The sequence below is a fragment of the Leguminivora glycinivorella genome, chromosome 16 (assembly GCF_023078275.1).
Source record: "Leguminivora glycinivorella isolate SPB_JAAS2020 chromosome 16, LegGlyc_1.1, whole genome shotgun sequence".
Classification (NCBI taxonomy): Eukaryota; Metazoa; Arthropoda; class Insecta; order Lepidoptera; family Tortricidae; genus Leguminivora; species Leguminivora glycinivorella.
Window position 1 is genome coordinate 21,454,255 of NC_062986.1, and position 72,089 is coordinate 21,526,343.

The 72,089-nt window shown below is 37.5% G+C and overlaps 4 protein-coding genes across 4 annotated transcripts; all 4 read left to right on the top strand.

The window, feature by feature from the left end:
* The first annotated feature begins 17,102 nt into the window (after nucleotides 1-17,102).
* Nucleotides 17,103-20,355, top strand: LOC125234837 (general odorant-binding protein 1-like). Its single transcript, XM_048141251.1, has 3 exons — nucleotides 17,103-17,268; nucleotides 17,818-17,998; nucleotides 20,030-20,355. Exons 1-3 carry the CDS (start codon nucleotides 17,128-17,130, stop codon nucleotides 20,215-20,217), a joined length of 510 nt encoding a protein of 169 aa, XP_047997208.1. The 5' UTR covers nucleotides 17,103-17,127; the 3' UTR covers nucleotides 20,218-20,355.
* A 2,741-nt stretch (nucleotides 20,356-23,096) lies between these two features.
* On the top strand, nucleotides 23,097-28,293 carry LOC125234842 (general odorant-binding protein 2-like). The gene is made up of 3 exons (XM_048141256.1): nucleotides 23,097-23,243; nucleotides 23,985-24,165; nucleotides 27,796-28,293. Exons 1-3 carry the CDS (start codon nucleotides 23,106-23,108, stop codon nucleotides 27,972-27,974), a joined length of 498 nt encoding a protein of 165 aa, XP_047997213.1. The 5' UTR covers nucleotides 23,097-23,105; the 3' UTR covers nucleotides 27,975-28,293.
* Nucleotides 28,294-29,484: 1,191 nt separating this feature from the next.
* Nucleotides 29,485-34,902, top strand: LOC125234839 (general odorant-binding protein 2-like). Its single transcript, XM_048141252.1, has 4 exons — nucleotides 29,485-29,746; nucleotides 30,905-31,085; nucleotides 34,276-34,385; nucleotides 34,713-34,902. The coding sequence occupies exons 1-4, from the start codon at nucleotides 29,624-29,626 to the stop codon at nucleotides 34,779-34,781; spliced, it is 483 nt and encodes a 160-aa protein (XP_047997209.1). The 5' UTR covers nucleotides 29,485-29,623; the 3' UTR covers nucleotides 34,782-34,902.
* Nucleotides 34,903-37,858: 2,956 nt separating this feature from the next.
* LOC125234841 (general odorant-binding protein 1-like) lies at nucleotides 37,859-39,127 on the top strand. The gene is made up of 3 exons (XM_048141254.1): nucleotides 37,859-37,987; nucleotides 38,391-38,571; nucleotides 38,946-39,127. Exons 1-3 carry the CDS (start codon nucleotides 37,859-37,861, stop codon nucleotides 39,125-39,127), a joined length of 492 nt encoding a protein of 163 aa, XP_047997211.1.
* The last annotated feature ends 32,962 nt before the right edge of the window (nucleotides 39,128-72,089 follow it).

Consider the following 72,089-nt stretch of genomic DNA (forward strand, 5'->3'; position numbering starts at 1 on the left):
TCGCTACTGGTTCGCCTAAAATCTGTAACGCGCGTAAGTTTTTATTGCATGAATCGACAACCCTACGTATTGATGACGCAGACTCCTTTTTTATGACCTCTTCATCAAAAATTGCCTTTACGTGGTTCTGCACTAATAGCCTAGTATTGTCAAAGCGTTCGCACAAAGATTTCCACGCCAGAGTATAATTAGAAGCAGAAAACTCTAACGCATGTATGATTTGAGCAGCGCCTCCCTCCAAGGAGGCCCGTAAATAATGGAATTTTTGAATGTCGCTAATGTTTTTATTCGAATGTATAAGAGAGGTATAAACGTCGCGGAATTCAAGCCAACTTTCGTAATCACCGCTGTATTTAGGTATTTGAATGGTGGGTAATTTAACCCCAGCAACGCCTTTATGTACATGTTTCACCGACGCCACGTCATCATCACTCTCGCCAGCCGAAGAGTAGAAAGTTTCAGAAGCATTATTTGCACGTCTGCCGGACCTTTTATTACCTTTAAATGCGTTACAAATCTCTTGGGCCCTGGCCAGCACAGCAAAATATTGAGATTCAAAATCTGACCTTTGTGCTGTTTGCGTCTGAACTTCCCCTCTGTGAGAGACAGGCACTCGATGCCGGTCTGAACCTCCTCGAACTCCGCAAACATCGATTCAATGTTAGACATACGTAGTTTTAATTCCAAAACCTCAACTTCACTGCAAAGCAAAACATCCTTAAAAGCATCTACATACGTTACAAATTTCGTTAAACGACCTTTATAAACTCCCCGTTTTTTTACCAGCTCGGCTAATCGTGCCATTGTGTTTATAAGAAATAATTACTATTAATTAATTCAAATTTGTATTTATAAAGATTACAAGTTATTACAATTATTAATATTTACTGACACTATTGTCTAATAGTACGTAAATTTGCTTCAAAATTAATGAAATACCTAATTCGCAATAATAATTTAATATTTTTTATGCCAACATAAACAAATGTGTGTTTAAGTATAAGATAATTCAATATATTTGATTTAATTCGCACTAGTCGAACTAATCAAACCAATAAATTTATACGAAATAATAATTAAATATGAAATAAAACCATTTGCATTTCAATATGCACAATATTGAAAGAAAAGGCAAATATAATTGATTGAATATGTTAATTAATTGACACGAAACCAATAATTGAAGTAGGAAATTTCCGAGCATATGAAATTAAATAAATAAATTGAAAAAACGGGTATAAATATATCAGCTAACAAGAATGCAAGTAGGTATTCACTGCCTTTTGTACGAATTCCTTATCGCTGAGCGCCCGGCGGCCGCTCGGTTAAAGATGAGTAATTAAGTAGTTATATTTTTTAAGTTTTAAACTTGAAATATTACGAAAACTGTTTGATCCTTAATGCGGTTTATTCTTGAATTCGATTAAGGGGACTTTAATCTACACGTTTAATAACAAAATAACCATAAAAAGGCAGCAATTTGGGCACAAAGTTAAAATACCTAAAGGGGCAAACAAAATGGATCGGACTCACTCTGACCGCTCGCTTGTTGCTAAGTGGATTTTCCTTGTAATCACTGGCTCACTTTACACCGTCACGTCACCGATTCTGGGGCAATCCATAAAGAGATCTTCTTCTTAATGCTTAATGATGTGGCAGAAGACCCTGGTGGCTCCAAATCTTAAGGCATGACGTCCGGGTCGACAGGATCAGAAATTATGGTTGATACTTTCTTCAATAAAAAATTGCATTCTTGACATGCGTTTAATCGTAGTGAGTAATTAAATTACATAATTTTGGTTAAAATTAAGAAGGACGCAAGTACGTGCGAGCGCGTCAGTGTCGTATGCATTCTGGAGATGCAGCGATGGCCGTTGTCCTCTAAGAGGCGGGGAGGACATCCGAACAATCCCGAACAATATGCTCGTAAATAGTATCGAAAGACCCTAATTAGGAAAGCTACAAACAAATTACTACTACGTTACGTACCTAATAATAGTAATAATTATTTATTTCCTACATAATATATTAGAAGTTAGATTTTTCATTTGTTGCCTTAGTTTCCATCCATTTGGAGAAAATGCTGATAGGAATGGTTTATGGTACCTAAACTAGCCTTTTAATTTTTGTATTAACTCGTTCAAAAGAAATATTTACATTAATAAAAAAAACACATTCGGATTTTTTCAAAGATCTACGCAAACAAGATACTAAATATTACATTTCGTTTCCGCTTATGAAATTAAACGCCTGCTGTGTTTAGTGAGCAATGTTAATAAAAGTAATGTTTGTTGTTCAACTTTATTCAATCGCGCAAGTTACCTCTAGAGTTGCGAACGTCCATAGGCTACTATGACTAATTAACATGAAGTGAGCTGTGCGCTTGTTTGCCACCAGACAATAATGTATAAAAAAGTGACAGCTGAAAAAATATAATATTACAGGAAAAATACATAAATGACATCTCCACCAACTGGCAATCATTGGAACACATGTGTTCCAATGATTGCCAGTTGGTGGAGATGTAAAATGCATTTTTTTTTTCAATTAAATCTGCTTGATAAATAAGATTGTGAATCTGGTTTTATTCAATCGAGTGCCCTTCAAGTATACCACGTGTGAATTCCATACGGGCGAGTTTTTTTTTAATCTGGCCAAGTAGCAATGTACGCCGTCCAACTTAATTTGACATGACATAAACGTCATGTCGTAATGACGATTAGGAAGGTACGCTAATTGATGTGGAGATAATACATTGCATGCTGATATATTATGTATGAAAAAGAAAGAAAAACCATTTAGCAAGGCTCCTTAGGTCAGATATTAATTAAGATACGTTTTTTTATTAAGATACTCACCCGTATGAAATGCACACGCTGTATTTAAATTCAATCCGAGAATCACAGATGCTCACACGGACCCTCATAATCCAGGTTTGTAAGACAGAGGATTCGCCCCTATGCACTTGAATCATTCAAGTGCATAGGGGCGAATCTTGAATGAGACAATTTCGCTAAGACCACGTTAAGACGATGGTCATTTTGATGTAAGGGCGCGATCACACTGTATCGATTATTATTGTTGGTCCTGTAGCCAAAATAGCAATGAAGGAATAAGGATACCTATTTGGTACACTTTTGGGATTCTTTCTCATTAATTATATATTTCTGTCCGACTGACTGTTTGTCACAGCTATTATTTAGTCAAAGAAAACAAAATGCTTTCAATCAACTAATGCAAAAATAAAATAAATATTAAGAATGAAGGCGTCATAGATATTTTTAGTTGACAAAAATCAAAAAGGTAATCACGGTCTATATCCCGGTCAATATAAGACTAATTAAATAAATATTGTAACTTTTGAACCGGACAAATAATATTCTCTCAATTATAAATGGAAAATGCTAAATTGTATTACGGTATATAAAAAATACCAGGTCTAACCTAACTTACCCAAATAAATCCATACTTAATATTATGAGCGACGAACGAACGTAAGAAATGGAGCGACGAATATTTTTTTAAGTTATGCCCCCCCCCCCTCCCCCCCTCTAAATTTCGAATTTAACGCGGGCAACGCCGCGGGTAAAAGCTAGAAAATATGTATATGTATAATAGTTATATTTAACTAATTTCAATTCAATTCAATTCAAATCTTTATTCCGATCATGTTCATTTTATACAGGTGTTAGGTAGTAATATAGTTGGTACATGATACCCTGATAGGGCACAGCAAAATTTCTTACATACTAAAGTACATACATTAGTTACATTACATTACATTACATTATATTATATTTTTATTAATATCTATTTTACTTTTTACATTATTTAATCTTTCTCATTTATATTATCATCATTTAAATATTCGTTGAGTGAATAGTAGCACTTGTCTATCAAAAGAGATTTAATAACGTTATACATTTTTTTATCATTTTCTATATTCTTAATAGCATCTGGTAGTTTATTAAATATCTTGATGGCCATTACATAGGTGCTATTGGAATGTTTTTTAATTCTAGAGGCTGGTAGCAATAATTTGTTTTGGTGTCTCAGTAGGTGCGTTGTGGGTAATTCGCGTCGTTTTTAAATATGTGTATATTTTGCCTCGCAAATTTACACATTTCAACTATGTAGATAGATGGCAATGTAAGTATTTAAATAGGCGAAATAAAGGTTTGCATGTGTCGGGGTGGTTAACATTTGCTAAGATTCGGATTAGCTTCTTCTGTTGTATGAAAAGTATTTGTACATCAGTGCTGTTTTCCTATATCAATCCAAGAAACTCATTCATAGAAGCCTCCCCACAGTTCACCAGTGTGGAAGACTCCTTAATGTAGGAATGATTCCGGTAATCCCGGACTTCTGCCGGACGGCGGAAGTACCGGGTCCGGCAAATGGGCCGGCGATAAGCCTCGGACATCTGTCTTGAGACGTTCTTAACGATGCAGAGTTAGGTAAGTTACCGATCCGTACTTTGATTTTAACATTTTACTAAATACCTACTAGTTATTTAAGTAACGTACATACATACAATCACGCCTGTGTCCCATAAGGGGTAGGCAGAGCACATGAACTACTCAAGTTCCAGTGCCACTCTTGGCAGAAAGGGGTTGAAAGAAAACGAAATTGTGACATTGCAATGACAGGTTGCCAGCCTCTCGCCTACGCCACAATTAAACCCATATCCCACAGTCGACATACGACACCTACGGGAAGAAAGGGGGTGGTGAAATTCTTCCGGCACCACACGGGGACCTATAATAAAAGTTGTTTATTATTATGACCCCAAAAGTCACTATGCACAAATACAAATACAATTAGGTATCACTGACAAAATATACAAACTTTTGATTGTGAGTTATGGGTGTGCTCATATAAGTATGTAATGTAAGTATAAATTAATCTTTCTCTACCTATACCTCACACCAAAGCCTTAAGTTTTCTGTACCTTAGTCAATTTGTGAAAAAATGTCCAAATATTTATTTATTGTCATTTCTAATCGTTTGCAGATCTACTTTTGTCGTGCAAGGTGTCCAAATCGAGCAATCAATGGTCTCAGCTGCCTCCTGTATCGGCCGGGATAGCCCGGGATATCCGGGCTTTGAATCCCGGATTACGATTCTAATGACGTTAGGGACGTCAGCGTTTAAAGACGTTTTGAAGTTCTTGGGATCTCAGATAAAATCAAGTCGCTTGAAGCACTGTATTCCAAAAGGGGTAGGCAAAGCACAACTGACTCTTGGAGACCATATATACATCTCCAAGGAAAAAAGTAGATTAAGCATAATCTAAAATTTTTTTTTCTTTAGTTGAGACATCAAGAGTCTTTTAAAACTCTAAAGTTATTTTAGTTATCTTTTATTTGTATCAGTTCGTTTTTTTTTATCTTCATCATGTATAATTTTTCTTTTTTTCTGACATCTTACTAATCATAGTAGCTTTGTACTTTGTATAATTTATTGAAATGAATTTCCATAAATTGTAACTATCTCGTTTTATTAATGCATGTTAATTATAAGATGTAATGTTTTGAAAAGAAGTGGCCCGCCGAGTTTCTTGCCGGTCCCATAGTGGATACCCCCCTCCAACTGAGGGGGACTGAAATCTTCTCGAGGCTGAGGCGTAGGGTTAGAGCCGGCGTAGTTTTATTTGACGTTCATAAGCGCATTGTAATATGCCTACTTGGAAAATAAATATTTCATTTCATTTCATTTCATTTCATTTCATTTCATTTCATTTCATTTCATTTCATTTCATTTCATTTCATTTCATTTCATTTCATTTCATTTCATTTCATTTCATTTCATTTCATTTCATGTCATTTCATTTCATTTCATTTCATTTCATTTCATTTCATTTCATTTCATTTCATTTCATTTCATTTCATTTCATTTCATTTCATTTCATTTCATTTCATTTCATTTCATTTCATTTCATTTCATTTCATTTCATTTCATTTCATTTCATTTCATTTCATTTCATTTCATTTCATTTCATTTCATTTCATTTCATTTCATTTCATTTCATTTCATTTCATTTTCCTTCACCGGAAAGCGACTGGCAAATAATCAAATTACATTTCGCACAGTTCAGAAAAACAAATTGGTAAAAGCCAGGTTCGAGCCTGCGACCTCAGGATCGAAAGTCGCACGCTCTGACCGCTAGGCCACCAGCGCAATTTGGAGTTCAATAGTGAAATAATTAAAAATTCCGCTGTGACCGTGTACAGTCTGATAGCGATAAATCTGTCGCACCCGACAAGCGACACGCTGATTTGTCGCTTTAATATTGGTACAACACGATAAAACTGTTAGCAATCATGTTGGTACTAGCGAGCAAAGACTCGAAATCACTAAACGTTTGGCATATTTGTTGAATTAATGTTCTAAATTCCCGTATTCTTGAGGAAAGTGATGTCAAATAAAAAATAACTAAGTAGGTAATTTTGAATTATATAAAAGTTAGGATAAATAAATACTTGGAAGTAGGAAATAAGTAAATACAAATCCTTCAAATAAAACCGTTGCTAAGTAAAGATTTTAAAATATGAACTGTGTTAGCTATGTTAGGAAGGGCCACTAAACTTGCACCAACAGAAATAGAGGGTTAGGCCACTATTTTATATAGAATTTGACATATGACAGCCCACTAACCCTGAGTTTGTGGTTGGCGCAAGTGGGCCTAAGTGGTTTTACGAATAAGTAATAGTCACTTTCTATAAATTTCTAATTTTAAATAACTACAATAATACCAAACCAAAATCCACTTAGAATTTTCTCACAATATGGGTGTGATAATTACTAGTTCGTTTTCATTACTTACAATATTTTGTAAACGTTTGTATGATGTGATATGTATGTAACCATTTAGGTTTATTAAGTAGATATTCAATTTCTCGACTTGTTATATTTCTTGCACCTATTAGCTCTTATTGATCTCTGTTTGGCCCAAAGGTTAGCTGGTAGAGAATGCCTTTTGGTATTAAGTTCGCCTTTTGTACATTTTTTTTACTGTGCAATAAAGTTTAAATAAATAAATAAATAAATAAATATTTTATATCACACAGAATAAACCGTAATAATACAGCAATATTGAACTAGTTAAACTTATTTCATACACAACAGCAGTTAAACTATACACCTAAATATCATAGCAATAAATATGTTAATAAATGAGGGTTATAAATAACCGGGTATCGATAAGATTGCAGAGAGTTATGGTTGAGTTAATTGTAGCGACTAGCATGATGTATGGGGCTGGTTCTCGAGTGGGTTCTCATTTTAGAAATTAGTATTGTCATCATCATCATCCTCCTTGCGTTATCCCGGCACTTGCCACGGCTCATGGGAGCCTGGGGTCCGCCTTGACAACTAATCCAGAAATTTGGCGTAGGCACTAGTTTTACGAAAGCGACTGCCATCTGACCTTACAACCCGAAGGCACAGTATAATAAAGAGTACTATCATACAGTATGGCCACTCCCGCTCCCCGCTGAAAGTGCCGCCCACCCCCTCTCGGTCACCTCACAGTTACCGCCTGTCAAAAACGCGAACAGTCGACCTGTCATATCTCACTTATACAAGCATAATACGCGTTCACCTACACGAGCTTAGACTGTGTGCTAGGAACGCGCCTCTTTCATATATTTGATCGCCAGTGTCCGAGATGTGCCGAAGGGCAAACTAGATCTTATTGGAATATTTGGAATTAGTCCGGTTTCCTCACGATGTTTTCCTTCAAAGAAAAGTGGCTGGCAAATATCAAATGACATTTCGCACATAAGTTCCGAAAAACTCATTGGTATTTGCCTTGCCGTACATTACACAATAATGATGTATTTAAACAAATCTAACCTTAGGTATACCTACATTTAATTTTATAAGGGTCTGTCTCTCTTGATTTTACAGCTTTTTTCGTGGTACCTTCCCATCTGATTTACAGTTTCATAATGGGCTATTAAATGTCGATAAATAAAGCCGCCTGGCCGATCGCCAGCGCGACGCGTGCACTTTAATGGCCCGCTTTATTTGCGGACCGTGTGTGGACTACTTTATGCACTTTATTTTTCTGTACAAACATACAACATACAAACACGCCTGTATCCCATAAAGGGATAGGCAGAACACATGAAACTACTAAAGCTTCAGTGCCACTCTTGGCAAATAAGGGGTTGAAAGAAAACGAAACTGTGACATTGCATTGCATTGCATTTTTCTGTAGGTATAATAATATTTAAGTTATAGGTAAGGACATTAGTTATAAATTTACCAAGGTTTTTTTTTAATACTACGTTGGTCATTAGGTCTTAGGCCCGGTAGGCCTGTCCGTTTTCACATTATCCGATCCGATATCGGATGTCGGAAGGATTTCAATGGAAAAATCCAAGATGGCGCCTGTAATGTATGGGATATGTACCTACATCCGATATCGGATCGGATAATGTGAAAACGCACTAAGGCCGATCCACTATCATATGTTTATCATAGAAATATGATCATAGGTCTGTATGCCTCCCTTTTTCTCCAACGTGAAGAAAAAGGACAGCATGTTGCATCTGATAATATTTCTATGATAATAAACATATAAGTAATAGCGGACTATTGACCTAAGAAGCGCTGGCTAGACGTCGTGAGAGCGGACATGCATAAGAACTATTTGGGTGTTTAAAAAAAAAAACAATAGGTACGTCACGCTCGTATAGTAAGTTTTTTTTATCGTCGGGATCGAATCAGCTCGTGTTCTGAGGAGAATGAGCCCAAACACGTCCAGATCTGGTGAAATCCGATATTCGGGGTTTTTTTTTAAAAACACCCATCACACACCTGAGGATGCCGAAGACCGGGCTATGTGGAGGAGATTAACCGGGAAAGTGGACCCTGGCGCTAGGCCGGGAAAACGCTAGGTTGACGAAGAAGACTACGTTGGTCATAACAATCATAGAGATACGCTGATGGTACGCAGTCTCAGTAGCGTCAAGACGCTTGCAATGATCTTACTCACCGGCAGAAATGCAACACTGAGTGAACACCAACATTCCAACATTCTCAAATTTTCAGATACTTAGTTAATAATCCTTTTTTTTTTTTTATTATAAATGGGCTTACTCTTGACCACAGACTAGCCAAAGGCAAAGACGTGGCCTACGATGGAGTCCGATGCCGAGTCCGAGTGGATGGATGGATCCGAGTGGAGAACATACCTGAAACAAAAAAAAAATACATTTTTAATCACTGAATAGGCAATTATAATTATTTGTAACTAAAGTAAAATTTAACTAAATCTGCTAATGAATAACGCAGGCGGACTTAGTGCCGTGACAAATCTCTCTCAGCTGACGCTCTAATGAAGAGTAATCCGCCCTGACAAGGATTAGCGCCGTGCGATAGTGCGTGTTTCCATTTTCATATTATGCGATACGTGATTTTCGAAATTTGCAAAAGAAGAGTCTTATGTATTCATCATCAATTCGTCACATAAAAGGGGATTTATAATTCGGCGAAAAATAGGGTGCATGTTTCAGTTGCCATTAAGAACCCAATAGGTCTCTGGTTTATGTTTGTTTTGCCATGCAGAGCATTATTATTTTACACGTTTTTAAACTTTAGCACCCCGATTTTATTACTACGCATTATCAAACATGTTCCTAGAACTAATACCAATTTGTTTTATACGGTTTATACCATAATTATTTCATTTACCTACCTACCTACTAACGAGTAAATACGTACATTATTATTTATAGTTATTAATATAACAAAACTAACTATTAGGTCTGTCAATAAAACTTGCAGCAAAATTCACCGACAACATTTGAGAGTAATTTTGCAATTTTTGATAATTTCCATTGAAATATTGCTAGACTTTGCTCGGAAAGAAAATAATAGAAGATATAGAATGTACATATTGTCGCACAGAATTTAGAGAGTAAAGTCGTGGAGCAATGGAAACAGTTGTCTCTGGGGATGCAGTAACTTTCCGCACGCGTCTAATTGCGTAATGCGGTAATGCAGACACTAAATTAGGGTTCGCCGTTTATTTCTATCTAATTGACTTCGCAATGAGATAATAATAAACTTTGTAGACATAAACGGCATACACAGCACACAGTATTAGGCACCAAAAAAGGCGTCAAATTTGAAAAATGTAAAACTCAGCGGCCAATTGTCTTCATAACGCGTGCATTCGTAAACCTTGACGTTGGCAGAATTATTGACGAGCCATAACACTTAAAAATTGATTGAAAATGTAGGGGTGACGGTTTAATTCCTATAGAAAATAATAATTTCGTCCCATTTTTAACCCCCGACGCAAAAACGACGAGGTGTTATAAGTTTGACGTGTCTGTCTGTCTGTCTGTGTGTGTGTCTGTCTGTGGCATCGTAGCTCCCGAACGGATTAACCGATTTGGATTTAGTTTTTTTTGTCTGAAAACTGATTAAGTCGGGAGTGTTCTTAGCCATGTTTCATGAAAATCGGTCTACTATGTCGCGGTCGGGGGTTTTTTCAAATTTTTTATTTTTTCTGTGTTGAAGTGTACTAGAGTAGAACTATAATATACTAAATTATATTGTATGTATTAAGGTCTACCTTAGTCTCTTTTGTCTAGGGTAGAACCGTACAGCTAGTGAATTGCGAAATCGCATGGAGAAATTGAATTAATTCATTGCTAAATTCGCAAAAAAATGCCCATGACAAGTACAATTTTCTTTAAGAATATGGATGCCAGCATCCGCATTTAACCTATTTATTTCCAATTCATCTGTGTGGTTTAATCTATTTATCTACTTGCTACGTATTTAATACGTTATACCACTTTAGAAGTCGTTTTAAAATATTATACAAGCGTAAAACACGTAGTACCCAAAGGACGCTGTGCGTCCGCAGACCGACGACCTTTGCATAATAATGTATTTGCGTAGCAATGTGCCAAAGAGAATTTTCATAAATAAATTCCAAAGTTCTCACCGAATGTTCACGGCTCCTACTTTTAGGGTTCCTTAATACAGTACAAGGGAACCCTTATGGGACGTCTCTGTCCGCCTGTCTGTCTGCCTATCACTAATCCAATAATTGGATTTGCAGTGTAATAACAAGTTGTCCTGGCATGGCAGGATCGCCATGTAATAACAAGGTATGGTTCGTTCTCAAAAAAGTGGCACCGTCAGGGTAAAGTGAATGAAAAAAAATGAAAATGGTTTTTTGTACCTTTTTGGATTTAAATATGTTTTTGAGTGCATCAATGATACGGAATTTGCAGGAGGGAACGAAATAGTCGTAAAAACGTAGAACCTATAGCGAGTTGAAATTTTAGACATACAGGAGAAAGTGAATAGACAGGGTAGCAGGGAAAACGTGGCAGGATAAAGAGAGTTTGAATAAAAAAACTAGTTTACCACTAATAATTCAACGTATATCGACTATTATGATTTCGTTAGGATTCAATTTTTTTTCTTTAAGTAGAAACAAAAGCAAAAAAAAAGTATTTTTTTAAACAATATCCATTATTTTTTATTCAAAACAGTTGAAGTACAGTAAGTGATATCTGATTATTATTTTCAGTCACGATGCCTGCAGTGTTTGACTGGTAAAGAATGCCTTAAGGCATTATGTACACCATTTTGTAATTTTTTATGTGCAATAAAGAATAAATAAATAAGTACCTACAATCACAGTCTTGTAAAACAACAAAGCACATATCATGATTCACAATGTGAGTTGTACTTGTGCATGTAATGCCTGCAATGGCTGCCCCAGTGGAAGAGTTGGTTCGTCTCCTTGATGTCTCCTTGGTAACATATGTCGAAATAATGAGGTCAGTATTTAAAATGAGGGCCACTCTAGGGCCGGACGGTGTGCCTTGGCTCTTTAAACATCTTGGAAGTAGATTACGTGGCCACATTGACGACTGCCTCCGAGAGGGTATAAATTCTCGTTGGAAGGTGGGCAGACTGTGCCTTTCGAAAAAAGGGTAATGAAATGAAATGAAATGAAATGAAATGAAATGAAATATTTATTTTCCAAGTAGGCATATTACAATGCGCTTATGAACGTCAAATAAAACTACGCCGGCTCTAACCCTACGCCTCAGCCTCGAGAAGATTTCAGTCCCCCCTCAGTTGGAGGAGGGTATCCACTATGGGACCGGCAAGAAACTCGGCGGGCCACTTCTTTTCAAAACATTACATCTTATAATTATTTAACATGCATTAAAAAAAAACAAGATACAATTTAATAAGCAAAAGTATTCATAAAAAAAAATATTAACACAAGAAATTATACAAAGTACAAAGCTATTATGATTATTAATAAGAGATGTTAGAGATGTATAGAGTCTCTAAGTGTCAAAGTACATCTAAAAAAATTATACATGAAGAAAAAAACCGAATAACTAAAATAACTTTAGAGTTGTAAAAGACTCTTGTTGTCTTAAGCAAAGGAAAAAAAAATATATGTATACTTAATCTACTTTTTTCCTTGGAGATGTATAATGGTCTCCAAGAGTCAGAAAGAAAAATAAACAAACAAGGACCGAACAGAGTGCCTCAACGTAATCTCATTCAAAATTAATGTTACATAGAATAGCATAGCCCCTATTAGCTGAAACAGACCGGTCTTCACAAACAGCACCCGTTCACGAATATGGCGCGCATCTCAGCCATCGCCTCCCTCAACCTTCATTCGGGAAGGTGGCGACCCGATCAACGACGTCACCGTAAGCAAAGACTTTTTAGCGAGCATGACATGTTCAAGCTGTCCGGGCTGTATTAAATATTCCAATAATAAGTGAATACGGTATACCTAGATGTAAGACACAACATTCCGTGCTTGTATGTTACATAGTTTAAATTGACTTAATTGAAAACAAGATCCCAGAAACCAAAATCCGCCGAAGGTGGTCTGTAGACGCACATTATAATGTGATCCTCCAATTCTATACATGATATTTCTATAGTTCGCTCAGTAGAAAGTTTAACTATGTCATTTCTTTCTTTACATTTAAATTTATTTTTTACTATAATCAATGATCCCCCGTGAATGGCGGACTTTCTACTGAACGAGCTAATTATGTCATAATTACAGATATTAAATACTAATAATTCATATTCTTTGAGCCAGTGCTCCGTAACGCACATGACATCAATATCTTGTGATTCTAAGAAAAGAACCACCTCTAACTCTTTGCTGGAGAAGCCCTGTAGGTTTTGGTGAACTAACCTAAGCTCACGGGGCCTCTCCGCTGTCTCAGCCGTCAGTTTAAATGCTGTGGGCGGCCCGCGGGGGAGGCTGCGCACGCGCCGGCGCTCGCCGCGCGGCCGGCACCGTTGCCACTGGCCGAAATGTCAAAAAACCCCGGTTCTACGTTGTAAGCTAGTAATTTTGCTGTCGTCACTTTACAATTCCGTGGTACATTCAAATATCCAGCTGTAGGTAGTCAGCTGTAGGTAGTAGGTAGTCCAGCTGACTGTCCCTTAGGATACCGTCCCATTGCCCTCCTAGATGAAACTGGCACAATGTTGAGCGCATCATCGTAAGTCTCATCTACTGCTGTGCACGCATTTTAAAAGACACGTGCCCAAACATCAGAGATCGGGTTCTGGGAGGAGCGATAGACGCAATTGATGCGCTGCATAAATACAGCGGTCTGGTAGCAGAGAAAAGGCAGGGAGCTATCGCAGTATCTCTTGACATTGCCAATTACTTCGGCTTTCTTCCTTATGTGGTAATAAAATAGGCGCATTGCTTCCACGATGCGCCTTTCTATTTGAAGATCATCATTCACCATAGGGCATTACCTTGCAGATAGAGTACTAATGAATCAGGAGGAAGATGCCTAGAAAGACGAATGGAGTGTGGTGTTCCTACCGGCTGCGCCATATAAACGTATAGGGACAGGTCAATGAGACTACGTGCTCAAATCAAGACTGACTTCTTTATTCTTCTTCTTACCCACATGCATATTCATAATAATCATAACCTACCCACAGTTTTCCACAGGGGTCGGTACTGGGCGCCTGCTCTGGAGCATTGGCTTTGACTTGGCTATCAGAGTAGTCCAACTTCTCCGCATGATCACCATTTGTTATGCCGATGACACAATAGTAGCCGTGAGGGGAAGAAAGTACCAGGATAATAAGGAGAGCCACAGTGGCAACTGAGCTCACAGTTAGGCGCATTAATTTGTTTGGGCTTGCGGTGTTACTTGCCACGACCGATGACGTGGTTTTCGAAGGAAAGGTTGGCTTCTGCCCGAAGAAAGTGATTGCTGCCGACCTAGCCAAAATGATAATCGTTGACGCTATACGCCGATCGAAATGCAATCTGGTTCTGTAATGCCTATATGCAAGAGCGATAGGGATGTTGCCTTGCCTATTGGCGGTGAGGCGGTCCCTCTTACGCCCCAAATTAAGTACTTGGGCTTAAATTCAAACCAAAATTGGTACTCCGAGGAACATTTTATCAAATTGGTTCCAAGCCTCGTCGGGACTGCTTCGGCGCTGAGCAGACTATTGCCCAATATCGAAGGACCCAATGCCCCATATCGGCGCTTATATGCGAACGTCATCCGCAGCGTGTATACAAAATTTCAGCTCACTCGGTTGAATATTTCTGCTTCAAATTGGGTTGCAAGATTTGACCTCAACATACATACAAACATACATACATACATACATACATTGCAAGTTAGTAAAAACCATGTCAAAATAGCTTTTTTTTACTTGTATTTCTTTATCCTGTCAACAGTCACTTTACCCTGCAGAGTGATGGCAGGATAAAGTTACACAGGGTGTAGTGAAAATCCGATTAACTAGATATTATCTCCGAAACTGTTGATAATACAACTGTCATAATTTTAATATACATAGTTATACTTCAATACTACATTAAAATGTTATTGGTAAAAAAACTGCCGTATTAATATTTTAAAATAATCATGCCAGAATAAAGTGGACATACCTGTTACAAACTCCGAACGTCACACTTTGAAAACTTCTAACCACAAGACTGCAGCACCTCACACACAAACCTTTACACCGGCGGCTAGAACCATACTGGCTACGTGTTTTACGTATATTAGGGCCTCAATAAGACTTTCTGTGTGTGAGTGAGGTGCAATACCGCGGACGCACAGGATATGGAGAAAATATCGCTGGACAAACTTTGAAGGTGAAAATTAGTGTTCAAAAGTAATCGAAACATCCCGTGCAACGTATATTTAAGAATATAGTAGTCTATTCTCTACAAAAAACGATATTTTATTATCATAAAACTGCAATTTAAAAATCTATAGAGCGAAAACTTGAGCAGTGTCGCGTTGTGACAAGGCAGGGTACAGTAGAAAACGGTCTTCTTTATTTTTTTTTTACAAAAGTATTATATTTATAGAAAAAATATGTGTTGGCCTCGATGTGTCACGTTAATGCCTACTTATGAAAATTTTAATTATATGTGAAAATTATATATTTCGCATACTTTCTATTCAAAAACGTGATGGCAGGGTACGATGCCACTATTTTGAGAATTACCCGGTATATCATTACATATGAAGATGGGCAGAGTCACGGTATGAGGTGTAGTCAAGTAATAAACGGGCCATTTTTTTTGAAGTTGTCCACCCCACTTTTTTTTGGATTTGGATTTTTTTATGTGGTTTACACTCAGAATCGCGAGCTCTTTCAATTCTAATAGGAGAAAAAAAGTGTCCCAAGGTTTTTTTCCCATTCCGTTACCATTTTTTCATACATTTTGTATGGCGGTAACGGAATGGTAGGTTCGAAAAAATGTAAATGTATGTAAATCTTGGGACATTTTTTTTCTCCTATCAGGATCGAAAGAGCTCGCGATTCTGAGTATTAATCGCGTAAAAATACCCATGTTGCAAAAAAAGTAGGAGGGACAACTTTGAAAGAAATGGCACAAATACTGTTATTATATTTCCTATAATACATGAGTAAAACACGGAATAATCGTTGACGGCGATGACCCAAAGGACGCATGGCGTCCGCGGCGCAGACGACGTTCGCATACTGATGAATTCACGCCCAGGTAACCTAGCCAACGTCATAAGCGCTTACGCGTCGTAAGCGTATCGTAGCTAGCTCTCCCTACCGCTCTTCTGTAGTGGCACGACCACCAGACTGCATTTCGATTGTCATGCGGCGTCAATGAATGGAGCTTCGACTAGGCCCTCGGGAAAGTTGATTCTGGCTAAAAATATTGCAAATTCCTGCCTAGCAGTTTCGTTTGACATACCCTACGAATGTATTTCAATTAAGAAAGAAGAAATTAAGTTTGGGAGGTCAGACGGCAGTCGATTTAATAAGGAGCTCCTACGCCAATTCTTGGTAGGTATCAGCTGGTTGTATTGATTTCAGATGGTAGGCATGGACCCGACACAAGGAAGATGATGATTAGGTACCTATACCTAAGACGCTCGTGTACATTTGTTATTATTATTATAGAATGGCTTATTTGTTTTTAGGAAATAGGCAGCAAACGAGCAGACGAGCCGCTTGATGGGAAGCAGTCATCGCCACCTATGGACATAAGCAACATCAGGGGAGCCACTTATATGCGTTGCCGACCTTTTAGAATCCTTAAATACCTGCTTTTTGATTGAAGAACCCCATATCATTATTAATGGCCACAGATTAGCGAAGGTGAAGAATATCAGTCCAGAAACACTGCTAAGCAGGAAATTGTCTATCGTCAACATGATGGCTATACGGTTGTTGCAACCAGAGTTAAGTAGGTTTTAGTCTTATTGCCTTCCGATATCTAGAACCGATAATCAGAATCTCACAGCAACAGTTCCATTCTCTAAAAAAACCCAGAACTCAATGTAGTTAATTACGTATTATGAGATAAGTAGGTACTTCATTAACAAAACACGTCACGCAATCCATACAAGCGTTTATTACAGCATCTACGCCATCTACATGACAATGTCATTCGCACGAACCTACGAATTATCACACTGCATGAATGGACCATTCATCAGACCAATTAACACATCCGTACTACGCTACAATTAAAAAAAAACTCTAATTTTCGATAATCGCTTTAAAAATGGCATAAAAGTTGACGCGCGATCGCTGCACGCTTGTATACTGATAGATTTCAAGATGGCGATTGCCACGAAATGGCGGACGTTAGTCGCCATGTTTGTTCTGTCGCTTTGTGTGAATAGAGTGACGCCTTCGGCGGAGATTATGAAGAAATTGACTACTGGGTTTGCAACGGCGCTTGATAAGTGTAAGACTGAGGTGAGAATGGGGGCATTTACATAAATAAATAAACTCACGCCTGTAGGTATAACTAGTCACCTAAAATTAAAATAAAAAGACATATACCTATAATTTATTTTCCATAAGTTGCTTAAAAATATAAATTCTATTATGTTAATATCCAGAGGAAATAGTAGTTATGTTTGAATGAAGAATTGAAGAATGGTCGCCGCAATTTGAGCTAGGTATAAATTGTCTTAAACCACATTATAGCTTTAGAACACTTAGAAAGTTGCGGTTAGACAGGCGAGGAAATAGTACCTATAGTAGAGGAAAGAGTCTTAAAAGATTTGTTTAAAGTACATAAAGTAGGTTTTTTCAAAGGTTTCATTTTAAATAATGGTATTGTGGTTAATACGAAAACTATCCCGTTTATTTATGTTTACATACAGATATTGAAGTTGATTTAAATTTAAAACTTTAATGTCCATACTTTTTATACTTGAGAGATCCACCATCAACCATGTGTCTGCGAGAAGAGGAGAGTGATACTACCGTTATTAAGCTTATATAATGTAATTTTCCTAGCTAAACGTCCAAGAGAACGTAATGCAAGATTTATACAACTTCTGGCGAGAAGATTATGAGCTGCTGAACCGTGACACTGGCTGCCTCATCCTCTGCATGGCCTTGAAGTTCGACCTCATTGACGAGGATGCCAAGCTGCATCATAAGAATGCTCATGAGTTTGCCAAGACTCATGGTGCTGGTAAGAGTCATTATTTTCTTTACTTTTCTTCCTTCAGGCACATTTATTCTTCTTCTTTCTACCCTTGTCCCAAGTTATATGGGGTCGGTAGAATATGTCTTCCTCTTCTATTCTACTCTATCTTTCGTCATCACAACACTCACTTCTTTCTTTCTCATCCTTTTTCACACAATCCATCCATCGTTGTGTGGGTTTCCCTTAGGCCTCGCCCAGGGACGTGAATAAACAGGTTATAAAAACGCCTACTCTGCAACAGGGCAAGCTGCTGATGGTGAGGGCAAAAGGGAAAAGGAACCGGTGAACTATCCACGCAATATCCGAGATTATTACTTTCGGTACCTAGCAATGCACGGTCGAGAAGTTTCCAAAGTTGCAGAACATTCCTCATGAGAATTTTCGGTAACTTCTGAGAATGTTCTCGAGAACGAGAATTTATCAGAATACTTAGTAACTTCGTAGTTTATACCATAATTTCGTCGAACTCAGCAAGTCAAGACGTAGTCCCGTGGTAGTGCGCTGGCTTCGTATGCCGATGTTCTCAGGTTCGATCCTGACAGAGATCTTTTTGTTTTTATTTTGTTTGTTTTTTTTGTATACACCGTGTTTCACTTAACACTAAAAACCTGAAAACCGTTTGTTCAGAATCGAGAGCAGAATTGATTAAGCTATATATTGATGGGGGTAATATTTTTATTTAAATTAGTATTATTAGTTATTTTTTATGTGCCTATTCTATTGTATTCGTAATACAACATTGTGTATATCGCATGCTAGAGGTTGTTTACCTTTTTCAGTATTTGGGGGTATTAATACTGGCTGGTTACTTGGACGATTATTTTTTTCCGCTACGACTTTGACGTTGTTTGTCAATTAAATCTTAATGTTTATCATAAGTCATAACAAATTGAACTCGTACCAAATTACAACCTTGTCATTTTGAATATTAGGTTTAAATTTGCTTACTGCGATTACCTGTCCAATTTGAAGTTTACTGTGACAAAGCTTTAAAGTCTTTACAGTGACATCGTAGCTGTCTATTGGTAAACCTTATGTCGTTGCAGTAACGTACACAAATAAATAGTTTAATGGTTTATGATGGTAGTTAGCAATTATTTTATTGAGTGTAGAGCTAAAAGTCAAGTAGAGCTGTACAGAAAATTAAAAATTCATTTGAAAAAAAAGTAACCATCACATTAAAAAATGAATACTTTAGATGAGTTTTAAAAAATTAAAATCAGTTGAGGTGTCTGAGGTTTTGAGTGGTACCGGAAACACGTTGTATACATATATTGGCATGACCAAAAACAGGCATCAAGAAATAATAGTTCGGTACCTAATTTAAAAAAGTCAGGACTAAAACTGTGAAGTCCGAAAGTCGAAATGTTCCCTGAAGTATAGTGAGAATTTAAAATGAATGAATGAATGAATGAATGCTTTATTCATAAATGGTGCATTTACAAGTCAGGTTGTGGTTATATACATACATGTCTATTGTTTAGTTTGCCTATTATACAACTTATAGTGAGAATTTAGGTAACTTATCACTTATCAACAAAATAGCTAACTGTAATAGACAATATTACACATATAATAACATATAGTTTTATATTATGCCCATTTAAACATTATTTCAAGTATATTCTCTTGTTAAAATAATAAATTGCATGTTGCGGGAATGTTCTGCGAACATTCTCAAGAATGTTTCCGCTTTTTGGGAATGTTCTGCAATTTCTACATTACTACCGACGGTACCTTATTCTTGAGCTTCCCACCTACCTAGAGGCTCAATGTGTTGATCATGAGAGTAATTATTACCTATATTGTCATTATTATTTTCTACCTCTTTGACCACACATTGTCTTCTATTGTATATTATGTCATAGAAATCAAAATTCAAAACTCTTGCAGCAAACCTGGATAAAAAATAAGTAAAAAGAACATTTCATGAGAACATGGCACTGCCATCTTTGATAATCACCCTTGGCACAATACTAAAACAAACTATAATAGTCATTCAACTACTCATTTCAGATGATGAACTGGCCAAGCAGCTAGTTTCCATGATCCACGAATGCGAGAAAGCCAACACGGAAGCCGATGACTGCATCCGGACCCTGGGCATCGCCAAGTGCTTCAGAACCAAGATCCATGGGCTCAAGTGGGCACCGAGCATGGAAACAGTGCTGGAGGAGGTTATGACAGAAGTGAAACCGTCGTAGTTAGTAATATAAAAGATCTTGATCAAGTACCAATAGGCTAAGAATAAATTTAAAAGTGAAAAATGTCTGCCTTGGATGAGACATGAACTCACAGCCTTTGGAGCGGCATCGATTGTAGATGTTTCTGCTAATCAGAAATTAAAATTCAAGTGCCCATAGATTAGGCATTTTTTAAAGAATGGCGGAAGTGATCATTAAATAGGAAAATGGGAAAAAGTTATTAGTGGGTACAGTTTGAATAAAAATATATTTATAACGACAACATTGAAAAAATATAAATGACTTCTAAAAGTCACATACAGGTCGAACGCGATTAATTAATATTATTTTACCTTTTTTCCCAACGTTCCGCGACCACGGTCAGTGCAACCTGGCCGAAACGTTGGGAAAAAAGGTAAAATAATGTTAATTAATCGCGTTCGACCTGTATGTGACTTTAAATATGTGTACAAAGCGCGAGAACTTAAAGTGTTATATGACTTCTAAAGACAAAGATAATTAAATACTTTAAGCTATGATAAGAACAGAAACAACTTTAAGTAATAAGGTATTGAACTTTCTGTCTTGAATTTTTTCACGACACAAAAAAGTCTTGCGGGTAATTTGCTGCAATGTAATTCATTTATTTTTCTTCTTTCTTGTTTAGTTCAAAACTAATTTTCTGTTTTATAATATTTTGGTACCTATAATGTTGTTCTAAGGTAGGTATTTGATCAAAATGATACAGGCAGTGTCAAACGGACTCCGAATATTACGATTTGTTATTGTATATTGTAGCCTTCTCTACTATTAGCTTAAATGTCAGCAACAAGTCTTAATTTTACGTTAACTGTGATTATAATATTGTAAGTCAAATTATTATGTTGAAACAATAATAATGGTGGAAGTTCAAAATGTGTCTTTACTTATTTATTTCCTTATACTTTTTTTTCTAAAACCCTTTTCTAAAAGTTTGCATCTATAGAATTCAGATTTCGCATCTGAGTTATATCGACAGCCAATCTGTAAATAAGACTCGAACACTAAAATACAGGTGCAAAATTTATTTTATCTCGAATTCCCAACAGGATACTAAAAATGATTCAGCAAAGCAAAACAACAAGAGTAAATGCGCCATTAATGTAATAAATGTTGCTAAGACTACACATGAACAGCATTAATCTCAACTGATCAATGTTGAATTTTATACCTTGGCAATAGAGTTCAAAGAGACGGTGAACAACGGTGAAGCTGGTAAAGAAAAGAGTACACAAGATAAGAATGTTTGCGCGTTCAGACGCATGTGCTGTTCGACAAATCCGCCCAGCATTTATAAATCTTATCGATATAATAAAAAAAAATTGGGAAGGAAGCCAAGGGAGCAACATTCCACTTGCATCTAGTGCCACAAATTTAGCAAGATTTTGGTTGTTAACACTAAGTATAAATTGTTTTTTTAATATCACCTTAATCACCTAGTAATAACAGCTACCTTATGTTCGTCATCCTCCTTGCGTTATCCCTGCATTTTTCACGGCTCATGGGAGCATGGTATCCGCATTGACAACTAATCCCAAGATTTGGCGTAGGTACTAGTTTTACGAAAGCAAAGGGTAACTAGGCCTTATTGGAATTAGTCCGGTTTCCTCACGATGTTTTCATTCACCGAAAAGCGACTGGCGATATACCTATCTAAAATCATAGTCAGTTCATACGGACTATGATTTTAAACAGATATAATTTTATAATGAGATGATAATTTGAGTATGAGGTTATCTTTTGTATTTACATTTATTGACACATTGTCATGATTGGGGAAAGAAATTGTTAAATGAAGTAAGGATGGCAGAGGTCTAAAGATAATGCCTTACGGTACTACATAATCATTATGCATTTAACGGGAATCAATCACTGTCTTGAGATAACTTAAGAGAAAAACTAGTAAGAAATATTTTAACGCTGTTTTACAGTTTTTTATATTTATTTCAAAATTGAATATGATAAAAATGTACTTATTACCATCTGGATTCCTATTTCTCAGAATATTAAATACGTCTATTCTGTACTCTCATCCCAACTCTGTGTAGACGACGGGGTAAACAATAAGAGGGCTCAGGTGTCCGATGTTCGCAAATAACAATCTCGTTTTATTTCTTCTAAACAACGCATTGGTTTGCTACCCGCGCGATTTTCTCTGAAAAAGGGGATTTTACGAGTCACGAGAATGCCTGATTCAATAAAACTATCATCGTTCTTTGGAATTTATATTTTTTTGTAGATGAGATAGTTATATAATTATATATTTTTTAACAATTAATTAAGACACATGCAATATTGGTCTAACTGGCAATTAAGAGACAAATTAAGAGACTCCACCGACGCTATGTGTTGGTGGTATTCGATCAATAATTACCTACTTCACTAAAAACCAATAGTTTTAAAAATTGACAAAAATTTAATACAGGTTTTATGTTTGTTCATGATAATAAAATTAAGTGATAAGTTATAGCGAAAACAAGTGTTTTCTAATATATAATGCCTTTATTACATTGTTTCATTTAAATAAATAGGTAAAAACGGAAACAGAAAATTACACGCAAGCACGACTGCTACCAGAGCACAGAAAATGACATCTATGCTCCTCTAGTTAGAGTATTTAATATGAGTAGTTCTTTCGAATTATAATGAAAATAAAATTACTCTTTATTACGTAGCTTCAACATAAAATATATGCTAAACGACAGGTTAACTGTAGTTTCAAAAGGGCTTTTTTCTATATCAGACCACACAACAATAAACCGTTTTAGTAAAGACACTTCTTATTTGTATAACCATAGAGAATTAATGAAAAAAAAAAAATGTTTTACAATAAAAAGGCATGATGACGGACATTTGTGATTGTTTTCAAAATGGCGCTGTGGTGGGTGGTGTTGGCTCTGGTACTGGCTGCTGGGGCTGGGGAGATAGATGCGGCGTCAGAGCACTCCATAACTATGAGTAATGTCAACGCGCATTATGGGAAGACTTTGGAGATGTGTCGGGAGGAGGTGAGTAGTATTGTTTCGTATCTGTTATTAATGTTACTAGAGACTAAAAGGGTAATACATTATATATTAAAATAATTATAATATATGATGTAATCTAGGTAGTAATTTGTTTCATTTACCATTTATGTTGCTTCCCTCTCTGCTGTCGTGTAAGTATTTCATATGTATAACTATGCAAGCATCAAATACTAACCGAGATTTCGTTTCCAATCTTTCTTGTGATTTCTGTAAATTGCAATAATTATCTTTGGCATAGGTATTTACTCCTCTAAAGTGCAGTTAAATAGAAATGGCAAATTTAATAATGTTAACAAACAAATGACAGATCTTGTACACTGAACCTATAAATCCTATAATTTGCGAGCTTTGGTGTCCGAGGCGATGGCATTTGGTCTTCTTGATTCTAACATAATATCAGTATTAATTGACTACGAGTATTGTACTAGGCTCTTCGAAACTCAGCCTAGTTTTTCTGTAGGAAAAATACATTGGTCATTACTAGGATTATAGGTCGTATGATAAAATGCTTGGTACACTATGGCAGGGGTCTCCAAATGGCGAACGGTGGTCCACATCGGCATTTTAATGCGGTCCACGTTTCGTTGTTAACAAGTTGTAAGTACTGCCGTCCGGAACAAAACAATAAAGTCGTCTTATTCTTACAATCAGGACTCCTGAAGAAACTAATTGGTGACCCCTGCACTATGGTGTAATAAATTCGAGAAATGTTCTCTTCTACAGGCCCAAATATCCCGCGAAGTCATGCCAGAGTGGCACCACATCTGGGATGATGACTTCGAGGTGACCCAGCGAGAGATCGGCTGCGCTATCATCTGCATGTCGCACAAGTTCTCCTTGCTGCAAGACGATAACCGCATGCACCATGACAGCATGTTTGATTATATCAGGAGTTTTGATGATGGTAAGATTCCTTCATCTTGACCATTTCATAGGGATGGGTGAGGATCGGGCAGTCAAGAGGGCCTATTTGGGTCGTCTAACTGGCTATCTTAAATATAGTTGGGCGGATAGAGTGGAGGCAGATCTCCGTACACTCGGCGTCGGCGAAGGCTGGCGTGATTTCGCTCTGAACCACGTAAAGAGGCGTGTTGGAAACTCATTTGATTCATCGCGCCAACAAAGTAAGTAAGTACAGTCACCGGCATAAATAATTATGTGATGATTTCTATACCTTGTGACTGTACGAATAAGGGTCCCCCCACATCTAGCGTCTCGCGAGCGTCGCGTCGGGCCAACTGTATGGGCAAAGCCTGACGCCGCGTCGACGTCGCGTCGACGCGGCGTCTTTTTTCATACAGTTGGCCCGACGCGACGCTCGCGAGACGCTAGATGTGGGGGGATCCTAAGGAAGATTCATTAGATGTAATACTCATCAAATTAAAAGAAAGAGTATGACCTGATGATGATGTATAATTAGCTGTAAAAGCGGACTCCAGGCTCCCATGAGTCATATTGCCGGGATAACGCAACGAGCAGGATGAATTGTATCCAGTGACTAGTAAATTCGTGCGGATTAAAATTAGGTATCTTATAATGGAACTAACTAAATATTTAATATATTAAAAATCATGTAAGTACAAGAGATAAAGAAAAGACGAATCCCGAATCCAGATTAATTAACGAACTCGTAAAAAATAAGATGTTTAGGTATTGAGACTACTGAGCTTAAAATGAGGTCTAGCTATTTTTAAAGAAAACTAGTTTTTTAAAGGTGCGCGGGGCCCGAGGGCCCCGCGGTGTTCTTAATTGTCTTTGTCTTTGTGCCTGTCTTGTGCTTTTGCTGATTAGCTTTTGCTTGAATTGTATGTCTTGCCTTTGTTTGCCTCGTGCACAAACTGTACTTGGTAGTAACCGTGGTAAGAGAAGACTGCACACTGTCTGCCCGCAGCTCGGCCTGCGGCCTCGCGTGCTTGGGAGCCTCTCAGGCACGCTCCGGGCCTTCGGCCCTCCGCGTAGTTACTGTGGGCGTTGTAGGGAAGTTGGAGCTTAAACACGACCCAATAGTAAAAGTGTCTTGAGAAGCTCACGACGGGCCTGCGGCCTGCGGCCTCCGGCCCGTCGTTTCGCTTCTCTAAGACACTTTTACTATTGGGTCGTGTTTAAGCTCCAACTTCCCGGTCCGCCGGCGAGCCGATCAGGGACGCTCCGGGCCTTCGGCCCTACGCGGAGCTCGGCCTTCGGCCTTCGCTGGGTTTCGTTTCGAAGCTCTGCGTCGGGCCTTCGGCCCGCCGCGTCGCTTTTTAGACACTTTGATTATCGTTCTGCTTGGGAGCACAGTCTGTACGCAGCTCGGCCTGCGGCCTTCGCGTGCTTGGGAACACTCTGCCCGCAGCTCGGCCTGCGGCCTTCGCGTGCTTGGAAGCCTCTCAGGCACGCTCCGGGCCTTCGGCCCTCCGCGTAGTTACTGTGAGAGTTGTAGGTAAGTTGGAGCTTAAACACGACCCAATATTAAAAGTGTCTTGAGAAGCTCACGACGGGCCTACGGCCTGCGGCCTCCGGCCCGTCGTTTCGCTTCTCTAAGACACTTTTACTATTGGGTCGTGTTTAAGCTCCAACTTCCCGGTCCGCCGGCGAGCCGATCAGGGACGCTCCGGGCCTTCGGCCCTACGCGGAGCTCGGCCTTCGGCCTTCGCTGGGTTTCGAAGCTCCGCGTCGGGCCTTTGGCCCGCCGCTTCGCTTATTTAGATACTTTTTGTTATTGTTTTCTTGGGAGCACAGTCTGCACGCAGCTCGGCCTGCGGCCTTCGCGTGCTTGGGAGCACTCTGCCCGCAGCTCGGCCTGCGGCCTTCGCGTACTTGGGAGCCTGTCAGATACGCTCCGGGCCTTCGGTCCTCCGCGTAGTTACTGTGGGGATTGTAGGATTTGTAGGGAAGTTGGACCTCCGGCCTGCGGCCTCCGGCCCGCCGCGTCGCTTTTTAGACACTTTTACTAATATTTTCTTGCTTGGGAACACTGTCTGTACGCAGCTCGGAACTTGGACCGGAGCAATGACCGTTGGGCTGTAGAACGCTCCCTCAGGCTGGTAGGGAAATTTGACTTTGTCCCCTCTCGCCGCCGTTTTTGACTTTTCCAAAAATTTTTTTTTCTCATTTCTATTTTTGGCCCCCGCTCTTACCACGTGCCAAATTTGAAAGCGCTCGGACCGAAAATAAAAAAAAAAATTTCAAAGTCGGCCATTTTGAAATTTTGTAAATGCCATTCGATGGACCTCAGATAACTGTACAACATTAGCTTAAGCACTATTAACCTTTTTCCTACCGTTACGGAGCTATGGGGATTTAAAAAAAAACCTCCATACAAACTGGTAGGGAAATTTGACTTTGTCCCCTCTCGCCACCGTTTTTGACTTTTCCAAATTTTTTTTTTCTCATTTCTATTTTTGGCCCCCGTTCTTACCACGTGCCAAATTTGAACGCGCTCGGACCGAAAATAAAAAAAAAAAATTTCAAAGTCGGCCATTTTGAAATTTTGTAAATGTAATTCGATGGACCTCAGATAACTGTACAACATTAGTTCAAGCACTATTAACCTTTTCCCTACCGTTACGGAGCTATGGGGATTTAAAAAAGGACCTCCATACAAATTTCAATTGGCCTTCAAAGGGCGCCATTTTGAATTTTTCAAAATTTTCTTTTTGTATACTAATCTTGGGGTGGCTGTCTACCCGTGTGCAAAATTTCAGCGCGCTCGGACCATTTTGAAATTTTTCAAAAAAAAAAGTCGGCCATTTTGATTTTTTTTTAATGCCATTCGATGGACCTCGGGTGACTGTATAACATTTGTTTGAACACTTTTCACTTCTTTGTACCGTTACGGAGCTATGGTAATTAAAAGAAAAACCTCCATTCAAATTTCAATTAGCCCTCAAAGGCCGCCATTTTGAATTTTTCAAAATTTTCTTTTTGAATATAAATCTTGGGGCCACCTTCCACCCGTGTGCCAAATCTCAGCGCGCTAGGACCATTTTGAAATTTTTCAAAAAAAAAAGTCGGCCATTTTGAATTTTTTTTAATGCAACTTTTTTCTACTCGGATACCTGTATGACATTTGGTCGAGCACCCCCCGGCTATCTCTTACGGTTTAAAAGTTGCCATACAAAATAAAAGTGGCCAGTTTTCCCACATTTGTAGCATTTTTCAATTTTTTTCTATTTCATTCGAATCAAGGCCACTTGGAGATTCTATGACCAAAATTTGAGATCTCTACGACAAACTTGAAAAATCGTCAAAAAAAAAAGTCGGCCATTTTGAAAAAAAAATGGCGGCGTCAAAAACTGCCCAGGGTCCTCTATGACATTTGGTCGAACACTCCCCGGCTAACTCCAGCCGTTTGGCCAGGCCGTCCGACATTTTTTTACCCGGAACCGGTAGACCGACGGTCTGATCTATCCGGGGTCGCAGGACCAAACTCTATACGACCACACCAAACACTGCCACCCGCAAAAACCCCCTCTGCCTATTTTTTGAAAAATGTCAGTCGGGTTGTAGCTTTATATTATATAGATACCATATAATTTGCCATTACTTTCAGGTGACGCCCTCTCAGCAAAAGTAGTAGAACTATTCCACAACTGTGAGAAACAGTTCGAGCACATGGAAGACGACTGCAGCCGTGTCACCAAGGTCATGGCGTGTTTCAAGGTCGACGCCAAGAAAGCCGGCATCGCCCCTGAGGTCGCCATGATTGAAGCAGTTTTGGAGAAGTATTAAGACCAAACGGCATTATTTGAAACTCGAAATGACCCGCAATTGCAAAGGATAAAATTGAATGATCTTGTATAGTATAGCCTTCTCTGATTATGTTTAATATATCATTATTAACTTTGTTTTGATAGAATAAGTGAAATTATACTGACAACCAAGGTATTAGAACTATTGTTACACCACTGTGAGAAATAGTTCGAGCACATGGAAGACGACTGCAGCCGCGTCACCAAGGTCGTGGCATTTTCAAGGTCAAAGCCAAGAAAGCCGTCATCTCGCCTGAATTCGCCATGATTGAGGCTGTGCTGGAGAAGTATTAAGACCAAACGGCATTATTTGAAACTCGAAATGACCCGCAAAGGATAATACCCATATTTGATGATTTTTAGTCCTAGATTGATTTTGGTAACTGATTTTTAGCATAATGTGTTTATCTAAATACATTCTATAATTGCTATCGTCTACATTATTAAGTATTACTTATGTAAATGTTATTTATTGGTAAAAAGTGCTTTATGGTCCCTTTACAATTAGGTACTGAAAATATTATGCTTTCAATCTGACAGAATGAACAAATAAAACAACTTCAAATCCTCATATACTTTAGATTTAATACATTTCAATTAAGCGTTTTGTTAAACATTGTTATTTGCAAACTATTTAAGTATATTATGTTTAATAATTATAATAAAAAGCTGCTCAAGTCATTAGTAGACCTTTGGTTATTTTACATTTTTTTAATCCCCTAATATGCGAATTACAATTCGCTAATAAGCGAAGAAAAACTTTACTAATAAAATAGCTCAAGAGATATTAATGAATTAAACATCGATATGCCCAGTGCAACATTATAGAAGGCTTATACGAGATTTAATGACAAACATTGAATACAAACAACCACGCCTGCCCTAAGCGCTCGCTTCCGCGCAACCATCATATTAGTCTGTCGACGACACCGAAACGTCAAACCCATTCATTATCTAGTTACAACTCTTAGGCTGACCTCGTGCCTGTGTTGTTAAGAGGAGGCGCAAAGTCAGAAAATTAAAGGGCAATAAAAGATATGCCGAAACATGGAATGGATTTTGCCACTGCATGATTTTTTGTTTTTCCACTTTGAAAGTGCTACTAAATACTTCTGATTATTTTTTCTTTTGCAATAAGTGTCAAACACTGTAATGCTTATGTATGCTAAAATAAATGAAATAAAAAAAAAGACTTAATGAAAATTTTAAAACTCCCATGAAATCTTTTGGGTTTAAAGTGTATAGAACACTTCTTTTAGAATGTATTTTATCAAATCAAGCCTACATTCATCTTTACTGTTTTGGATGGAGTCGGTCATGGTAAATTGTAGTTAAAATTATTGAAATATCAGGTACTTACTTATTTATTTCCCTTTCATTAAAAAATGTAAAATTCATACAAACGAGCCGCTCAAACTCAAACTGTGTTTAAATTCATCCTACTTATTCCCTTTTTTGCAATCAAAAACTAACAGTTATTCAGATTTCAATCCAAGCGACTGCATAGTGCATACGCTACCCCCTCTTAACATTTACGATTGCACGTTAGTAATCACAGCGAATTAGCGGCCAAAAAAATCCGTCTACGATATATTGGTATCATGGCGGACGGCGGCCATTGTCGGCAATATGGCGTTGTACTGGCTGGTAGCTCTGGCGCTGGTGGGCGGGAGGATGGTCGACGGGACGGCGGAGGTCATGAGCCATGTCACTGCGCATTTTGGGAAGGCTTTGGAGCAGTGCCGTGAGGAGGTAATCTAATTTTGGATTTAAAACTTAATTTGATGGGTTGTTATCCCATTAAAGAAAGAAAACACAATTTTAGCAGTGTGTTCTACTGAAATGATTTCAGACTTTATAAACAAAGTAATATTTACTTCTTAGAAAAATAATCTTCTTAGAAGAATAAATAAGACGAAATGACGAGATGTCAGTAAGACGAAAGTAATGGTATTTGAAAGAGATGAGATTATGACACATTGCAAAATTGAGATCGATAATGAAAGTTTGGAACAAATGAAAGAGTTTGTGTATTTGGGAACGTTGTTTACAAGGGACGGTAAACATGGAGAAGATATTGAAAGGAGAGTGAATGCTGGGAATAGAGTGAATGGAGCACTAAACGCTTTTATGGGCAGCCAGAAAGTGTCGCAAAAAGCACGCCTGGCGGTGCATAGAGGAGTTTTAGTGCCTACACTTATGTATGGTAGTGAAAGTTGGGTGTGGGAGAAAAGACATCAAAGTCAAGTGAATGCCGTGGAAATGAGAGCGTCAAGAAGCATGTCTGGTGTGAAATTGAGTGATAGGATCAGAAATAGCGTGATAAGAGAGAAGTGTGGAGTGGATGTAGATGTGGTGACAAAGATTGAGATGGGTATGTTAAGGTGGTTCGGGCATGTAGAGAGGATGGATGAGAGGAGAGTAACGAAGAAAGTATATGAAAAAAGAGTGGAAGGGTCAGTTGGAAGACCTAGGCGAACTTTTCTTGTTCAAATCGGGGAAATATTGCAAAAAGGCCAGGTCAGAAGTACTCGAAACCGACGAGCGTGTATGAGAAACGTTATGAAAGTGTGTGAAGCGAAAGTGATTTGTCAGGATCGTAGTAAATGGAAATCCGTGATCACTGCCTACCCCTCTGGGAGACAGGCGTGATTGTATGCATGTATGTATGTAAGAATAAATAATAATATAATAATAAATAAAAATAATGAAATAAAAAAGATACCTGTGTATGGAATTATTTTCAAGGATATGCAAACTATTAAAAAGTGCCAGGAAAAAATCAATTAGTTTCTATTTTTATTTTAGAGAAATAATTGTCATTTAGTTTCCTTTATTGGCTTGTAGGATATCCGTTTTAAGACCCGACTCCACACGAGATCCCCATAATCCTGACGTTATGTCCCACAGTCCCAGCTGTCCCCAGAAGTCCTAGATGAGTTCCACAACTTCTGGCGCGAAGACTTCGAGGTGGTCCACCGCGAGTTAGGCTGCGCCATCATGTGCATGTCCAACAAGTTCTCGCTGCTGCAAGACGATGCACGCATGCACCATGAGAACATGCATGACTATGTGAAGAGCTTCCCGCAAGGTATGTTTTTACAAACTTTTGCTTTTAAGAAATCTTTTTCGTCTTCATGAGTTCTCTTTATTCCAAGACGATGCACCGTGAGGAAATGCGTGACTACGTCAAGAGCTTCCCACATGGTGAGCAGGTCACACACTTTTGATTCAAAGACATTTTACATCTTTATCAGTTCTCCCTGCTCCAAGACTATGCACGGATGCACTATGACAACATGCATGACTACGTCAAAAGTTTCCCACAAGGGCCACAAGGTAAGCAGGTCACAAACTTTTGTTTCGAAGACATAATCTCTCCTCTCTACTTTTGCTTCAAGGACATCGTGTGAATGTCCAACAAGTTCTCCCTTCTGCAAGACGATGCACACATGCACCATGAGAAAATACATGATTATGTCAAGAGCTTCCCACAAGGTATTTATAAACTTTTGAATCGAAAACATATTTTTTTTTCTCCGACAGTTTCTACTCCAAGATGAATACTATGAGAACATCAATGACTAAAATGAATGAAATCGTTTATTCACAATGAACATAGTGTAACAAAATATCTTAGATTACAAATAATGTGTCCCTTTATATATTTAGTATAGGTAGACGTGTGAAAACAGATGCCAATGATATTGATCACTCAGTCAAGAGCTTCACACAAGGTATTTAACTATTTATAAACTTACACTTCAAAGACATTTGCATCTCCGACAGTTCTCTCTACCCCAAAACGAACACCATGAACTTCCCATAAGATACGTATTGCAAATAAATGTTTCTGCCACAATAACTGTTAAGAAATTCTTGATTGTCCAAACACTAACGAGAAATTTTCATTTGGTCAACATGACTGTGGGGTAGATAAGCTAAGGTACAGCGGGGCAAATCTCGACTGGGGGTCAATTGTAAGAAATCATTTTTTTCCATTATTACACTATAAAGTTGAGTTCTACATGTTTCCACTGAACACGCCTACCATGTATAACCGGTGGACACTCTATTTAATAATGCAAACATTGTAAAACATGGACCAGTTATATTTGTCCCCCAGTCGAGATTTGCCCCGCTGTACCTTATACTCAAGACAAAATTTTATCTTTTGAATCACATGATAAGGTCAGGGGTAATTTTGGAATCCTTCGCTTTCTCGATCATCGACTTTAAACATAACTGACTAAAACTAAGTACGACATACTTAAAACACATACACACACACACATCTTTCTGATTATGTTTTTTATTTCCGCTACCCAAAGGTTGTCTGGTAGAGATCGCTCTTTAGCGATAAGACCGCCTGTTGTCTGCCTCTATTTATAATCATTTGTTTTGTGTCCGCTGTATCTTTTTTCTGTATCTCTTGCTGAGGTGTGCCAATAAAGAGTATTCTATCTATCTATCTAACACATAATGATTGAAGCTAGACACGTTTGTATCCCCTAGGATAAGTATTTCAATTTACTTTATTCCAAAACCTTATAACAAAAATGTAGTTTGAGAAGATTGGAGTAGGTACAATACGTAATATTTTACCAGTTTCAGTGTTCATAACTGGCCAAATTTTATAAATAAGATCGACTGATCCGGGCATCCAGCACTTTACGGTTTTCCTAAAGAGTCATGAGAGAAAAATCATTTCAATTATTTTCGCAGTTTCGTAAACATGTTCTACTTTCCAAAGACTTCCTTACTCTATGCATTTTATTGACACTTCCCTCACTAAACCATAAACAAAAGTAGCATGGAGTGCAGCAATTTCCACGCCTTTAAAAATAGCAGTTTCTTGACCTGGTGGCGTATTTGGATCTTAAAAATATGATACCGATGTAATGACACTCTTTGACCGTATGATTTTGACGTGCCTAGTCATAATATATCAATCGTTCCTATCGAAATCTGTATTAGTTTAGTCCCATTTGTATTAGTACACCGGACTACCGTATTAGAGCAATTCTTAGATATGAGTAAGATGACACTGCAATATGTCAAAAGTTTCTTTCAGACAAATCCCATCCATATCCCATCCGTATCTAGATATGATATTTGCTGAATCGGGCCCAGAGATATATAAGATTCATTTGAGTAGCGTAAACGATTATCACGTTGCATGTTGGCTAGTACTTAACTAGTAGTTATCTCTGTGACACTAATATGAAAGAACGGTAGCAATAACTACGATAAGCGGCTAAGCGTACACGATTGGCCACTTTGCTCCGTATCTTGAAATACAAGTGAGACTTTCTGTTACTCATATTGGTATCAAGTTTTGACAATCTGAATGTGTCTACCGTTTGTAAAACGCATCGCGTGCTCACGTTCCCCGACGTACGAGAACTGTAATGTGTAACGTTATTATCCGGACCTGGGCAAACAACTCGGATTTATGGCCAGGAGTTTGGACGGCAGTTGCATAAACATGTGGGAAGTTCTTTATGAAACACACGTGATACGAGAAAGCACGTACTTATTATAGTTACTGCGATTAAGGGCAGAATTAATAATGATTTCATTTGTGTATTTTAAGACCTATTATTGGAAGTTAATTGAAGGTTTTTAAATGATTCACGGTTAGTTTCATTAGACTTATATTAACATTATTAACCGGGATATAGACCGTGATTACCTCTTTGAGGTCCTGATATTTCAACGCAATTGCATGCATGGAACAGACTTTTAGTTTCCCGTGATCATGATGCATGCAACTGCGTCGAAATATCGGGACCTCAATAAATATCAAAGAGGTAATCACGGTGTATATTGACCCGGATATATCTCGGTCAATAAAAGTTTAATTATAGGTATTGGTATTAGTTTTTCTGTCTACACACTTTAGATTTGTTAGGAAAGTAGAGACCTAAGAATACCACGCTAAATTGCAAGTGTCATAGCTAAGAAGTAACGCCGTGGCTTGCGTGGGCGACGGTCGCGCGATGGTCGCGCGACGGCGATGCGACGCATACGGAATCAAACCTTATCGATATGGAAGTAGGAGACGCGACGGCGACGGTCGCGCGACGGTCGCGCGACCGTCGCCCACGCAAGACACGGCGTCACATGAGAAACAATTATAGTATGTTATTCGCTATAAACCAATGAATTATACACATAACTTAGTATATTAATTTTGTAAAATTAAACTACTTATACACTGTGTTGATTCAAGAGTAATTTAGTGTATTCGTAAATTAATAGCTTCGTCATCATTACAGGTGACGTTCTTTCCGCGAAGATGGTAGAACTGATTCACAATTGCGAGAAACAGTACGATGACATCCCCGATGATTGCAACCGGGTTGTCAAGGTCGCAGCCTGCTTCAAGGTAAGCCAGGCTCTTTTTCTTTTATCTCCCTTTCTTTAAAGTAAGCTTCTGCAAGAAACCGCAGCAAAATAGCATTAGACCCTTCTCCTATGAGAAGGGATTCTGTTGTGTTCCTAATGGTGAGGAAGGTTGCCAGAGCTCAACCATGGGGAAGAGTGTTAGCGTTGTCAAACTTCTGGGAAAGATTTGTAAACGAGTTATTGGATATTCTGGTCACTGGGACTTGCAGAGACTGAAACCTTTTGCTGAATGATTTTTTTTTTCAAATCATTATTTGTTTCTTTTTTATTTTATTATAAACTTTAATGTGTTTTTTTTTTCTTACAGGTCGACGCTAAGAAAGCCGGTATAGCTCCTGAGGTCGCCATGATTGAAGCGGTGCTGGAGAAGTACTGAGACCAATCGCATAACTTTCAATTGAAAATGATACCGGTGGATTAGATGAAAGCGGTTTTCAAGTAGGACTAAAAATACTGATCATGGCCATTGGTCAGAAATAAATAAAATTATCATTATCAAGAAAGCGCTGTTATTTTTTATCGATGAAGTGACAGTTTTTAGAAAACAATTTTTTTTAGGTAATCTACAATAATATTACGCCTGATCATAATTATTCTGGACAGGATTTAGTTAGATTATTGTAAGCACCAATAAGTTATCACATATTTGTTTAAATGTATCCATAAATTGATGCATGAAAACGTTCCACCACTGATTATTTAATTGTAGTGAGTTTATAATCATATTTTAAAACAAAATTGAGAAGAGTCAGTATTTTAACTAACAGTACAACTAAAATCTAATAGGTACATGTGAATAAAAATGGTCATCTGAAACTAAGTATTTGTTCACCAGTATTATTTTGAATTGTTTGATACAATCAGCTAACAATACATTAATCAATGTCTAAAGAGTGATTCCTAGTAGGTAGATAGTTTTGATTAAATTCCATATCATCAACTATTTAGCCTAGTTAAGATTTTTGTGATTTAATAAATAGTTGTTTGAGTGGGAGTTTGTTTCAATTACAACATTATTCAATCCAACATAATTTATTACACATTATTAAAAACTTCGTATTCAAATGTTACCGATGCAAAAATGTTGCATGTACACAATCTTGTAAGGACATTATAAATCATAAGCAGAGCCCGGAAAATCCATAGCAAAACAAAAGACTGTCGCAATCAAACTAGGGTGAGAAACATTTTTTTATCGATATCGAGTAAGTTTTGTCTAAAAAAATCATACCGATATGTTTAGGTACGTACGTTATTTTATAATTATTCACGCCAAACGCAAAACAAGTAGTAAGTTAAGGGTTTGTTTTATATGTGTTATTATTTCATCTAAAATACAACGTAACCTATATTATCAACGTTACTTATATTTCTGCATATTAAGTAAGTAATAACCCTTTCCTTTTAGCTTGGCCGTAGTCGGGTGACAAAGAGGTAATCTAATCAACCTCATTGTAAATTTATAATAGACACTGCAGAAAATTAATATTCCATAAGACATTGAATGTCATTATTGTCATTTCATTGCGTATGACAGTGATAAAATATAAGTTGTGTCTCTGTAGATAATTATTATTTAAACCTTAAATATTTTGACACGGACGTGGTTGATATATAAAACTATTTCAAACGAGTAATGTGCAAGATCGTATTATCGGACTTCCGGTTGGGACGCCATCATAGCGGTTTCGTGTCGTGAATAATTTATTTTTCTTTTACTCATTAATGTTGTTTAAAGTGTAATATTGATAGCGTATTATGCAGTAAACTAATGGTATAGTGAGAAGCTGATGAAGAATTGTTCTCGAAACGCGTTTAGCCTCTTTTTTAGGGTTCCGTAGTCAACTAGGAACCCTTATAGTTTCGCCATGTCTGTCTGTCCGTCCGTCCGTCCGTCTGCGGATAATCTCAGTAACCGTTAGCACTAGAAAGCTGAAATTTGGTACAAATATGTATATCAATCGCGCCAACAAAGTGCAAAAATAAAAAATGAAAAAAAATGTTTTATTAGGGTACCCCCCCCCCCTACATGTAAAGTGGGGCCTGATATTTTTTGTCATTCCAACCCCAACGTGTGATATATTGTTGGATAGGTATTTAAAAATGAATAAGGGTTTACTAAGATCGTTTTTTGATAATATTAATATTTTCGGAAATAATCGCTCCTAAAGGAAAAAAAAGTGCGTCCCCTCCTTTAAACTTTTGAACCATATGTTTAAAAAATATGAAAAAAATCACAAAAGTAGAACTTTATAAAGACTTTCTAGGAAAATTGTTTTGAACTTGATAGGTTCAGTAGTTTTTGAGAAAAATATGAAAAACTACGGAACCCTACACTGAGCGTGGCCCGACACGCTCTTGGCCGGTTTTGTCGTAAACGGCCGGTAGTCCACGTGCTCTTGTAAAATCTAGCTATCAATTTACAAGTGCTAAGTCACCGTACAATGTCGTACTTACCGTACAAAAATTACTAATATTAGCTCATATCACCTTGACACTGGCGAAATAGTCCCAATGGACTGAAGCCATTTAATTTTAAAAACTGAACTGAAGATCGTATTAAAACGTGGATAACCAATCACCCTGAACTAGTCTACAATGAGTTTTATAAATTTGCTCCCTTGACGTCGAGTGAAGTCGAACGTTCATTTAGTATACATAAATGGCTTTACAGTGATAAACGAAACAGTGTTCTCCCAGAGAATGTTGAAAAATTAATGATTATATACTCCTATTACTATAACAAACCCAATAAGATGGCAAGTGCTGCTGTGTGTACTGACGTGGATTTCGAGGAAGAAATTTCATCTGTCTGTACCTGTATAATTATTTATACATTTTTTTTTTCATTTGGTGGGCCATTTTCTTCTCATATTTAGAACTATCGATATCGATAAAAAAATGTTTCTCACCCTAGTTTGATTGCGACAGTCTTTTGTTTTGCTATGGATTTTCCGGGCTCTGATCATAAGGCTTGAAATAATTTACAGGGAGATCTTGAATACGCCTAAGTATCTATACTTTGAAACTTTTTTGCTGTTGAAACTAGAAAAACACGAGAGTATAGAACACAATTACTGCATTGAGCAGAACACTATGAAGTCATCAAATGCACGCCATCATAAGCGACCAACTTTCAATCAGACACGCAAATTGAAATCAAAATTATTGTTTTGACCCTCACTGATTGCATACTTGCAACTTTGTGACAATTGAAAACACAAACGTGATTGAAACCCAGCCTTGGTAGCCTCACGTGTCAATTGACTACAATTTCCATACACCTATCAATTAAAACATCAACAATTAAAAACCTTGTCATCCATATATATGGACGCATCAGGAAATAACCAAGCACATTCTATTGACCACGAGCTGTATTTAGCTTTTTTTGAACGAAGAATCGAAGGAGAACGAAGAAGAACTACAAATAAAGGGTACAGTGGTATAATAATGGCGAAGTCTGTCCTGCTCTCTCTTGTGTTACTAGCTATGGCTGTGAAGAAGATAGAATCATCATCGGATACTATGAAGACCATAACTTCAGGGTTTCTTAAAGTGCTCGAAGAATGTAAACAGGAGGTCAGTAAATCGATATTTTTTTGTTAAATTTGGTTTAAATGATAATCCTCTGATTATTTGAACGAGAAAGCAAACCCGGATTAAAATAACTACAATGAGAATCAACTTTTTTATCAGGCACTGCAAACATAGACAAATATATAGTTTCTAAGTATTATTACTTATTAGATACTAAACTTTGAAGGGGTTGTGTTGTATTTGTAAATTTACTATTTACAGATTGCATGTTTTTTACCAACCATAGGATGTTTCGTTTTGCGTGAAAACCAGATAGTGATACTAGCTACCCAGTTCCTCTAAAAAACCTACCAATTCCTTGAGGTTCCGAAATTCTTTCTTTAGTGTGTTCAGCGTCTACATACTCTGAAGGGGTATATTTTATTGCTATTCTGTCCTCCATCAGCTAAACCTGCAAGGCCACGTGATAAGCGACTTGTATCACTACTGGAAGGAGGACTACTCTCTCCTGAACCGGGACACTGGCTGTGCCATCATCTGCATGAGCAAGAAGTTGGACCTCATCGACTCAAGTGGGAAACTTCACCATGGAAACACGCAGGAGTTTGCCACTAGGCATGGCGCTGGTACGTTAAAAAGCAAGTAATATTTTAGCTTTAGGTGCTATAAAAGCGTGATTTTACATTGTATATCAGCAACAAAATATAAGGAAGTTATTTTTTTAGAGTCCCTACTGCTCGTCAACATACAGAAAAGATTTAAAGAGTCTGCTTCGGAATTTTTCTCCCCAAAAATCTTGTTCAGCAGTAGAAGTTATTAGTTATTTAATTAATTATTGTGTATAAATCTTTACATATTCGTGTTTGTAAAGTTTGATGATGATGCATGTTTGCACTGCCGGTTTGGCATTTTCGTATCCAATGATTTGTCAGTCGACTAAATTCCTTAGTTCTTGATCTAAATAGGCATTCGTGTTAATATCATCTTCATTTTTTTCCAGCAAGCGAAGTAGCCTCAAAGCTAGTAGAGATACTCCACGCATGTGAGAAGAAGCATGACGCCATAGAAGACGAATGCATGAGAGCGCTGGAGATCGCCAAGTGCTTCCGAACGGACATACACCAGCTCAACTGGGCGCCCAAGATGGACGTTATTATCACCGAAGTGCTTACTGAAATGTAGATCTTGGACTGTATTTGTGGATTTTTTATCAGATACTCCTTTCACATTAAAGGTTCTTTCATTAGGGAAAGGGTCTTATTTTCGTGAAACATCCTTAAATTATTTTCTTATTTATATTTTGCAATGGTTTTGTAAAACTCTTTTCTGGTGGGAAGTCATAATTGTGATTATCATAAAGAAAGACATCTGTAAGACAAACAATATCTTTTGCCTTTCTTGTGTTGGACTTTATTTTGAAATCATCTCATCACGATCGGTAGAAATTCCTTTTTAAAAAGCTGCTTTAATATAGTAGAAAAAAGAAACAGAAATAAAAGTTCTACCTAGTGCTGTTCAGCTATGATGGTTGCACTTTTTGATCAAAACTAGAAAGTATTACAAGAAAGTTTACCATCTTAAGCGTCATCACCAAAAGAGCATTCCGCATTTAAATATTTCGTGTGTTGCAAATTTTTTTAAATCAATTTTCTGTGCATAATTCTGCACATTACCGTAAGAAAAGATCCTCTACTATCAGCCAATTTGCAGAAAATTTGCGTTTGTACGGGATAACGGTACACTTTTTCATAGAATACTCTTCATCCGATCTCTCACACTGGCTGTTATAAAATGTTATAGTCGTATAACACATAACAGCATGGTGTGGGACCATTAAATTACAACATCAGTCCACTTCCATTGTTCCGTATACCTAATTCACCCTATATCCTAACTGGTTTCCAAGCCTTAACGTATGCCCCCTATTCTGGACAGGACAATCGCCGCCTTACACGGACAACACAATACATCTACTTAGTACTTAATCGAGGCGATGCATTGATAGCCAATAGTGTAAATTAGTCTTAAAACGACACGGAAACACACAAACTAAAATCAATTCTATCACAGAAGTATAAAGCTGGTAATCCTTTGGTAAGAATTTGTGAGTTACGTAAAGGTAGATGATTGTCCAAAGAAAGGATAGATGAGTTTAGAGTTAAGACAAATTTGAACTTTAATATACAGATTCACGATTTAGTTCCCATTGCAATTTCTGCAGAATACAAAAGGGTAGTCCTTAAACTGAACTAAACCTTAAGCTTTAAAGTTTAAGTTAAATTTTCTTTGAAATGTTGATGTGTAGAGAGTGAGGAGGTAAATTGGTAGTTGTAATAGGGTATGCAAAGTAAGTGTGGTCTTAAATCGTGGACATAAAGCTGGGGACAATGCCTTGATGGCTAGGTTTGGGGATCTGATTAAGATAGCTCTTGTTAATAGCTAAGTGAGTTATAGATGAGGAGGCAGGTTAGGTCCACAAGTACACAACACACCTACATTATATAACCTTTTTATCTTTGGTAAATACTGATGAGGACGAGTATCAGGTATATTATACTCTTATAAACTTTGTGCTCAATATTCGAAAGTTATCACTAAATAACCTACAAGGCGATACATCATAGATAGATATGATAGATATAATACTCTTTATTGGCACACTTCAGCAAAATCATATTAAAGAGTCATCGATGTTTGTCAAAAATCATTACTTATCTATAGAAATTTAATCGCGTTCCGTTTCCTGGATAAAATTTTTTCATCAGCTCAGGTTTTTCCAGTAATACATTTTAGTTTTAAAATACATATTCAGGCCACGTAACCCATCTCACGGGCCATTGGGCCCACAACACCCTTCGTGATGTATGGTAGGCGGGGTCACTTTTTAACTGAATACGTGGAGCACATTCTGAGTGAATTCTAATTTGTTTTGTAGGCAAAGTGATATAAGAGGGGCTATTTGTCATTTGAAATTGGTTGTTTTCTTGTTCCTTAAATTAAATCAAAGAAACCATTTTTTACCTACCTACCATTTTGTTATTTTAATATCGATGCTGGCTAAAATGGATGGTGTCTGGTAGTCCACTAGTAAAAATGCTCATTGACCTTTAAGTATATACTTTTCAAGCAGTAAGTATTAGGTAGGGCGACAACGTTTTGCATGGCTGTGTAAGCCAATCTTAAAAATACCTAAACTTCTGGATGAAGTGAAGAATTATTTAATTGAATCCTAAACAAATTTTTACATACATACATATAATCAGGGTAGGCAGAGCACATGAACTAATAAGTTACAGTGCCACTCTTGGCAAAAAGGGGTTGAAAGAAATCCAAATTATGACATTGCAGTGACAGGTTGCCAGCCTCGCCTACACCACAATTTAACCCATATCCCACAATCGACTTCTACGGCACCCACGGGAAGAAAGGGGGTGGTGAAATTCTTAACCCGTCACTACACCAAACAATTTTTTATTTTCTAAAACATAATTTCACTTAAAAAAAAAGTTAAAAATGTGTCATTAAGTAAAATAATATAAATGTTCCACTTTGACCTCTCCTAGCGGGGTGGAAATTTGATCTATTCTATTAAGGTAGAAAAAGTTCTATGCCTAGAAATGTGAAAATATATTTCTTCAAGGAAAATCACAGTTCAGAAACAATGATTATATTCGACTTTTAAATAAGTCATTACTTACCTTCAGAATCTACAGAAACCCTCAAATGCCATTATCGTGAAATAATCACAGAGGTCACGAAAGAGCTACATTACTGTTTTGAACGAATAACTTCGTCCATCCATCTTTAGGGCCTGTAACAATCTGTCAACAGTAATGAGACTGTTTGACAGGGAGGGGGGAAGTGGAGATGTAGGTATACTACTAAAACTGGGAAAATATTGCCATTTTTTTTTCGGAGCACAAAAAGGTCTGTGTTTGTGATATGGCGCAAACTTGGTGCAAAGTTAATTTAGGTACCTACACTCTTCTTCTGTTGTTCAAAAATTTGTCTTATGTGTAAAAGCTTAATAATTTGTCAGACTATAGGTACAACCCCCCAAAAATCTGCCGTATACGAGATACGAGCAACGCTCTGAGATGTAGGTAAGTAGGATTTAATTCGACATTATTATAAAATGTCATTTTAACAATGAAATATCCGATTCTAAGCGTATCTACCATAATCAGTGATAAGAAAATACTACCTAAACATAATCAGGTTAAGTACACCAAGAAACTACAAAATAAAAAATAAACAAAAAAAAAGCTAAAAAATTGACGCAATTCTCCCGCACACAATGCATAAAATACAAATACACACTCATATCGTACACGTATCAAAAACAAGCCGAAAATTTAAATTTAAAGCATCCCATCCAATCTGAAAAGCGATTCAGCCAAAAATGCACCTGTGTCAAAACAATAACAGAGCGTGGAGAATTTACGTATAAACGCGTGTGTAAGCCGTAAGGTACACAATATGTCTCCCGTGTGGGACGTGACGACTGATGCCATTACTCAGTGCCTGGTCTGTCTTATCTGTGATTTTGAATCTGTGGTTTTTAGGGTGCTTTACTTTAGCATCATTGCAAGACGATACGTGTGCGAAAAGGTCAGGTTGAAACTTCATTCTTTCTTCACTTTGGGGTCATTTGTACTGACAAACGTCGTACGATACAAGTGCGGAAAAGAGTAATTAATTTCCTTTTTGCACGTGTACCGTGCACGTTTGAATGTACCATTGTAAATCGTAATTGATATATTGATTTAGCCGTAACTTAACCTATTATAATTATACCTAGATATTTTTCTGGCACGAACGTCAAGTTGTTAGTGCTTGACAAAATAAAAACATCGAAAATCCTTTTATCGATAATTAGCCTTACGTAAGGTGATCAATTATCCCTAATAATGTAATGTAAGAAATTCTCTAAACTATTAAAATATGGTTCGTTTTACTATTATTGTCCATTTATTTTCAAACATGTCACATTTAAATAAAATATTAATGTTATATACACATACATTCAAGCCTATATTCCCTAAACGGGGTAGGTAGAGCACATGAAACTACTCAACATCTAGTGCCACGGCAATCATTAATGACATAATTATAATAATTAATGACATATTTAAGGTGTATTTGTTTTATAATCTGTGTTTTATGAATAATTGGTGTTATAATTTTATGAATAAATAATTGATGATGACATATTATAATGTAAGTTATCGATAAACTAAATATCGGAAGGAAGTCACTAGTGTCACTTCGTTCGTGCCAGAAAAATATCTAGGTATAATTATAATAATCATTAACAAGTCAGGTTGAAATCATATAACTTATCGTGTTGAATTTAGTTTAGTTAATAAAACAAAAGATATCGCCCGCAGGCCTTTTACCTACTTGGTAAAAGGCCTTTATAAAACCAAAGGGTAATTAACAGAAGTAAATGTCATGACGTTAATTAATTGTTTGTTATTGCTTGATTAATAGTTATGTGAAGTTCATTAATTTCTGCAATAATTATAAAAATATTTCAGCTTTAAAGACAAAAAGTTCATTTGCGGGGTAAGTGTGCCAGAATACGGGTCTTACCTTTAGGTTTTTTTATACAATTAGCGACCTGCTCTGACTTTTCACGGTTTACATAAAATCTTGCTCTTCGCAATTTATACATCTACATAAACATTCTTTAATAATCAGTCCATTGATAACCAGGGAACATACATACCTACTACATACAGACAGAGGCCGCCTTAGATTTTGTTTTCTAAGGTATAGAACCTATGTACCATTCATATTATTTCTTACCGTGGGTGTAGTAAAAGTCGACTGTGGGTTATGTGTTCAATAGTGGTGTGACTGGTGAGGGCTCTAGCAACCTAGCTGTCACAATTTCATTTTCTTTCGACCCCTTAATTCCTAAGAGACTCAAAATTGAGACTCTGCCGACTCCTTTTAACTAAACTGTCTGTCTGTCTCTCTGTCTGTTTGTTTGTCTGTCTATCTGTGTGTGTGTCTGTCTGTGGCATCGTAGCTCCCGAACGGATGAACCGATTTAGATTTAGTTTTTTTGTCTGAAAGCTGAGTTAGTCGGCAGTGTTCTTAGCCATGTTTCATGAAAACCGGTCTACTATGTCGCGGTCGGGGGCTTTTTCAGAATTTTAATTTTGTGGTTAGATTATCTTGAACCTAAATAAACCACTTAACAAGCCAGACATAACGTTTGTAAATTACAATTATTAAAATAAGCACAATAAAAGCATATGAAATATGTATGGCTCCCATACATTAAGTTTTAATGTATTCCTCTGAGGAACTGCAACGATACATCAAACTGTCAACAGTTTGCAACAACTGCATTACCAATTTACATCTACCGTTCGCTCTCTAACATTTATTAAGAAAAAAGTACTTTTGCAAGCGCAAAATTATATTTGCAGTTTAACATCATTAGTTAACTGAAAAAGTGTAGTTGAATTGAGAGAAAATATACTTTGTTTGGAAAGCATAAGAGTGAAATGGTCTGCAAACGTTAAAGTTTATGTTTGGGTCAAAACAAACTCAAAGAAATAAATAAATTTCGTTGTTTCTTAACATATTTTTAGTCTTAAAGTATAAGAAATAGGGTTGTGTTTTCGGAAAAAAATGTCGAAAAACAGTAATATTTAACTTGGTTCGTAAATGACGTTAATACCGTTGGGACAGCGTCGATTTTTCATGAAAAACGTTATTAGAATACTAAGTGACAGCTGAAACAACAACTTGAACAAACGGTTGAAATAAACGAATTTTAACATGTCGCTGACAGCTGTCATTGCTATAGTTTTTACCTGAGAGCAGGTTCGCAAATAAATGTGTAGCTTACCTTCAAACTTGGGTAAATCCATTCTGCTTTGACGTTGATTAAAATATAAAAAATATATCTCGATCTGAAAGAAATCAACCTTATAGCAGAATGGGCAACCTTATAGCACACTCGGCGTTAAAATACAACTTTGCCCCCTTGTATAACAAATAACTATTATTCTGTTTTTGATAATTGATTAAAATTTTATGCCTTTTACGTAAATATATTACCTACATCTTTAAAATACACGTTATGATTATCACTATTCTATACAGTATGAAATAGACGCTGCCTGCATTTTTGCTCAAGATTTTTGAAAACGCTTAGTATAGTCCGTACTCACCTGGCTATAGTATGAAGATGGGCACTAGTGGCGACCTTGACCAGCGGTCGGTGGGGGGGCCTCGATGGCCTAGTGGGGGGGCTGTATGTATACTCCCCCGTCTCGCCTCCGGTCAGCCAGGACCAATGCTCCGCCATGGCGGAAACTTGGGGCAAAACTTGTCACAGTCAGGGCACACTAGTGGGCAAACTTGTACACTTAAAAACTGTTGTCACACTGGGGTATACCAAATCGTCAGCCAACACAAGCTATGCCATAGCAGAAAGTTGACACGCTTAGGACAAGCATTCACAGGGCAAACTTGTCACACTAAGGGAAAAACTGTCACGGCACTGGGGTACAATGAATCAATTATGGTGATCACTGATGAAGTTTCCTTCTACCTCATGATTACCTTGAGGTAAAAATGTCCGCAGATAAAATCAGGGATAAAGTTCAGTCTTTTAAAATGAAATCTTGATATACTTAAATACGGACATTACCCGTCATTTACAGCTAACACTTCACTCATGTTCTAATGATCATTATTATAATTAATATGTACACATGTGTCACTTTTAAATATTGTTCTTAATGGGTTCTTGTGTGAGTATAAGTAGGTACTTAATTTAAAGTTCACAGCAATGCTAAATCATTTTTAAACCTCCAAAAATAGGAAAAGTTTTTACATTTTTTGCACATTTCATTCGATTGCCTGAAAAATGTAATCTTGTTAATTTTCCAATTCAGTAAAGTACCAAATTCCGATCATCGCAGCAAACTGTTCAAACTTTCCAAATCTCTCCACCCCCCCCCCCCCCTGCTAAAGACAGGCCCAAATTATCCGCGCCAGTAAACTTTCATAACCTTTCCACGAAAACATCCTTCACAGATCTTATTAAATTTTACAACGATGATGAATCACTACTTCGCCGACGTCTGAAACCTGCTGCTAAAATACAAACTTATTTCTAAGACTAGAGAGTCTTTTATTTATAACAATTGTATGTATATCTTAGTAAAGGAAAATCTTCCCTAAGCTTTTGAAATACAGTTGAGTAGGAAAGCAAACCATAAGTTTGTAGTAGACCAATCCGTTGCATTGTATTTAGTTCCCTTCGGAAAATAGCGTTATTAACAATCCCCTTTTCATACCTATTCCATTCCACATTCTCAATATCGACTACTCTCTCCCTTTCGTTTTCTTCAAGGTAGAAAGAGAAGGGTGTGCTGAGTAGTGAGACTTGGAGTTTCGGCAATAAATCTTGAAACCCCTTACGATAAGAGGTGTTCAGAATTCATGGTTTCTATTGTGCCCCGCCATTTGCCACATGCATCAGTTTTGGAGATTTGAAGTGGTTGATGAGGCTATATTTTAGACTTAGAGGAATTTAATTGCGATACTATATTTTAATACATATTACATGTAACTATTTTGTATTGTGTACCCTTTAATATAGTTAAAAAATATTAATTTTCAAAATATAACACACTACTACTAACCTAATATACCATATAATATATGTAATGTGTGTTTCTAATGGGGTGGCAACGCGCATGTGACACTGTTTGAGTTGCAGGCGTCCATAGGTTACGGTGACCGCTTTACATCAGGCGGACCGTTTACTTGTTTGCCACCGACGTTGTATAAAAAAAAAATGTAACTATTTGTATGTGTACCTTTTAATATTAGTTAAAAAATATTAATATTCAAAACATAGGTAATACACTGTAATCCGTGATAATTTTTTTTTTTTGGAAATTTTTATGTGGTTTCCACTCAGAATCGCGAGCTCTTTCAATCCTATTAGGAGAAAAAAAATGTCCCAAGGATTTTTTTCCCATTCCGTTACCATTTTATCATACATTTTCTATGGCGGTAACGGAATGGAAGGTTCGAAATAATTTATGGAAATCTTGGGACATTTTTTTTCTCCTAGCAGGATCGAAAGAGTTCTTGATTCTGAGTATGAATCGCATAAAAAATACCCATGTTACAAAAAAAGTGGGGTGGACAACTTTGAAAAAAGTGGCCCATAATGCACTATATTTTGTCTTTCTCTTTCTAAAAGTTAATATTGGAATAAGAAATCTCCCCCCATGTGTATTAGAAGGGTTAAAGGGTCTTTTCCCCTCAATTACGCTAAGTTTATTATCTTCTAACAGATCTTAAACGCTTCGGGTACACATACGAGTTTGATATAGATAAACACAATATGTATTTGTCCCAAAAACATTTTAAGCTTTTGTTTTATTTTCAGGTAAGTACTTTATGATGATTCGGAATTATAGTATATAAACTGGCATAGGTATATTTATTTTGTGTACGTAATAATATCAGCAACAAGACTAATGGATCCAATAGTCCGGATTCAAAATATATTTTTTTTCTTTTTCTTAATGAATTTTCCTATAATATATAACCTTAAGCATAATAAACAACATAGGTACCTAAAACATCTAGCCTTCTTTTGGAAAATAATCAAAATACAAATCATAAAAGTGTTTCTATTTCCTATAAACAGTTCAAGCATTACGTATTATGATTTTAAAGTAAACAGTAATACAGGTTAGGGTGTTTTGAAAAGGAGGAGGGTAAATTGTTTCACACCGAATCAAGTTAAGTGAGGGGTGAAAAATGGTGTGCGCCTGAAGGAAACATATATCTGAAAAGATTTGTGAGTGAAAAGGGATAATATTTTTAACTTATTTGGTTATTCTTAAGTATTTGAAATGTTAAAATGTATACTTAATTATGATTACAATTATCTACAAAGAGAATGTTTGTATGTTACTGTTTTAGGTCACAACGCAATGGCCCATTAAAATAATGATGTAGGGCAATTACTTTAAAAATTAAAATTACATGTAAGTACAATGGTTCTACATAAATGAAAGATGAATACTCTATTGACTTAAATAAAATAAATAAATAAATATTATAGGACATTCTTACACAGACTGACTGAGGCCCACGGTAAGCTCAAGAAGGCTTGTGTTGTGGGTACTCAGACAACGATATATATAATATATAAATACTTATATACATAGAAAACATCCATGAAGCCCGATTCGAATCTTATATGTTAGATCTTTTTTTAATATGATATCATGTTAGTGTCAAAGGTCTATTTTTTAACCAGAAACGTACCAAAAAGTCAGCATTAAATTGATAAAATACCTCACTATCGTTGTTGTTGTTGAAAATATCGAAATTAACAGAAGACTAGGTTTTTTCCCCTTAGCAGTTTACACAATTTATTTTTCAATAGATTATTAAAATCCATCTAAAAATCTCATCACACAACTCCCTAAACGGATTAGTTTCACTTTCCCCTGTAGTTTTGTATCCGTAGGTACCGTATTGCACTACACAACCAATTTCCCCGTCAGATTCCGCGAGTAATCGTGATTTATTTAATCAATTGCAAGTGCCCTAGCGTTTTTCCGCACGCCCTTCAGACAGTTGCATGATGTTGCCACTCGGGTCTAAAAAGGGAAGAAAACTGCTAATACCATTTTTGTTTGCAACAATATTTGCCAATTAAGTATCTTCTAGTAATGTTGCGAGTAGGTTACCATCATAGATTTTTTGTCAATTGAAAATGCCAGCTTTTTCGCCGCACAAGTGCAAGTAGCCAACATAGAGTTGTGAATGCCAATATACATAGAAGTGCCAAAAAAAGGTAAAATACGAAAGAAAGTTGCCACTTATATTGTAACTTATTAATATGGTAACTAGTTTCAATTACCGAAACCCCATTTTTAAAGAAGCATGAAAACAAGTATGAAATTGTAAAAGAATACATATTATTTACGGAATGTAAATGAAACTTGCTATCAATATCACTCCATGTGTACTATATGTATAATCTACATCTCCGACTGTCCCGCCAAAAGTCCACGTGCTCTATCGTGTTTCAACTTGCCCCGTCGGTAAATTTGCTCAACGCTGGTCGACTGTTTGTTGACAGTTGCAAACAAATGGATTTTAGGCGTGGAGCCTCATCTGTCAAATGTAACTCTGAATTTCAATAAAAATGAAACATAAAAAAGTTATTTACTCTTATTATTAAAGTGTAAATCATTAAAATTATCAGTTATTAAGTTTTAAAGATAGCTAATAGTTTCGTAAGTAAATTAAATGTGTTATTTTGAACAATGTAATGGAGGTTTTATTTTATTCATATATCACAATAACAAATTTTTGAAAGGAAATTAGACTATGTAAACTAATATCGTCCTTACAAAACATTCTGCACAAAGTTTTATTTTAATTTTAAAGCTAATAGCTATACATATATACATATAATATTTCTATTGCTGACACTTATTATGTACAAAAAACATAAGACAAATATTTTCAACAAGTTTATTCACACCATCGGCGTTCTTTAATAAGTCCAGTAATTAGTTCTCATAATTCACTGATCCCTAAACATTCCCCAAAACGCAATATCTAGTCAAACACAATCAACAAAACTTCATTATCACGACTGGCTTTAATTCCAATACAAACTGAACCCTAATCCACTAACCATACGATACAAATTAAACTAAACGTTAGCTTAGGGCACAGCGGATCAGACTGATAGGGCACAGTTGATCATAAGGGTATTACAATAGGGTTTGGATTTAATTGGTGCCGGCGAGAAAGGGTGAGACCCTAAGTCTGTCTGCATTTGCCCCTTGCAGATAAAATTAAAAATATATGCGCATTTGCATAGGTTTGTCGTTTACGGCCGTTTAGATATACATACATGTTAGATACTTTTTTTAGTACCTACTTTGAAAAGTTCCATAAAACGTGCATATCGTACTAAGAAAGAGAACTTTACAAATAAGTATGTCATAAAATAAGTTTTATAGAATGAAAAAAAAAGCATACATTATAATCGATTCCAGTCACAAAAAAGTTTTAAATCTTAGATAAAAACTCAGACTTAGTTACCCTACCTTACCAACGTACAAAAGGTACATGTATTTCAGTCATAACTACGAATCACCTGATTCTAAAAACTAACTTATACTATCAGCGAACTGTAGCGCCACTTTCTTCGCTTAAGCAACAAGTTGCATGAAAAACCGTTAGTTCCGAATTTCTCCGCTCGCAAAATAAAACTAACTAGTTCGTTCAGGTATCCATGGCGCCACTGTCTATGAACATGCAACAAGTTTGTATGAAAAATGTTAGTTCACAATTTGACCACTAGTATTACGAAGGTTGTGTACGTTAAGCCAGCGTGACTCATAGTAAAATCCAACTCACACAGGGAAACCTTTACTCATAGATACTGTTTTTGAGTGTAGTTAGGATTATTAGGAATACCTAATGTTTAAAATGAAATGTATGTAAATCGAAATACATATAGGTATAGATTGCATAGTTGCAAATTTAAAGTTGCTCTTTGTAAATTGATAAGAAAAGGACAAAAATATTAAAACTTTTCACGCTTTCCTAGACAATTTCACAAAATACCAACACATATTGCATCTATTTTATCGCTGCCGAAACACCCGATACAAAACACAAGTAATACCAAAAGTGCACCCGCGACAGGATCCCAACACAAAACGACGTAAGTAGCTTATAAAATCGGGCACATACGTCATTCTTCTCCGAGACGTGGCATTTGACAGCCGGTGCTCAGTTTATGTGAAATCGATGCGGTGTTTGTAAACACTTGCACTTGCAGACGGATTTAGGTATACATGTGAATAATGTCGGATAAGGTTATACGTCTCATGAGTGATAATTTCAGAGAAATGACGGGTTCAATGACGAAATATGGTGCAATATGCAACTTCTTGCCACTAGATTTCAAACTGAATCTTTATTTGAAAGTTCAACTAAAGACTATTAAGTAGATACCTACTTTAATAAATAACTTTTGTGGATGGATCATATACGTGGCATTTTGCTTTTAAGCTTAAGTTGTCTACATAAGGCTACTTTTATGGTCGTTTTTGTTAATTATCCCTAAAAGAACATATTTGGAAAGTTATGAACAGAGCTAAGAGATACAAGAATAGGTTAATATATTCTTATTAAGACCAAAAAAGTCCGAATAAGAAAACAAAACAAACAAGACTCCAACTTGAACTTCATCACAAGAACTACCACAAACTTCACAAAAAGTCATGCCACAATAACGCACACTGTCCACAACACTGTTCTAAATTCGAAATGGTGTTCTAAATTCAAATTGTGAAATAAGTAGTGTTCCAAATTCAAAATTTAGCGACGTTTTTCGCTTGTTTGGCGCGTTCGCGTCTGCGGCCACGTTGCGACTAACGTGGTGAGGGCGAGAAAAACACCCCTGCGATAGTGCTTGGTCCTTTCGTGGGGGTTTGTCCGAATGAATAATTATATTATTATCGTAAGTTATGGTATTGGTTATGTGTAAAAGGGTCGATTGTTATAAAAAAAAATACTGCACTGCACATGTATACATACACTTTTTCAGTACAAAAAAAAGAAAAATAAAAAAAACCATTTCATCGACGACAATATACGAGTATAAACTCATACAATAATTATGTACGCGTACAACTCGTGGAAAGTAAATCGATTACATACCTTCATTAAAAATAAAACTAAATAAATTATAGGTAGATAGATAGATAGATAGATAGAGAAAATTAATGCCTATTGTCATATATGTAATTGTTTAATAGTAAAGTTATAATGACATGACACAAAAAGAGAACGTGGTCTATTATAGTGGCTAAATATTACCATGACACATTATTAATTTCCTATTACGAAGTGTATCAATTATTTTATAATCAACAAAACTATCTGTACCTCAACTACCTACAGCCAACTATCAAGTATCAAGACCGCCCGCCGGCGCGCTGTCCGGCACCCTTCATTCATCCGCGGGAGGGGGGGGTGACCTTGTAGTAGCGAGTAGTGAATAAGCGTGTGTGGACGGTACTATAGATAAAAATGAATTGAATAAAACATTGACGTGTGCTGACGGTACTTTAGATAAAAACAAATTCAATAAAATAGACATTGTGGTACTTGATTAGAATGATAATAAGTATGAAAAAAGTTTTTTAAAAATGTGTTTTATCCAACTTCTAAATAAAAATAAGTTACAATATTAGTTAAGGTATTATTCGATGAAATCATTGGTCTATTGTTGTAATTATGAGCGCGTTTTTTTTTTGTAGTCAAGAGGCCCGTCTAACAATTTTCAGAGATACCATTTTGATGTTTCTTCTGGAGACCTGTGAGCTCGTTTGCCTCCTAAAACATACAATGTTAGACAATTATTAGAAACCTACATATATTTTTATTTTACTTCGTTCATGCCCATTTGTAATTTAATACCCTTTTCACATAGTATGTAGACCTATTCGAATTACCGAAATCTAAATTAATGAAAAAGGGCGCCGTTTTCCAAACACATTTTCCAGCGATGCATTGTCGCCCTCCAGTGATAGCAATAAAAAGGGACACGTAGCTGCGCTTACAATATCGACTATGTGCAGTAAACTGCAGCAGAGAAAAATAGAGTTAAATTAAGAAATTGTTTAAAATGTCTAATTTTTTTTATGAGCTGAACCCGCTAGCAAGACGCATACAATAGGTACCGAATATGACGATTTGCATCATGACAAAACTTGAATATCTTAAATCTTAAATATGAAGTTTGATTACTCTTTGAGAGGACAGCTTTACATAGCAGTCCTATTTAATACTAACTCATATTATCTTAATAGGTGTTTACAAAAAACAGTAGAAATCGATGCACAAATTTTACATTAAAAGATGAGATTTACAGTCATTTAAACTATTCGCTTTCCTTTCCTTTGCATTGAATCTTCTTTTGGCGGGCAGATGATTGTAAGTACATATTGCAATTTGCAGGCACAATGACATACGACCCTCTAGTAGTGGAGAGATGCACCCTCACGCCATTACTGCAGGGATGCGCGATGCGCGTGCTACGACAATGTTTATTGGTTTTAGGGTTCCCTACATGTGCAGTTGTGCACTACCTACTTTTTTTTACGTATATTTCGTAGTGTGATAAATGTGGCCATGTGAGCTAAGACTTTGCAAAATAATAGGCACTTGGGCCATTTTTTTTCAAAGTTGTCCAAACCACTTTTTTGTAACATGGGTATTTTTTACGCGATTCATACTCAGAATCGCGAGGTCTTTCGATTCTGATAGGAGAAAAAAAAACTCCCAAGATTCCCATACATTTTTCAAACCTTCCATTCCGTTACCGCCATAAAAAATGTATGAAAAAACCGGCCAAGAGCGTGTCGGGCCACGCTCAGTGCAGGGTTCCGTAGTTCCCCGTATTTTTTTTTTCAAAAACTGTTCAACCTATCAAATTGAAAATAATTAGAAATTGTTTATTAAAGATCTACTTTTGTGATTTTTTTCATATGTTTTAAACTTATGGTTCAAAAGTTAGGGGGGGGACACATTTTTTTTTACTTTAGGAGCGATTATTTCCGAAAATATGAGCATTATCAAAAAATGGTTTTAGTAAACCCCTATTCATTTTTAAATACCTATCCAACAAGATATCATACATTAGGGTTGACATGAAAAAAAAATCACTCCCCACTTTACGACCGTGTAGGGCCCCAGAACCCTAATAAAACATTTTTTTCCACTTTTTATTTTTGCACTTTGTCGGCGTGATACATATTGGTACCAATATTCGGCTTTCTAGTGCTAACAGATACTGAGATTATACGCGGACGGACGGACGGACGGACGGACAGACAGACAGACAGACAGACACACATAGCGAAACTATAAGGGTTCCTAGTTGACTACGGAACCCTAAAAATGGTAACGGAATGGGAAAAAACTTTAGGACACTTTTTTTCTCCTATTAGGATTGAAAGAACTCGCGATTCTGAGTGGAAACCACATAAAAATTTCCAAATCCAAAAAAAAGAGGAGCGGACAACTTTGAAAAAAAAAGGCCCACTTGGATACCCCAATTTTAAAGAAATTATTAATTTAGTGAAATGATCTTAAATTAAACAATCATAAGTCATGATCCCTAAGATTGTTAATAATAATATTATCACGTTTGATGCGACTTCATTCTTATTTATTCATAATTATGTAAAGTTCCCGACCGAATAATTATGTGGTCAAAATGACACCCGAGATAAGAAAATGGAATTTGTACATCAATTGGAGACATACGAAACTATAAAAAAAAATTCGCCAATCGTTAAATATACAAAAAATATTTTGAGGATTAGAGTAAGAAAACTGAAACGTTTCTCGTTTGCTGGACTTTATATTGCTTAGCGTCCGCTTTTGCGTTACATCAATCCAGAGCGTTGGGAGGAGCTTGCTACAGACAGGTCATCTTGGCGATCTACCATCTTTAACAGTGTTAAATCGTTTGAGGAAAACCGCCTCATGACGTTAGATATCAAACGCGAACAACACAAAGAGAGACCAAAGCCCTCCTACGTGTATACTTACAATACGTCTGGTCAACTCTATTGTCACGTCTGCAAAAGTCTTTAAGACCAAGTTCGGCCTGGCCAGCCACTTAAGAGCCCATAACAGGCAAATTAATTCATAATCTGCTGAGGTCGCCGTCATCGAAACCGATGAGGAGGACTAGATATATGTATTGCTTAGCATGTCTCTATCCCAATACTATCAAGAAAACTACACTACGGAACCTTGTACAAAATTCCGAAACAAGGGGTGTTCAGTTTCCCACTATCTCAAGTTACGAGTGGCTCATGATTTATAGATTAATATAATTTTCTTTATCACAGGAGAGGCCTGCTGTGTGGTTGTGGCAGGCGATACACATAACAACACATTAGTCAAACACTTTATTTAATTTGTGTAATCAATTATCTATATAAATAACAGTCTTAATGCACTTTATAAGAACAATACTACCATTATAATCATCTACATTGTAACGCATTTACGTACATAATACACATAAATGGTAGTCGCTTTCGTAAAACGAGTGCTTACGCCAAATCTTGAAATTTAGTTGTCAAAGCGGACCCCAGGCTCCCACGAGCCGGCGAATGAAGGATGATGATGACGAGGTAACCTAAAAGTACCTAAATGAAAATCTCTATGAAAATTCAATCCCTGAAAGAGGGGAGACCTTGGGAAATACAAACGGGCGTAAATAAGAATACAGTAGAAAATTAAAATTTTGAAAAACCCCCGACTGCAACACAGTGGACCGATTTTCATAAAACATGGCTAAGAACACTCCCGACTAACTCAGCTTTCAAACAAAAAAACTAAATCTAAATCGGTTCACCCGTTCGGGAGCTACCATGCCACAGACAGACACACACACAGACAGACAGACAAACTGACAGACAGTGTTTGCGTCGTAATTTTCTACGTACTCGTATACTAGATATACCTAGAGGTATTTTATAGGTTACAAGCTATACTAAAACTGCAGTGGTCCTGTATTTATTCGAGGGGACTTGAGCAAACTTGAGCCCAAGCTTTTAAGTAAATTAGTTAAGGGTTTCAAGAAATTGGGAGTGCAATGGGCGGAGAAAATTAAAAACATTTTCAATTATGTTTGTTTGTAGTTAAACAAGCATTGAGCGTTTAAGAAATAATAAAAAGGTAGATAGTATCAGAGATTAGTAAATATTTCAGACGGATAACCTGAAAGTATCTACAAAAATTACTATAGAGATTTTCGTGTCGTCTAAAAGCCCCCAAAATGTCATGTTGAAATTTTCGGAAACTAAGAAGTTGTTTGTACGTTTCTAAAATGAAAATATTGTATTTTCTACTAATTTTATTTTTGGATTTTAGAGGTAGTTATGTTTACTGCCCCTGTGGCCTATTTAGAAAATGGTTGACTAATACATTTTAAAAAAATTCCCAATTTTTTTTTTCATCTCAGTATAAATCCCGTTCTTTTTAACATACCTTCGCATGGCCTTATATTTCACCCTTCATAAATTGCGTGTATTTACTATGCTGACGTGCTACGTTCCCGTCACGTGCCGTGCCCGTGACGTCGCATAATGAGCGTACCTGCGGACAAAGAATTCTTTCATTAACACCTTTGTAAAGTTAGAAGAAGAAGATTTGACGACCGGTCTGGCGCAGTCGGTAGTGACCCTGCCTGCTGCGCCGCGGTCCCGGGTTCGAATCCCGGTAAGGGCATTTATTTGTGTGATGAGCACAGATATTTGTTCCTGAGTCATGGATGTTTTCTATGTATATAAGTATTTGTATATTATATATATCGTTGTCTGAGTACCCACAGCACAAGCCTTCTTGAGCTTACCGTGGGGCTCAGTCAATCTGTGTAAGAATGTCCTATAATATTTAAAAAAAAAAAAAAAAATTAAAAAATTTATTTAAAAAAGATAACAAGAGTTTTTTCTGCAAGAATAAAATTGCGGAAATGAAAATTAGTGAAACTGTATCAGGAGAGATGGCAGGGCAGTTGCAGAAATATTTCTTTTTAAGAATTAATTAATTATTTCTTTCATTAATTAAACGATGGCAAGAGCTTTCCCTAATTTGTGAATTAGGGAAATGAAAATTAGTAGTATTTCTGTCTAGAATGTTGCAAATTATTTCGAGTCATAATTAAATAGACTAAACTACAAAGTTACAGCATAATTGAATTGCAGTTGGCTCTGATTCAAATTTACTCGTTAGAAAATAAGCCACATTGGTAAATTCAGACTAAACATAATTTAATTGGTCTATTTTTTGTAATAATAATGAAGAAATTAAAAGAAAGTGGGTGTAATTCGAATGAGCACAACATGCACATACAGAATTTTTCAAATTTGATTCATATTCCATGATTTTAAATATTTCAATAATCTTTTTTGTCACTAACTTTTCTGGGAAAATCAATTTTCCATTATTATGTTTAGTCGTATTTTAGTTAAGATTAGTTTTTAATTTAATTTTAAGTTGTTTTTATTGAAAGTTAGCTTATTTATTTGTTATTTAAGTTTTATTACCTTAATAAAGAATTTTCCATTATATTTCCTATAGAAATAAAACCAGAAAGTAAAGAGTAAAATGGTTTCCGTTTCAAGAAAGCCCCTGAAAAGATGACGGTGTAAATTTATGATTAGTTTTCCGTTGAGGGGAGAGCCGGGAAAGATGGTTGCGAAGTGCTGTTCAATCTGTGACAAATCACTTTGAATAATATTCATATTTTTGAATGGCGGTGAAGTAGAGATTGGAAGGAATAGACCGGGGCAAAAAGTAAATTCCTTGACTTCGAGTTTAAGCGAGAAGAAATTCGTTTTAGGCAAAACTCATTGATTTAGAGTTTTTCTGTAACTTAATAAAACTTTCGGATTCTCTTATAAATACAATAACGCTCGTATTATTATTATTAATAGCAAGTTACAAAGTTAAGTGATCCTGCTGCATAGAGATCTCAAAGCTATTTTATTTATCTGTACGCTGATTCGATTCCACGGCTATCGGCTTTACAAGCAGAGTCACAATGTAATAGCTACCAAGTCAAGCCGGTTTTCCACAATGCCCCCAGAAGTTTTGAACTTTTTTTCAGGGACTTCTACTCCTTCCAAGCCCTTTCAAATCATATCTCACGTCGCCAGAGTTTGACGGAATACGCCCCGCAACCGCACGGAAGGGCCTATCTTAATAGAATATCGAACGTTCGTATTTGCATCGCGGGCGGGACTGGCGCAGTCCCTGTAGGACGATATTTTATATATTTTTGTGACAGCCGCTTTGAATAATAATAAACATACGTAGACCCGCGGCTCCATTTTCAATGAATTCACTATCTCTAAAAATATGGAAATCTCCTTAAAAATGAATTATTTCGCTGATTGAAATAAATCAACTCTTTGGACGTGTCACATGTTTCTTGACAATTTGGTCATTATCAGCTGACATACTAGGTAAGTTTGTGCGGAAAGAGAAGTGGTAGAATTAATTATACAACGTGTTTCCGGTAACACTCAAAACCTCAGACACCCCAACTGATTTTTATTTTTTTAAACTCATCTAGAGTATTCATCTTTTAATCTGATGGTTACTTTTTTTTAATTGAATTTTTAATTTTCTATACAGCTCTACTTGACTTTTAGCTCTACACTCAATAAAATAATTGCTAACTTCCACCATAAACAATAAAACTATTTATTTGAGTACGTTACTGCAACGACATAAGGTGTACCAATAGACAGCTAAGATGTCACTGTAAAAGACTTTAAAGCTTTGTCACAGTAAACTTCGAATTGGACAGGTAATCGCAGTAAGCAAATTTAAACCCAATATTCAAAATGACAAGGTTGTAATTAGGTACGAGTTCAATTTGTTATGACTTATGATAAACATTAAGATTAAACTGACAAACAACGTCAAACTCGTAGCGGAAAAAATAATCGTCCAAGTAACCAGCCAGTATTAATACCCCTAAATACTGAAAAAGGTGAACAACCTCTAGCAATGCGATATACACAATGTTGTCTTACGAGTACAATAGAATAGGCACGTAAAAAATAACTAATAATACAAATTTAAATAAAAATATTACCCCCATCAAGATATAGCTCAATCGATGCTACTCTCGATTCTGAACAAACTGTTTTCAGGTTTTTAGTGTTAAGTGAAACACGGTGTATACCATATATTCCACAACTCATATTTCCGAACAGACTGTACACTTACAGTGAACTGAATAAGTGCATGGCGAATCCATCGTTGAATGACGTTACAGTTTGGCGAGGATTCCTGTAAACTGTTAACTATAAGTTTTTTTTTGTGAATAATGAAAAAAAAATCATTCATAATTTCTCCATGCAATTTTGCCGCTCTGTGCACGTCAGTGATAAATTATCCTTACTATCCTTAAGGCCACTTGCACCAACGAAAATGAAGGGTTAACCCATTATATGGAATTTGACAGATGACAGCCCACTAACCCTGAGTTAAGTGGTTGGTGCAAGTACTTGCGTTTTTTCTTGATCTTACTCGCTAATTGGCATAAACCGCAACAGAAAAACAATATTGTTACAAAAAAGCATAACCAGCCTCAGTGCAACGTAAGAATCTCCGATTTCATCTCAACAATAAATACGAAAAGCATTTTTATAACTAGCCCTTGAATCGCGATGGCAGATACCATAAATACTATAAATAATACGTAATGAGGTCTCTGCAGATGGCATCTCTTTGGTACGAGTATCGAAACATCGGTATTCAGGTATTTCATCTTAGTATTGAGTTTTTAATTTACTATATTCTTTTTTTTATATTCAAAACCAATTCATTAATTAAGTACAAAACTTACAACTAAACACTTATACTAAAAATCTTACAAATAAAAACTTATAATTACTACTTAATATTCTTTAAATCATTGATTCGTAACTTTAAACGTAACTTTTTTTATAAGATCTATAATGAATGGTTAAGGCATAATTGCAGTTTTTACTTACACACATAGTTGACCTAAATCATTTATAACTTTATTTTAATGCTTAAAAATAAAGAGAAAAAATAAGGAGCGTTAAAAAGAACACAAATCACGGCCAACAAGGACAAATATATTTATTTGACAATTTTATATTCGAGAACTTGATATTTTCTTGCGAAACAGATAACATTCTGCGATAAAACTATAAAAATATTCCTATAAGATTAAATAAAATTTCAAATTTTTGAACATAAGCTGAATAACTTTCTATAAAAACATGCCTATTTACTTAACACTATTAAACTAGCTGCCAACTTAAGTTGGTCTGACCCGTCTGACTCTATCCATTTATTTAATACACAATTATATAAAATATCATCTGATTTATTGCTTCAAAGGTCTCTATGCCCCTTGCCCAGCAGTGGGCACAAGTGGGCACAGCGCGTGTCAAGTTGCGAGCAAACACAGAAACGGTAACTCCGTCTGTCCGGCCACGTGCAGGCTTGTGCTGCGTTGGAACGGGCCTGCTACTTGACAGGTATGGATCAGGAGAGTAAGTAAGTACTTGAATGGTTTTACAACTAGCACACAAGTTCGTGGTGGCCTAGCTCTAAGAGCGTGCGACTTTCAATCCGAAGGTCGCGGGTTGTAGAAGTACCAATGAGTTTTTCGGAATTTATGGGCGAAATTTAATTTGATATTTTGCCAGTCGCTTTTCGGTGAAGGAAAATATCGGAAGTAAACCACAATAATTCCAATAAGGCCTAGTTACCCTTTGGGTTGGAAGATCAGATGGCAGTCGCTTTTGTAAAAACTAGTGCATACGCCAAATTTTTGGGATTAGTTGTTACAGTGGACCCCAGGCTCCCGTGAGCCGTGATAAATGAAGGGATAACGCAAGGAGTTCGGACTGCGATATTGAAGGAGCCTGTTTCTGGAGAAATATGGATCAGGATACTAAGTTATTACTTGAATGTTTTTACAATTAAGATACGAGTACAAACAAGTGCGGAGTTATATAAGATGCGATTGAATATATTACTGGAAAAATATCAAACCGTATAGAAATTATGTACGCAAGTTGATATTTAGGAGTATTGGTAGAACGTCGTCGTCAAAATGACTAATTCTATTGTTGAGGTTAGTTCAGTAATAATATTGATGGTTTAATATGCTGTAAACAATATTGAAAATCTAGAACGCATTTGGTCAACCTTCGTCATTCATCATGCCTTGTTATGTGGAGCTTAGTGACAGAAACATATTTTAAGTTTGTTTGCAATACAGGTTTACTACTAACGAGCGACCGATCGACGACCAGCCAGTCTTGCACAGCGGGTAGTGACACTAGTGACCCTGCCTGCTAAGCCGCGGTCCCGGGAATCCTGGCAAGGGCATTTATTTGTGTGATATTTGTTCCTGAGTGATGGATGTTTTCTATGTATATAAATATTTGTATATTTTATTAGGACATTTTCAAAAATCGGGACCCAAAATTAGTGAAAGTTGTTAACAAAAATTAGCTCGATATCATTTTTGTGACGACGATAAAATCAAGCATGCAATAAAAAGATTGCTTTTGTTTTAATTACATAAATTTTAAGCAATAATCTACATTTAGAATACGAAAAAAGTTGGTTTGTAGACAAATTTTATTGTTAATTGTCGTCACAAAACAGACATCGAGTTGATTTTTGTTAAGAACTGTCACTAATTTTGGGTGTCAATTTCTCAAAATGCTCATAATTACATATATCGTTGTCTGAGTACCCACATCACAAGCCTTTTTGAGCTTAAATAAATATTATAGGAATTTATTACACAGATTGACTGAGTCCCACGGTAAGCTCCGACTCCGCTTAGAATTCCGACAGTTACTTGAATGTGCAAGTAGACCGAAGTAGCCATTGACTTAGTGCCCGTTCAAGTAATTTGAATGAGGAACCCGCTAACTTAGTTATGTTTAGCCGAACTAAATATAGTTTTTATGCCTTGCTTTGCTTATGTTACTGATTCTGTTTGCTTTGGGCGGAAGTTGAAAAATAGAACATGTTTTTAGGAAAACTTTAGCTTTTTGGCTTATTTATGTTTCATTAGGTCAACTATTTTAAACAATGGTGCTATACTACACTGAGAAAAAATACAACCAGTTTTCATGTTCGTTCAACAAGTTTTTTGGTTAAAATTAGGCTTGTGTCGTTCACGAACTATGAACTGTTAGGAATAAAATCCCATCAATGACCGAAATGAACTGAATCTTTCCGTGCTCTGAGAATCGGTCTTTGCTCATTTAGTTCAGTTCAGGGTGGCTAGCCGAATGGCACAATCGCTCACGAAACGCTCACGAAACGAAGCGCTAGTAGATATCTATCTCTATCGCGCTTGCGTATTGGCGCGACAGAGCCAGCGGCGTATCGCTTTCGTTTGGCGTCGGAGAAATGCCATTCGGCTACGGGGCCAGTATAGGATCGGCGAGCGCGAGCGGTGTGGATCGAGAACGAGTGTGTGACTGCGCCGACCGAGAGCGAACTATTTAGCAAAGCGACACAAAAACGTCAAGTTTTCATATTAAGATTCGGTTACTTACAACCTTTCGGTCTGGAATTGTTATTATCTGTGGAATATTCGTATCATTTTGACACTAGTCGATCCCATTCGTTCTGATCTTTCCGACCGCAGTGGTCGCTGGTCTGACTGAACTAAATGAGCAAAGACCTAAAAGAGCGAACTAGTTCGTGGGAGCGATTGAACGAGACCGGAGCGCTCCGATCAATGAACGAAACGGCACAATCCTAGTTAAAATAGCGCCTACGTGCTCTTTGGTTCAAACAACAAGCTACTTGTCATTTGAATCGGCAATATATTTGAATCAACAAGTCGATTTTATAAAAACAACCTGACACATATTGTTTTAAACATACGTTTAGCTGATTCAAACGGATAAACCGCAACAAGTCGAACTTGTTAAATTCACAATGCAAATTTCTCTCAGTGTAGTCTGTTTATGACCAAATATTAAAGTATTTTTCTCACCGCCTATCAATGATTAATTTTATTTTCAAAATATGTTCATCATATTACGGCAAAGAGTTAAGTTCCTAATCATTAACGATTCAACCGTTTTTTAACCCCCGACGCAAAAACGACGGGGTGTTATAAGTTTGACGTGTCTGTCTGTCTGTCCGTCTGTCTGTCTGTCTGTTTGTCTGTCGGTGTGTGTGTCTGTCTGTGGCATCGTAGCTCCTGAACGGATGAACCGATTTCGATTTAGTTTTTTTTATTTGGAAACTGTGTTAGTCGGGAGTGTTCTTAGCCATGTTTTGTGAAAATCGGTCCACTAGGTCGCGGTCGGGGGTTTTTTCAAAATTTTAATTTTGTGGTTAGGTTATTTCTGTTTCACTTATCTTATGAACGAGAACTACCAAAACGTCATAGTTAACATAGACGTATCGGATTCATGTCATATGTAGATTCTTGTCGGATATTAACGTTCGAACAGGGCCCTTGACAACACTAAGTGCGTTTTCACATTATCCGATCCGATATCGGATGTCGGAAGTATTTCAATAGAAAAAATCCAAGATGGCGCCTGTAATGTATAGGATATCGATCCGACATCCGATATCGGATCGGATAATGTGAAAACGCACAGATTTGAACGTATAAAATTATAAATACGGAATCTTCCTTTGTTAATTATTATCTTCCCGCAGGTATAAGAGTTTTTTTATATATTTGAATGCAACTAATGGATTGCAGAAGCATATAAAATGAAGTAAAAAACAAAGGACTCCGGTGGCCGTCGGCTGATAGCAGCTCGTTAGCGTTATCAACTGATAACAACACTTTGATTTATTGACAACTAATGTGCTTTAAAATTCGGCTGCACTTAACAATACGTCCATACTAATATTATGAATGGGAAAGTGTGTGTGTCTGTTTGTTTGTCCGTCTTTCACGGCAAAACGGAGTGACCTGTTGACGTGATTTTTTTTTAAGTGGAGATAATTGAAGGGATGGAGAGTGACAAAGGCTACTTTTTGTCTCTCTGAAAGTTAAATGAAGTTCAGTGGGATATCAACATAGTATGCTTCATGAGTTAGCTTAGATATATACACGGTACTCGTCAGCATCTCGAGAGATTTTAATCACGCTTTTCTGAGGCCAAAAGAAAAAAAGTGTGCAAATAAAGATGACAAAATTTTGCCAAAAAAAATTTTTTGTAATTTTTTTTTCTACATATTTCAAATATGTACTTTCATAAAAAATAAATGTTATTCATAAAACTGGCGTTTAAAAAGGGTTTTGACGCTTTTTTTAAATTAAAACCTCATATTTGAAATGTCTACGAGCACCGTGTATAGTATGTTAGGTTGTGAGGTTTTTAGAGATTTACATAGTGTTTCGGGTACACCATGTTAATATTTCTTGAATGACTTATTCAAATTATAAAGAATCTCTAACGTAATAAAAATATTTACAGCAGGAACGTAACATAAATTATCACGTACAACCATGTAGGAACGAGGTACTTTTTTTTTTTTAAGTCATTTGTTTTTTAAATGAATATAAAAAGGGAAATGAAATGGACTCAAATTTGTGAAAAGGGTAAAAATTAGCATGAAATTGAACGACGAAAAAGTTTTAATTGGGTTGCCGTTAATCGCATGAAATGGATCATTTGGGTTCCGTTTAGGGACCTTTTTGGTTTTTTGACGTTTCAATATTACATAATGACAGACGGTATACGCTCATTTTTTTTAATTTTCCTTCTAATGTGTTAGACTAGACATTAATTTATTTCCTTGCTATGGTATCTCAAGACAGTTTGATAACTTAGACTTATATTGACCGGGATATAGACCGTGATTACCTTTTTGATTTTTGTCGAGCTCCCGATATTTCGACGCAGTTGCATGCATCATGATCACGGAAAACTGACGAAGGCGGGTGGATGTTAAAGTTGCATAGACAGCGCGCGATCTACCCTCCTTCGCGCGCGTCGGCTGCGTTCACTTTCAGCGTTACCACTGGTCGCATCAAACAAAAATCAAAAAGGTAATCACGGTCTATATCCCGGTCAATATAAGTCTAATGAAAATAACCATGAATCATTCAAAACTCTAGTTTGATAACTTGTTAAACCAAAGTTTCATGCTGTTTTAGATTTTATATCACCTGCTGCCATTTCTCTATCAGTTATGTATGGTAGTTTTACATAGTTTTTTCACGATATCGCGAGCGCAATTAGTAAAATTTTCATACAATATTTTGACCAAATAGCCTGTTAGATATTTAATATTTGGTGTTGATTTGGACTTACTACGAAAAAAGGATTTCACATTTTTTGCATTCCAAGACTTTTTGTGTGCTCGTGAACAATCTGCCAATAAATTTACAGTTGGTTATAATTTTTTTTAACTCAAAAAAAGTCGTACAGCCATTTAACGTTTTGACAATTATCGTAAACATTTTAATGCACCTTTTATTCTTCACCCAGGGTGGTCCACTTACAATTACCTAATTAAACCGATTTTATGTCGGTCAAAGGATTTTTACGACTTTTATAATTAAGAATCGTTAAAATTCTGTGACTTTAAGAAATAATGGCCGTTTAAGTAATTGTATGCCACTAACCTGTATGTGACTCCTGTTATTAAGTATCACTGCACTTTACTGCCACACTTTTGTTTCACATAAAATCACAAGTACTATGTTTTTTTTTCACTAGAAGAAAATAACAATAATGCTGTCGGGTTTTTAGACACGTGCATTGGTTTTAGAGGCTCAATAATTGAGAAGTGTCTAATGACATTTAAATATTTTACACAACTTGCACGAAGTTAGCACGTAGGTATTTCGTCTCAATTTTATTAACATCGTTTAATTTTATTAACATTGTTTCATCAATTTTATTAACATGTTATAAAAGCAATCAGTAATTGATTACGTCAATCACAATAAACACAAACATGCCACAGAAACTTCGTCCACTTTAACGTAAATACGTCTTTTATTCACTTCCAAAAAGGAGTTGAAAAACCTTCAAACCTTCACTTGTAACACAAATACACAACATAACTTTTATTTTCAAATCCACCTTCGCAATATTCCAACAAATCTCACTCGCGACGTAACTTAATTTACATTTCGTAACTTTTATTTGGCGAGATCGTCCGTCCGCACATTTCGTAAGTGTAAGTTCGTAGGTTCGCGTAAGTTGTCGCGTAAGTTCGTAGGGCGGGCGGCGTGGGCGGGCGGTCGGCGCCGCGGCTAGTCGCCGAGTGCCGGAAGGGAACCAGGGAGATGCGAGCATCTGTGCGCAGGTTACATCTGTTACGGGACTAGGAATTAATGGTCAAAGTATTAAAAAAAAATACTGTAACTAAAACTTTTCAGTAATTTTCCCTGTGATTGAAAACTGATTTTATTTAGCTAAACATACCTTTAAGTGATAGTATCTTATTAGGTACAGTCAAGGAAACTGATTTTTTAGCAGTTAACGGTTCATTTTACATTTGACAGCAAATCGCTAAGGATCAATTTCCTCGACTGTTCGAAGTGTTAATTTTTTTTGTCTGTTCATTTCCTGAGCATTATGATTGAATTTAAAAACCGGTTTACTAGTAATTGGGTAAATACTTCAGAGCATTGCTGGAGTGCCATTTTTGGGGTCCATGGGGGGTGCGGTCGCCTTAAAGGAAAACTATAAATTGCTTTGCATGAAGAAAACTGCACACTCACTCTCAATCACACGCGGGGAGCCGTGAAATTGTACGTTTAACTACTATACCTATGTATGTATATACCTACTTTCTCCACCAATAGATCTTTATGCAACATGAGTTTTAAAGTTTATCTCATATTGAAATGAAGATGATTCTAAGTTCGTGTAAAAATTAAAACTGATTGCAGTACCGTACGAAGCCTAAAATCTTTAAAAAAAACCGGCCAAGAGCGTGTCGGGCCACGCTCAGTGTAGAGTTCCGTAGTTTTCCGTATTTTTCTCAAAAACTACTGAACCTATCAAGTTCAAAACAATTTTCCTAGAAAGTCTTTAACAAATGTCATCATTGGCCACGACATCTTAGCAGATGATTGTTGCAGTGATTTTATTGTGTGGTGCCGGTACATCGTCTTTGGTGGCTTAGTAGTCCGATGGCAGCCCGACACCTTTTGCCACATCTGTCACAGGTGAAACGCGAGTCAAGAGGAGGAGGAGCTCTGGAACGGAGCCTTTTCTGCTTAAGGTTGTCGAGCCAGGCTTTGTCGTGCTCCATCACCCCGTCGGATAAGTCCCGGCGCCATTCAGGTCTCATGCTAGCGCGTGTCTCCCAACTGTCTAGGTTTATACTAAAAGATTGCATATCCCGTTTACAGGAATCTTTGAACCTTAACATTGGGCGGCCCACAGGTCTTTTGGCGTCAGCAATTTCCCCAAGCAAGACTTCACGCGGCAGTCTCTCGGGACCCATCCGGTAAACATGTCCCAGCCAGCGGAGTCGTCTCTGTTTTAAGATTGCTGTGATGCTGCTGCAGTTGGTCTTCAAGAGAACGGCTTCGTTGGTCATTCTGTCCTTCCACGTGACTCCCAGGATGTATCTTAGGCATCGCATATGGTAGGCATTAAGACGACGCTCTTGTTTGGCATATGTAGTCAGCGTTTCCGAGGCGTACAGGAGAATACTTAGAACGCAAGTCTGGTATACGAGGACTTTGGTAGCAATCGTTAGTTTATTGTTCTTCCAAACACGTGAGGCAAGTTTGCCGAACGTCGCCGCAGCCTTGCCAATACGAGCATCCAGTTCCTTATTATTAGACAGGTTTGACTCTGTTATGGAGCCCAGATAGCAGAAGCTATCCACAGCCTGAAGAGTAGCACCATCGAGAACGATACTCGGCATCGCGTCTATGCCCTGAACCATAACAACGGTCTTCTTGGTGTTAACACTCATTGAGAATAGGTCACACGCGCGACCAAATCTGGTTATTAGCTCCTGTAAGTCTTCCTCCGAGTTCGCAACTAGTGCAGCATCATCCGCATACAGGAGTTCACGGGCAATAACATCGTGGCGTTTTCTCCTCGACTTTAAGAGGCTGATGTTAAAAAGTCTTCCGTCTTTCCTCGAATGCAGGTGAATCCCGACTTCGCATTCTTTAAAGGCCACTAACAGTAAAGCGGAAAAGAAAATCCCGAAGAGCGTAGGCGCCAACACACAGCCCTGTCTCACACCCCGGTTCACATCGAAATTTGCAGAAGTATTACCGTCATAAATCACAGCGCCCTGCATACCATCATGGAAGGCCTTTATCAACGATAGCAGTGTTGGTGGACATCCAATCTGGGTGAGTACGCTGTATAGACCCTGTCTACTCACGGTGTCAAAGGCTTTGTTGAGGTCGACGAAAGCCATATAAAGCGGCACACGGTGTTCACGACATTTTTCTTGAAGCTGACGGAGAGAGAATATCATGTCCGTCGTGGATCTACCAGCTCGAAATCCGCACTGTGATTCTGGGTATATCTGAGATGCCAAAGATTCCAGCCTTCTCAGTATTACCTTGGCGAATGCTTTGCCAGCGATACTCAAAAGTGATATCCCTCTGTAATTATTACAATCACCTCTGTCGCCTTTTCCTTTATAAAGTGTGACTATGTCCGCGTCTCTCATATCTTGAGGGATAGTTTTCTCATCCCAGCAGCGCAGTAGGATCCGGTATAATACTGGCGAGATGCAGTCGAGTTTGATAATCTCCGCTGGCAAGTTATCTCGACCTGGGCTTTTACCCAGTTTTAGCCCATTTAGTGCGGATCGTAGCTCATCAAGAGTGGGCGGGTCATCCAGGTTTGACATGATGGGAAAAGTCGGAAAGTCGTCGAGAATTTCCGGTCTGACGTTCACTTCTTCCGAGTACAGATTGGCGTAATGTTGCGCCCATCTATCAAGCTGCAGGTGTTTATCCCTGATGGGTTCTCCATCCATGTTCTTAATAGCTGCACGCTTCCTAGCTGTCGGCCCTGTAGCGGTCTTGATGCCTTGATAGATGCCACGAAAGTCTCCGATGTCACGGCAGTGCTGAATGTTTTCGCAAAGACTGGTCCAGTATCTGTTCGCACACACGCGAGATACGCGTTGCAGATCTGCCTTAGCAGCTTTGTATTCCAGCTTTGCCCGTACATCATTAGGTCTATTCATGACATTCATGCGAGTACTGCGTTTGCCCTCAATATATGGACGCAATTCATTTTCGCTGACAACAAACCAATCACTCTGTGTTCTGTCTTGCTTACCAAACGTTTGAAAAGACGTTTGCGTCAGGGCATCCCTGGTCATACGCCACATTTCATCCGCATTCTGTGCAGTATCTAACTGTTCGCGGGACAGCTTATCCTCGAGCTCAGTCTTGAACTGTTCCAGTAACGCATCATCGAGGATCGCCTTGGTGTTCAGTTTGACTTTGCGGCGAACACCTTTGCTAGAGTGGATTTTCTTGGGCACAAGGCAAGTCTTCGCCAATACTAGCGAATGATCTGTATCGCAGTCCGCACTATGATATGTACGTGCATTAAGTGTCTCACGCAGGTCACGTCTCCGTGTTATTACAAAGTCAATTTGGTGCCAGTGGCCCGATCGTGGGTGTTTCCATGAGACTTTGTGTGCGGTCTTATTTTTGAAATAGGTGTTAGTTATGCAAAGGGAGTGTGAGGTGCAAAACTCTAGAAGACGCTGACCATTTTCGTTCATATTCCCGATACCGTGCGGACCAATGCAATCCGGCCAATTGATGGAGCGACTTCCAATCCTTGCATTGAAGTCACCCATCAGTATTAGCCTATCCGAGTTGTTAACTTTCATCAAACACTGACTCAGGTCCTCGTAGAAAGCGTCTTTGACTTCAGGTTGTGCTTGCAAGGTGGGCGCGTAGGCAGATATTACAGTAACTATGCTCGAGTTCGTCATTAGCCTGATGGACATTATTCTCTCAGATATGGGTATCGGTTCCGTACAACAGCTAACCAAGCTATTGCGCACAGCAAGGCCTACGCCATGCTCGCGTCGTTCACCGGCTTCTTTACCTTTCCAGAAAAACGTGAAATTTTCTTCGCGCAGGTACCCCTCATCCGAAAGACGCGTCTCCTGTAATGCCGCCACATCTATGCGTAGACGAAGCAATTCTCTGTCAATGAGAGCAGTTTTCCTCGCCAAGGGAATACCGTCAGTTGGTGTGTCGTATCCGGGTAACATGGTCCTCACGTTCCAAGTGGCAAATCGTGTAATGGTTTTTTTGGTGTTTATTCTTTTTAATTTGTTCTTTGTGCTAGGTGCCTTCATTACCCATCTTGTTTCAAACATTGTGACATGCTTGCTGCTCCACACACCTATAGAAGCGCAAAATGGGGGACGGACTAGTACCTTACTGGCCGGGGGCTGCCCAGCTTGAGGCGGGCGCTAACTAGTCAATTAGCCGCGATGGGCTATCCCACCGTCGAGAGTCACCCCTGGCGCCTGCGCACACGTCCATTAGCGCATGACTTAGAACCGGTGACTGCGACTCCCCGTGTTGTTTTTCGCATCTCTTCCAGACACGAGCAGAGTATCCTCTCCGCAGACACTGCATCGCCTGGGACGCATTTATGGAACCGCAAACTTGCCCAGCATTTGTGATTCCCTCTCGACCTTGCCAACTTTATCCACAGGAGCGACGAGTCGCTACGTGCAGAGCCAACTCGGTTGCAGGAGTTGCCGACTCTTTCAGGTTATACCTTACTGTCGCCTACGGTACTCCGAATCCGTGCCCCATCCGCCAAACATACGCCGTACCGAAGCCTGCCTTCTCCGCCGTACTTGCCGTTAGGGACTTCACCCGTAACCCTGGGCACGGGCTCCGCGTTATACCCCGCAGAACTGGGTCCCTGCCGAACTCGGCCACCCCGTCACCTCGGCCTACTAAGATGAGGGGTGCCCACCCCCGCGACATGGACGCGCCGGTCAGGAGTTACCCCAGTGGAAAACAAGGAAGTTTACCCTGTCTTCCCTGGGGCCGGGTTAATGCCCCCGTGTGAATCCGGGAGCAATGGCTAGAGGTTATTATTAGGGGTAATTATTAACCTTATGTAAGGCTATTTTATCGATAAAAGGATTGTCGATGTTTTTATTTTGTCAAGCACTTACGACTTGACGTTCGTGCCAGAAAAAAAACTATTAGTAGAGGAGATATAGCCTTGGGGGTCATAATAATTACCACAGAACCGAAGTTTGGTTTTTTTAGTTCTTTGTGTGTGTCTTTTTAACATACTAAAAATATAGTAAAATATATTTATGCAAAATGCGTTTTTTCGACCGCCAAAATTTGTATGAAAAATTACTATGAAAAAAAAATCCTAAAATTTAAAAATCGTCTCTGGTATCAACTTATGGGGAATTAGGCGCCAAAAATTTTTATAGCGTTGATGTTTAGCAAGAATATAACAATTTTTCACTATTTTAGTAAAATAAAAAATTACAAAAATCATAAATTTGATGAAAGGAAGTAATTAAAACATACATTTCAGCAAAGTAATTTTTTTCATAGGTACCACACCATGGTAAATACGGGTACGATCCGCCTGGTGATAAGCAGTCACGGTAGCCTATGACGCCTGCCACTCTAGAACCTCCACATGCGCGTTGCTGGCCCGTTAGGGTACCTTTCCACTAGAGATGCGCTACGTGATAGTGTTTGATATCCACCAATCATGTTCACTGTTCACAAAGCGTAGCGCTAGTAGGAACGGGTTCGACTAAGCTGATTGTGGATATTAAACGCATCCATAACACATCTCTGGTGGAAAGGCACCCTTAACAGTCCTCAGCTAGCTCGTAAGATAAGGCGCGTCCGCGGGAGAAAAATCCTCCTAAGCCTACATCGAAAACAGATGCCTTAATCTCGCTGTCCAAGGCTCTAAGTCACGCGGCCCCGGTAGCCCAAAGAAGCGCTGGCTGGACGTCGTGGGAGCGGACATGCAAGAGAACAATCTCATGTCTAAGAATGCTGAAGACCGGGTAAAGTGGAGAAGACTGGGCAGGAAAGCGGACCCTGGCGCTAGGCCGGGAAAACGCTAGATTGAAGAAGAAGCCGCAGTGTGCGACCATATACGGGTCCAGGGTGTGTGGATGCGCAGATTTATGACTAAGAAAACCAATGATTATTAGGTTTTGGTTTTCTCTCGTGTTCGATATAATGCTTTATGGACAGTTTTTGTTTGGGATGCGACAATTTATGTACTTACATTGAACAAGTTTATGGTACGAGTAAATACGGTTATCGCAATAGGAGGATTTTTCTCCCGCGGACGCTCCTTAGTCTGCGAGCTAGCTGAGGACTGTTAAGGGTGCCTTTCCACCAGATATGTATTATGGATGCGTCTGATATCCACAGTCAGCTTAGTCGAACCCGTTCCCACTAGCGCTACGCTTTGTGAACAGTGAACATGATTGGTGGATATCAAACACTATCACGTAGCGCATCTCTAGTGTAAAGGTACCCTAAAAGGCCAGC

What these genes read in the sequence shown, in the direction of transcription:
- LOC125234842 (XM_048141256.1), top strand. Translation starts at nt 23,106, where the DNA reads ATGGCGCTGTGGTGGGTGGTGTTGGCTCTGGTACTGGCTGCTGGGGCT. An exon ending in TGGAGATGTGTCGGGAGGAG is followed by an intron (nt 23,244 to 23,984) that starts GTGAGTAGTATT and finishes TCTCTTCTACAG; the next exon opens with GCCCAAATATCCCGCGAAGT. An exon ending in TATCAGGAGTTTTGATGATG is followed by an intron (nt 24,166 to 27,795) that starts GTAAGATTCCTT and finishes CATTACTTTCAG; the next exon opens with GTGACGCCCTCTCAGCAAAA.
- LOC125234837 (XM_048141251.1), top strand. Translation starts at nt 17,128, where the DNA reads ATGGCGATTGCCACGAAATGGCGGACGTTAGTCGCCATGTTTGTTCTG. An exon ending in TTGATAAGTGTAAGACTGAG is followed by an intron (nt 17,269 to 17,817) that starts GTGAGAATGGGG and finishes TAATTTTCCTAG; the next exon opens with CTAAACGTCCAAGAGAACGT. An exon ending in TGCCAAGACTCATGGTGCTG is followed by an intron (nt 17,999 to 20,029) that starts GTAAGAGTCATT and finishes TACTCATTTCAG; the next exon opens with ATGATGAACTGGCCAAGCAG.
- LOC125234839 (XM_048141252.1), top strand. Translation starts at nt 29,624, where the DNA reads ATGGCGTTGTACTGGCTGGTAGCTCTGGCGCTGGTGGGCGGGAGGATG. An exon ending in TGTGAAGAGCTTCCCGCAAG is followed by an intron (nt 31,086 to 34,275) that starts GTATGTTTTTAC and finishes TCATCATTACAG; the next exon opens with GTGACGTTCTTTCCGCGAAG. An exon ending in AGGTCGCAGCCTGCTTCAAG is followed by an intron (nt 34,386 to 34,712) that starts GTAAGCCAGGCT and finishes TTTTTCTTACAG; the next exon opens with GTCGACGCTAAGAAAGCCGG.
- LOC125234841 (XM_048141254.1), top strand. Translation starts at nt 37,859, where the DNA reads ATGGCGAAGTCTGTCCTGCTCTCTCTTGTGTTACTAGCTATGGCTGTG. An exon ending in TCGAAGAATGTAAACAGGAG is followed by an intron (nt 37,988 to 38,390) that starts GTCAGTAAATCG and finishes GTCCTCCATCAG; the next exon opens with CTAAACCTGCAAGGCCACGT. An exon ending in TGCCACTAGGCATGGCGCTG is followed by an intron (nt 38,572 to 38,945) that starts GTACGTTAAAAA and finishes ATTTTTTTCCAG; the next exon opens with CAAGCGAAGTAGCCTCAAAG.